Below are 62684 nucleotides of genomic sequence, written 5' to 3'. Positions count from 1 at the left end.
TAAAAAAAGTTGTAGATGACCATTCCTTATGTCCCAAAATGTCCTCTACAAGATAGTATAGGTCTCATTTAGTTATACCTTGGAATCACTAAAAGTCATAATTTCAGTCCGATTTTACTCCACTATTATGCAATTGAGGAATTGGCAGCAGCGCAGAACATCAAAATTTTAAGAACTCCTCCCTATCATTGTGAACTCAATCCAATAGAAATGATTTGAGCTCAAGCAAAAGGTTATGTGGCTGCTAACAACAAAACATTTAAGTTGGGAGATGTTAGATTGTTGCTACAGAAAGGTATCCAGAATATAACACCAGAGAGATGAGAAAAATGCGTGCAACACGTAATTAAAGAACGAGACAAAATGTGGAACTTGGATAGCTTAATCGAAACTGTTATTGAACCATTAATTATAAATTTACAAGATTCCTCAGATAATAGTTCAGATATGAACATATCTGATAATAGTGACATAAATTAGTTTGTATCGGTTATCCGTTTGTCTTATTTAATTTATATACAAGTGATTTACCCCCAACAAATTCCCGAAAATTTATCTATGCTGACGACCTGGCAATGGCTTACCAATATCAGAATTTTGAAAATGTAGCGAACGGACTGTCAGACGATTTGATACCTTTGATAAATACATATTTCACAAAATGCCGACTTTGTCCAAACCCTCAAAAGACAGAAATTTGCTGTTTCCATCTCGTAAACAACGAGAAAAATAGAAAACTGAAAGTAGTCTTCAACGAAACTATAATTAAACATAATTATTCTCCAACGCATCTAGGAGTAACACTGGATTCATCTCTCACCTTCAAACAACACATCGCAAAGTTACGACAGGAACTGAAAACAAGAAACAACATCATATTCGTGGTTTTGCACGAAATCGGTGGTGGTTTTATTGTGCTCTCCTTTTTCGTGCTACAAGTGGTTTAATTGTTGGATGTGGCGGTGAGTTTGGTGTCAAACTGTTCGTTAGATTACCGGCTTCCATACCACATATTTTTCTCAATTGTAACATTGATATTTTTCCTAAATTTGGTCGTTAAACGATCATTGTATTTTATCGTTGTACGGAGCTGATAACTTTTTGCGCGATAAGGTTCGGTTTTTGGTGAGGCGAGTGACTGCGGTTTTTCGCTCCGCGCGCTCGTCTCCGTTTAATTAGGGAGGCGATTACCTTTTATTTTATATTTTCAGGGTGTTAAATTTTTGGCTAGATTATGGCCAACTCGCAGAGAAACTGTCCGGGCTGCAATGCCGCGGTTGATCGGGATGTTTCGCTTTCATGTGATTTATGTGGTCGAGGGATGCACTTTTCTTGCGCGGGTTTGTGTGCCGAAGAGGCAGTGGTGTTCATGAGGATCCAGAGGCGTTCCGCACACTTTAAAATTCTGTGTATCGACTGCAATGGGGTTTTCGAAGCGCCTTCACTTTCACCGGATCCAACCAACCAACAAACCGGTTTGGAGGAGAATATCTTCTTAAAATATGTTCGTAACATTGTCAGTAAAGAAGTTGATTTTGTGAAAAGTGAGCTATCTGCTCAGATCGAGGTTCTCAAGCAATCTAATGTAGACTTGGTTAAATGTCTTACGGAAAAAAATATCTCTCCGAGTCACCAATGCTCTGCTTCTTCCTATGCAGCCAAAACAAAACAAGCGACAGGTAAAAAAATAGTGATTAAGCCGAAGGATTCTAATCAGCCTATTGCACAAACACAGTCTGATATTTTGCGCAACGTTGACCTCAAGCAGGGTAAAATTAATATAAATCAAGTTTCACCTGTATCTGGTGGTGGTCTAATTATTTCTTGTAAGGATGGGGCAGCTCAAGACAAATTGGAGCAGATTGCAACGGAAAAGCTTAGCGGTAAATATAATGTAAAATTAGTTAGTTCACTTCGTCCTAAAATTCGAGTTGTGGGTATATCAGAAGACATAGTTAAGGAAGACATTATCACGTACCTTTTAAGTCAACATTCTGACTTGATAATAGATCCCTCTAGTTGCGGTTTAGTGCGTCACTGGCCTACAGCTAAAAATAAGAAAATTTTTCAGGCAGAAGTGCAGGTCGACACATTGTCCTACTCTCGGATTCTTGATCGTGGCAGTATTCTGATCGGACTAACCAGTTGCTCGGTATTTGATGCCGTTTCGGTCCCTCGTTGTTTCAATTGTAATGGCTTTAATCATATGTCTCGGCAGTGTAATCAGAAAGTCTGTTGTCCTGTTTGTGCGGGTGACCACGAAATTAAGGTATGTGATGCGTCTCGTGACTTAAAAAAATGCATAAACTGCATTTCGTTAAAGAACAAACCCAAAGACACCGACGTTGCTCATGCGGCATGGGAATATGACCGATGCACGGCCTATAAATATGCAGTAAATAATTTCAAACGCAGTTTGTTTGAAATTCCTTCTTCGTTGGTTTCGTCAAAAAACTAGAAAATCTTTCGTGCTCGGTCTCCATTGGCAAAACTTGTAACAACTGTTTGAACGAAAGTCTTAGTGAACACAATCAGGAAGTTAAAATTAGTTGCCAATTAAGGGAGTGTAGTTCTTCTTCAGCTCTGAGTATATATTATCAAAATGTCCGTGGCTTAAACTCCAAAACCGTTACTTTTTTTTAACTCTGCTGCTTCTTGTGACTTTGATCTGATAGCCATTGCGGAAACTTGGTTACATGATGGCCTGGGTAACGATGAATTGTTTAACCAGACTTATACTGTATTCAGGAAGGATCGAAATTTTTGCTGTTCCAATAAATCTCGTGGAGGTGGTGTACTCCTAGCGGTGAAAACGACATTGTTTAGTCAACAAATTAATCTCAGTAATACTCCTCTTGATTCTTTACACCTGGTTGAGGTAGTAGCGGTTAGAGTCTCCTCTATGTTAAGTAATTTTAATACTATTGTACTTGTCATTTATTTCCCCCCCTCTCTGACTGTTGAATATTTTCGCTCTGTTGTCGATGCACTTCTTACATTGGATAGCCTTAATTCCTCGAACTTGTTTATTCTTGGTGACTTCAATTTGCCCGAATTTGTCAATATTAAACAATCAGTGCAGCCATCTGCTAAGATGATTGCCATGTCGCAGTTGATACAATTTTTTAACCTCAAGCAGTTCAATAATATACCCAATGTTAATGGCAAGTGTCTTGATCTCGTCCTTTCCAATGTGAGAGACTCCGATGTTGTGGTTACCGCTTCTAATGACTCCTTGGTTGATGAGGATCACTATCATCCATCCCTCTGTGTGTCTATTGCTCTAAATAGTCCGCTTTCTCGTTTTTTAAAGCGTGCTGCAGATATAACAAGCTATAACTTCCGGAAAGCAAATTTTCCAGATCTATATCATGCAATGATTGATGCTGACTGGTCTTCTATTGAAAGCAGCAGTGATGATGTTAATACCGCCTCTGATTCATTTTACAATATTTTATATAAAATCTTAAATGATCATGTACCTACATATAAAAATAAAAAGCACAAATATCCTGTATGGTTCACTCCGCAAATAATTAAGAATGTACAAATCCCGAGGATCTTGTATCTTTTAGAGAATTAAGAGGCAGTATTAAGAGTGATATATCGCTGGCATATAAAGAATTTGTCGCAAGTTCAGAACGAAACATTAACGAGAATCCTAAGAAATTCTGGCAATATCTCAGACAAAAGAGGCGAGGCACTGGTTTGCCTTCTTGCATGTCGATTGGTAAGTCAACTATATCGGGACCAGTAAACATTGTGGATGCATTTGCCAAATTTTTTCAATCAAACTACAGTGATCCAGCTGCTGTTTACGCTAAATTCGATTCGATATCTAACCACAATAACATATGTTTATGTTCTGTTTCTGCTGATGAGGTATTTCAGTCCATAAAAAGAATTAAGTCAAACTATGTTCAAGGCCCTGACGGGATTCCTGCCTTTTTTGTGAAAGACTGTGCTAGTGTGTTATCGCAGCCTATGTCTGTGCTCTTCAATCTCTGTATAAAGACGGGGACTTTCCCGGAAATTTGGAAAATTTCAAAAATTCTGCCTACTCATAAATCTAAAGATCGAAGTGTGATAGAAAACTACAGACCAATCTCAATAATTAATAATTTTGCTAAGATTTTTGAGTCTCTGATCTTCGACCAATTGTATATTGCACTTTCTAAATTAATATCACCCAGTCAACATGGATTCATGCGTGGTAGATCCACAACTACCAATCTTTTCTGCGCTACACAACTCATATCTGACTCTATCGATAAAGGTTTCCAAACTGATGTAGTATATCTTGGCTTTTCAAAGGCATTTGACTCCCTGGATCATAACATTTTAATCCAAAAGCTTCAGTTTGTCGGTGCTTCTCCTATGTTGGTGAAGTTTTTCTGTTCCTACCTGCAAGGTAGAAAGCAGTACGTCCATTGTTATGGGTATGACTCAGCGTCTATAAATGTCACTTCTGGTGTACCACAGGGCTCTGTTTTGGGTCCTTTGCTGTTTCTGGTTTTTATTAATGATATTGGTGACAAACTAACTGTACCTTTTTTCTTGTTTGCCGATGATGCCAAGGTGTTGAAACAAATTAGCGAATGGTCTGACTGTGTTACGCTACAGGCAAACTTGGACGAAATACTGAACTGGTGTACAAGAAACAAGCTCAGTCTCAACATCAACAAATGTCAAGTGATGTCTTTTTCTTTGAAAAAGGAAAATATCAGATTAGATTACACCTTAAGTTTGAATCTCTTGAACAGGCCAGAAACAGTAAAGGATCTTGGTGTAATTTTTGACCGTAAGTTATCGTTTACAAGCCATATTGATCATGTGGTGTCTGATTCTATGAAGCAGCTGGGTTTTTTGATTCGAAACTCGCGGGATTTCCAAAGCAGTTGTACTCTCACAATGCTTTTTAATGCATTTGTAAGAAGTAAACTTCACTATGCTTGCATCATATGGCAGCCGCATCATAATATTCAAGTAGCTAAACTAGAGCAGATCATAGGAAAATTTCTAAAATACCTTTATCTTCGGGATGTTGGTGAATATCCTCCCATTGGTATTGCGCAGACATATCTTCTAAATCGTTTTGACTGTGTCAGCTTTGCTACTTCTTGCAAAAAAGCGTTAGCAATATTTGCTTTCAAACTCCTGCATAATATTTTAGACTGTTCGGAAATCTTATCCCAGTTAGCATTTAATGCTGGATCTCGAGGCACGAAATCGCGGCATTATAGACTCTTTTATCTGCCAGCTCATAGAACAAACGTAGGCAAATTTTCACCATTGTGCAACATGTGCAGATTGGCAAATGACCTGCATTGCCAATTGGACCTATTTTCTTGTACCTTGAACTGCGTCAAATCGAAAAATTTCAGCAGTATTTGATACATTTGCATATGCAACTGATGTCAATCTAGAGCATTCAGGCTATACATATACTTCTCATTCTCTTGATGTCATTAATTTTTAACAGAACCCTATAATTGGAATTCTTCTGTTGGGTTCTTTGAATAATAATATTAATAATAATTATACAAGCTAGAAAAAATAATAGAAATATTTATACCGCATTCATAGACTACAAAAAAGCCTATGATTCAGTACCACATTCATGGTTAATTAAAATTCTTAAAATTTATAAAATTAATTTGGATTTGATTAACTTTTTATCACATGTAATGACATTTTGGAGAACTACTTTAAATTTATCAATAAACAATACTAAATTAAAATCCGAGCCTATTCAAATTAAACGGGGAATTTATCAAGGAGATTCTTTAAGTCCTTTATGGTTTTGTCTAGCCATTAATCCTTTGACAAATCTATTAAATAGCACTGGATACGGTTTTAATATTAGACATAATAATACCACACTATCAAAATTAAATCACCTTCTTTACATGGATGACATAAAACTTTATGCATCTAAAAAGAATCACATTTTATCTTTATTAACAATAACTGAAAATTTCTCAAATGATATTAGCATGAGTTTTGGTATTGATAAGTGTAAAACGCAATCAATATGTCGCGGTCATTACGAAAATTTAGAATATATAACTAAAGAAGGAGAAATCATTAAAAATTTAAATAAAGGAGAATTTTATAAATATTTAGGTATTAATCAATCAAATCATATTCAACATTCAATTATAAAAGAAAATTTAGAAAAACAATTTTATTTAAGAAATAAATTTTAAAATCAAAATTAAACGGTAATAATTTAATTAAAGCAGTTAATACATATGCTGTTCCATTGTTGACCTATTCTTTTGGTATTATAAAATGGTCCAAAACTAATTTACAGAATATAAATATTCAAACTAGAGTTCTCTTTACAAAATTTTGTAAAGATCACCCCAAATCTGCTATTGAAAGATTTAATTTACCACGCGAAAATGGTGGTAGGGGTTTTTCAAATCTAGAAATTCTACAACATAATCAAATTGCTTCACTAAAAAATTATTTTCTCAATAGAGCTCGTGATAACACTTTTTTTAATGCTTTGGTTTCAGCGGATAAAGGTTACACACCTTTAAATTTAAGTGATAATATAATTTCAGATATTGTTGAGCCAAATATACCTGACACTATAGCAAATATAAAACAAAAGTCTTTACATGGGAGATATTTTAAAGAGCTAGAACAGCCAGAAATTAATATTCAAGCTTCTCATGCATGGCTTAAAAAATCAAATATTCATCCTGAGACTGAGGGTTTTATATTTGCAATACAAGATCGTGTTATAAATACAAGAAATTATAAAAAACACATATGCGGTTTACAATCGATCATTGATAAATGTAGGATTTGCGGAACTGAAGGGGAAACCATTGAACATATCATTTCTTCTTGCACCGTTTTGGCTCAAAGCGAATATAAAAAACGTCATGATATATTCGCAAAAATTATACACATGAATTTAGCAGTTAAATTCAATTTATTAAAGGATACACAACCACATTACATTTATAAACCAGAAAGTTGTTTAGAAAATGACAATTACAAATTATAATTTGATCGGACAGTTTTAACTGACATTCACATTCAGCATAACAGACCAGACATTATTATTTTAAATAAACAACAAAAGCAAGCATATCTTTTAGATATAGCTGTTCCAAATTCACACAATATAACACAGACATATAATACAAAAATTAATAAATATTTAGAACTCTCCGTGGCTATGAGAAATCTTTGGTGTTTAGAAAAAAATTCGATTTTACCATTTATAATTTCAGCAACAGGAATAGTACCCCAATCTCTTTTTAAAAATTTAAAAATTTTGGACTTAGAGAACACATTGGTGGTTGAAATTCAAAAAGGTATATTATTATACTCATGTCACATCGTGAGGAAATTCCTTAACATTGACACAGAACATAAAACACAAAAAAGTCAAAATGCGGAGGCGAGACGCCGGTAATAATGTTGATAAGCACTGCACTATTACTTGATAGTATTATCCGTAATAGTGTATGTACTCCGGCAAAATTGCCGTGCCGCCGGGTGGAGGTGGGATAGGAGTTAGGTAGAATATAGCCTAAAGGAGTCCGTTTCGGCTCAGAGACGCGAGGGTCACGCGTTCGATTCCGACCCAGGGTGGAAAGAAAAGGGCTATATTCTATCTCGTGATTCGGAAGTCACGTTAAGCCATTGGTCCCGGTCTATTGAGTTGGTCATCACGCCCCTCATAGATTTGTAAACCAGTCCTAGACTGTGTAACAACATTTTTCATATAATAATAATAAATGTGTCACATTTGTTGACAATTGGTTCGAAAGGTTATGTTTGTAATCAATGTAATAAGTGAAAGAAATTAAAAATTGTCAAATTGACAGGAGCATAAAATAACCTCAAAGTGACCATCAATAAATAAACGTGCCTTTTTTTTGTTTTTTTGCTGTTTCTCTCGTTTCAATAAAGAGAAAGCGAGGAAGGAAATCGTGACGTCACCTCAAAAGGGTAAAAATTGGACTATACCTATATTTTGGCATATTTAAAAAGAGCTAATTTTTCTGAACAAATTTTGTAAAAAAAAAAATTTGCCATCTTTAAATCGTGACGATTGTGAATTTTTTATACTTTTTTTACAAATTTGCTTATAATTTTTTAACGGAAACAAAATTTGTTCAGAAAAGTTAGCTTAGCTCTTTTTAAATATCCCAAAATATAGGTAAGTTTCTGGGGAAATCCAACAACCAGTTATACAAATGTGTTTTTTCTATTATTGATTCAAAAAATTGAAATTCACGCATAGTTATCGGTGCCTGAGGTGGGTCATTTTCTAACGTGTATTTCTTTTTGCATTGTTAGTAAGATCGAAACCATAGAAACCATACAAAACAGTGTGTGAAATGCGATTTCACGCACACGACTATTTCTGTGTTTCACTTCACGCACTGTATCTTATTAGTTACCTAGCAACATGGTCACTGCATTGAAACTTCAGAGTTCCTTCAAAAATTTGAATTTTTAATTTCAATTTTTTGAATCAATTATAGAAAAAATATTGTTTATATTTCGTGCGTGAAGATGTTTTTGTGCATTCAAAGGCTTATACTGCCTCGACCTTCGTCTCGGCGTAAAAGACCTTTTCATGCACAAAAAACACTCTCTTCACGCACTTAATATAAAAATAACTATTTTCGATTGCCTAACTTCTCCCCTGCAAACCTGCGAATTTTCAAAATTTTAGCGATGTAAGTTGTACTGGGCCTTGCCGGAAGAAACAAAGTATAGTATAGTATAGTACGTATAAATAGAGTAAGTGTTCTGTGGTATAGTACTTATACCCCACATCCTCTGAAAACACTCGACTTCTCTCAAGTCCAGTATTTCAGTGCAGAGCTAACTCTTAGGTTTACTAACCGCGGTTAAATTTTAACTCAATTTTTAATCTTGTATCAAGGCAATCTTCATTTACCAGGCCATGACACTGACCAAAGACAGTGTGCTATGGAATGGCCTACCACAGTCTGGCAACATTGCTTCACCAACATTTGGTGAAAAAATTCGAAATCCACTAAAGCTGTCATTGAATTTGTATTTGTCAAATATGAGTGATCTAATTTTGCGACAGTTCAAAAATGCATTATCGCATTGTAATATCCAGTTTAAATCCACATTGGGGACAGAAAAATAACGGTGCTCATTACTGATAATATTTCAGATGTTCTGCTGTGTTCTGGGCTATTGAAACTGTTTGATTATAAACTAACGCGAGATGGGCATTTCCAACTTAAATATGTATAACAATTTTGTTCTCCCCATTGCCTAAATCCCACCCCATTTCTTGTAACTTGCTTCCCAGTCTCATTTCAATATTCCTTTTTAAAGCCAAAAGATTTTCCCCAGTGATTGTGTGGTCATTACTAATTTTGATTATTTCTTCCCAAAATGTAATTTCTTCGTAATTAGAAGTTGTGCCAATAACTAGCGTTTGGTAGAAGTCGTTTCATTTTGTCCCCATTTATATCCGTTCCCCTGAAATATTTAGCACAAGCATGGCTGCTTTTGCGATTTCTTCACTTTTCGATTTTTAAAATCTCTTTCCAAATTGGGTTCGTTTCCTCATTTGATGGAAACTTAAATTATACCTACGTAATTTGAAGAAGAAGACGCATAATTTGAGTTGCAATTTGGTACGCAACACTTAAAAGGTGCTTTTAATTCAGTTTGACGAATTTGACTAAGGACAAAATTTATTTTAAATGTCGAATTGGTTTTAAAATTTTAGGAACATCGTAGGTCATGGAATGGCCTACCAGAGAATGTGGCAACGTAGCCAGTGTCCTGGCCTGTAACTTTAGACCGCCCTGCTTGTATGCGTATTTCAGTGCTTAGTTACGTGTTAAAGTATCTAACCAATGTTTTCTTAATGTTGGTAGTGCTTTCCGGAGACATATTTGTAAAAATCGTAGGCAATCGTAGCGGACAGTACTTCACAGTATGTAGAGTTGTTTTAGTAATGGGAAATGAACAATGTTTTATCATCAAGCGAATTTGATGATGAAGATGTTATAAATTTTGTGGTCAATTTGGATCGGACCAGAAAAGATCATTTTCATTATTGGGACGATCAGGAATTTAATAACAGATACCGACTTTTCAAAGAATCTGTAATTATGTTGTTGGAACAAATTGATGGCAATATAAGGAACGCAACTAACTGGTAAAAAGAAATAATATAGGCGTTTTTATCAACTTATATTTGTTACATATGGCTTTTTGTGCATTTAGACAACGTGCTAGTCGCATATGCCTATTGCGATTTTTTAAATATAACGAACAAAAAATGTCAAAATCTATTTTTTTTCAAATGGCACCCGGCATTTAGCAGGTTGTTGAGTAAACACTCAGCAGATGCAGCAAACATTCAGAAATCAAACAGCTTCAATCATTTTAATTTATGTGCTACGATTTGGAAGATACGAATTTTCGAAGGGACTCCTGCAATTCGAAATTCTGGTAAAAAAAGCGCCACTGATCAAAAAGGATGGCAGATAAGTAAAAACGACCCCTATAAATTTGATTCACAATTTAGCATAGAATTCAAAAATAAAATCAAACTGGGTAGGTTCCGTTTAAAAAAACATAACTTTAGTGTTTTTATAATATTGAGACACACTGTATATATACCGCAATATTTTCGGAATGTGCAGTAGAAGCATAGCTATCATCTAGAAAAAAGTAAAAGTTGATATCTTTAATAACAAACAAGTTATGGAGCTTTTTCGCAACTCTGGGACTCCTGTATATTATACAGGGTTATTCTAACTGATTGTAGTCGAAGTAGGCCATGTCCATGTTATTACATTTTTGCCGATTTCATGTGAACTGTCAGTTTTATCGCTGTCACTGTCATTTTTTAGGTGAAAAGTGCGGCGATGAGATTTTTATTTATTTTTGTTAAATTAACGATTGAATCCAGAAATATTGAGTTGTTTTGCACCCAATTTAACTCCCGTGTGTGAACGGTGTGTACTCACTTATTCACATCATTTTGATGGTTTTTTATGTGGACTGGTAACCATAAATTTTACATTCAGTTTTCACGCCTACTTCAACTACAATCATTTAGAATATAATATTTAGGCCCAGTATTTCAGTGCAGGGTTAACTTTTGGGTTTGCAAAACGCGGTTAAATTTTAACCCAATTATTAACCTTGTATGCGTATTTCAGTGCTTAGTTATGGGTTAAAGTATTTAACCAACTTTTTCTTAATGTTGGCAGTGCTTTCGGCAGACATATTCGAAAAGCTCGTAGCCAGTCGTAACGGACAGGTGTAGAATGCTGCCGTTTGCTGTCAGCTGTGACAGTATTTAACCCACGTGTAGAGTTGTTTTGGTTAAAGAGTGAGGTGTTTTTATTCAAAAATACATACCTATTTTTTTATAATGGAATTTTATAACAGATCAGATATGTATATTAAAAAACAAGAAAATAATTATACATATTAATGTAACAATAAAACAAATATCTTCTAGCTCTTTTTAATTCGGGAAAAATCAGAATTTATATAAAAATTAATGAAACACAAGGGCATATTATTAAATAAAATAATCTTTTACTAACAAAAAATAATTCTTTTACAATACTGTAAATTATAATAAAAAATATCTATTCAAGTAAAAATAAATAATACCTATTGTAAGATCAAATTAAATTGAATTTCACAATTAACATTTTAATGTAAATACAATGCTTATATCAAACTCTAATTTTTGGATCTTCGACGACTGCCCATTTTCAAACTTTCATTTGGCGCCCCTTCAAAATGCGAAATAGCCGTTATAAGTGCTAATATTAAACTTGCCAAAACAGAAAAATAAATAATGCTGCACCGCACTTTTGGCACGAGTAATGCGCATGTCTAACCGAGAAAAAGCAGGTTAACCCACCCCTATCCCCTGGGTTAACTTTCCAGTTAAATTTAACCTTGATTAGAACCAACCCGACACCGAAATACCCCTAACCAGGTAATTTAATAGTTAACCATTTTTATTTGGTTTAACCCACGACTGAAATACCGGGCCTTAGAGTATAATAATGAGCAAATTTTCTTGGATGAATTCGATGGTTTTATTTACGCTTTGATTAGGTCATTTTCAATTTTTCAATTTTCCGCTTCACATTTTACTACATAAATTTCTCCAATAGATGATTTTTTGAAAAGCCATATGATTGAGAATTACTAAATACCAGCTCGCTCGCTCGGCTAAACTCGAACACACTCGAATGAGCCTGACGCATGACGGCCTGAGCCTGACGATTCGAACGTAACGATTTGAGCCTTACATATGAATCTAATTCACTGCCTGGATGATGCGCCTAAAGAAGTTTTTGGCCTCCTGTGATGGAAACTTTGCAAATACGCACTGTTCACGTCACATGAAATTCTGTTTTTACAGCGACTGTGCGACGGTGAATTTTTCCCACATTACATTTGACAATTCTTGGGTGCGTTCCATTAAAATTCGAAAAGTAGTAATTGTTTTTAACATTTTAAATTAAAAAATTGTGTGGCGCTCAGTTCATGAAACACTCCGCTGGGCGTCGTGCTTCAAATTAAACTTCGCGCTGCAAAATGTAATTTCCCACACTCGATTGTGAATAGCTATTTCACTTCAATAATGACTGAAATATGGTGCGCTACATATTCTTTTGAATTTTAAGTTGTCTGCCACAATTTTCACATTGGCGATATCCACAATCCAACGTGGCGAACCATTAACTATTATCACGGTATGATAAGAAGTAAGGTGTAATACCTTTTTATAGACAAATATATGTATTTAAATAAGGTAGGTAACTATGTATTTATTACTGCACACATTTAAAAGGTATATTTAAGTTTAAGTAAAGTCAAGGTGTTGAAAATTTACTATTTCCATTTAAGAAATAGGTTCCTGAGAAGTACTGACTAGGAGTTTGTGATTGAACTTAAATGAAAATAATAAGAACCGTGAGTTTTTATCATTTTTTAAAATATTGTTTTTAGATTATAGTTACGCACTAGCTTTTTTCTATAATTACTTCAAAAAATTGATATTTACGCACAGTTATCTATGCGTGAAGTGGGTCATTTTCTTACATACAATTTTTTTTACACTGTTGTAAAATTGAAACTATAGAAACCATACACAACAGTGTGTGAAATGCCATTTTACACACATATGCTTTTCTGTTTTTCACTTCACACACTGTTTTTTATTAGTTACACAGCAACATGGTCACTGCGTTGATACTTCAGATTTCCTACAGAAATTTCAATTTTAAAATTTAGTTCTGAAAGCAATTATAGAAAAAATATTGTTTATATTTCGTGCGTGAAGATGTTTTTTGTGCATTTCGACTTGCGTCTTGGCATACCTTTTCATACACAAAAAACACTTACCTCACGCACTTAATATAAAAACAACTATATTCTAACCATACTTAAGAATTTGTACATTTCTGATGAAAACTGTTGTTCAGTCTTCAATTGTGGAGAAAATTGAACTCTCTCTCTCTCCAGGGATACCAATGAGATGACGAGATTTGACTTTTCTCCACGAGTAGTATTTATCGTTACTGTGACGATTATACAACTGTTTATTGTTTTGTCGAAAATTAATTAACATTGACATAATATACATATCATCGAATCTGTGTTTCTCTTTGTGTAAAAATATCAAGAATATTATGCGATTTATAATATCGAGGACGTTGCGAGGTGACGAGGCGCTAGCCGAGTCATCGTCATGGCAACGTCCGAGAGGGTTCAAATCGCTAATAATTCGAGTTATAATTGAAGCTTTATCGTGTCATTGTACAGTATGGAACAAAATGATTTTCAGCTAGTTTGCTTTGGAATTTTTGGACATGTAAATATTTCTGCACCACTTTACCTTGTTTTTTATGTGCCGAACTACACTGCGCCGGAAAACTCGAAATTTCGTTTAAAAAAATAGATTTAATTTTTTTTTCTGAATTGGTCCCCTAATGGATACTTATTAAAACAAATTTGTCAATTCAAGAACAAAAAACTGGAAAAAATAACAGGTATACAAAAACTTATGATTCTTCTGATCTGCAAAGTAAGATGTAACAATCATACAGTTAGCGTTAATAAGATGTATTGCCCCCTCGAGCATTAATAACAGCTTGCATTCTTCGTGGCATACTGTCAACCACATTTCTGACTTATTCCTGCTCAACTTCTTCCCACACTTGCGTTAATTTGAGTGTTAGCTCTGGAAAGGTTGCTGGAGGCTGTTGCAAGTTTCTAATCTTCCGTCCCACAGATGCTCAATAGGATTGAGGTCGGGGCTTCGTGCTGGCCAGTTATTACGAACAATTCCCACTTGGTCAAAATACTGGTTCACAATTATCTTGCATATAAATGAAATTATCCCCAATATATGGGACAAATGGTACAACATGAGGCTCTAACACCTCTGTGATGTACCGATGTGCTGTTAGTCGACCACTATTAATGTGTACCAACTCTGTTTTTGCTTGCGAAGTGATGCCTGCCCATACGATGACAGAGCCACAGTTCCAACTATGCACGCCTGGCTGCATCTTTCGCCAGGGCGTCGATATACTCTTCTAGAGACCATTTCGTCTAAGAAGTACATGATGACTCATCGAAATCTGACCGCACGACGCTAGTCAGCTGATGATCAGTGCCGTAGAAACATTTGATTAGCTGAGGAGTCACTATAGTTCAATTAATTTATATGATTGAAATTCTAACAAATCAATAATTGAACAATGAATACCATAGAACGATACACAGCGAAAGGAATAACAAAAACAAAACACTTTTTGAACGCTAACGGGGTTAAGTTAGAAATAACAACGAGCGCATGAATTCCACGTGGTTGATAGGTCTGTACTCCGCTGGACTCAAACCTCCCCTAAAAATTTGAACATGGACTCATCTGACGACAACGCGTTCGTGCGCATTATGTACTTCTTAGATGAAATGGTCTCTACGACGGTCATCACTATATAAAGAAAATTTTGACTCGTCACTGAACATTACTCTACCCCAATCAATCAGCATCGTTCCAATTAAGATGTTCCTGTGAAAACCTTAAGCGTTCTCTTCGGTGCTCCCTCGTTAACAAAGGACCTTTAACGACTTGATAGGGTCGAAGATCAACTTCAGCAAGTCTTCTTCTGACCGTATCTTGGCTTAGTCGATGACCATAAGTCATAACAAATTGTTGTTGCAGGTAAGTGCTCGTTAGGCCTTCGTTTTTTTGTAGAGCGGCATTTCGTATTTTTACAAGGGTAATGCAAAGGTAACTAGATGAAAATCATTTTATTCCACACTGTATCTAACGTACTTATTATGAATGCGTAACTAATGTATTATTATGAGTACTAACGTATTATAAGTAACTAAGACATAGTCCTTTTTTTTATTATAGTCCGAGCTTAGTCCGAATCAAGAAGTCGACATGACCTGCGTTTGCTTTCGACATTTGACAGCAGTGCATGGTTCTACCAATATTTGAAAATTTATTTAGGCAACATGAGACAGATATCATTACAAATTTCAGTTTTAGAGATTTCGAGTTGTGTTCTTTCGTGCTTTCTTGGTTTTTCTGCAAATTCATTCCTCCGTTTTAATTTTGTCTTTCAAAAAACCGCTCCCTTCAGAACTCTTTTGTCAACTAATAGGTCAGATATACAGTAAAAGCTCCCTTAACGGACAGCTCCTATGAACGGACAGCTCTATCGAACGGACAGTTCTTTGGGCACCGTTTTAATTCGTATAAGTTTGTTAAGAAAGTCATCTCTATTGAAAGGACACTCTGTTGAACGGACACGGACAGCAATTTTTCCCCCCTCTTTGAAAATAAAGCTCCCTTAGGCGGACGCGGCTCCAGTCAATCGCCATCAGCCAGAGCTAGTCGCCTCGTTTTACATGCATCAAATTTTTTTGAGTTACTCTTATTAGTGTATGATTTGCTCTCGTGATAACTTGCGCAATACATATGTAGTGGGTAAAGTTAAAATGAATTCGAAAAACAGACATTGAAAAATTTAAGCAACTGTCATTATATGTATAGAAGAGAGAAGAGTTTACAGCGAAATGGCAATCGAAAACGAATGTCAACCAAAAAAGAAGTTTCTAAGACAGAAGGTTTGAACATAAACTAGTTTATGAAGACAACTCGCAAAATTTAATGCAATTGTATCAAGTATACAAAGTAATAATTTTAAAATGTCAGTTTCAGTTTATCTAATAATGAAACTTATTTATCAATTTCTCTTCATAGTCGTAGAAAATGTGTATTCTACTCGCGGATAATGGATATTACTTGCTCGGATAAATTACGCCACTCGGCTGCGGCTCGTGCACAAAATCATCCTCACGAGTAATAGTGATCATTATCCGCTCATTGAATTGAATAATATACTATTACTTAATATTATAGCCTACATAATTTTTTTCCTTTGAACCAGATGTATTTCTTTTGAGCGGACATCTCTGTTGAACGGACAAAAAATTGGCGACCGACGGTGTCCGCTCATGGGAGCTTTTACTGTATTAAAAATTGTTGAAAACAGCACTAAACAACCACGTTTAGAATATCTTTCTTTCTTCCTAGATTTTGTTTCGGCAACACTATGAATTAGTTTACCCCTTACCTGTTAACTTCCAGTCTTGTAAGTTTCCGGGTAATTCCAATATTATTTTTGCAATTACATACAAGTTCTGCAAATGAATCTGTTCACTTGCTGCGTAGCTTTTCGTTAGCATCATACGTCGGACATTTCCAGCAACATTAAACAAAATTATCACAAATAATGTGGTTAAAACGTAACCTAAAAATTTGACGTCGCTAATGTAATAAACGTACAACTCGCGTCTTCCTCTAATCGCACATCCTAAAGCGAAATGCATAGTGTGACGCGCTTAATACAATACGTACAAGAATTCAATAGCTACTATTACATTATGTTGAAAAGAGATAGCAATATGTATAACAGTTGTTCTACTTTTTAATTGATACATCGGACTATAATTAAAAAATGGACTTTAGTTGAGTTATTCGAACTAAAGGTCGTCCAGCGGTCGAAATTCGACGGTTATTCATTAAATTTTTAGGTTTGAACGTTATTGAGGTTTTTTTATCAAAGAGTATAGGTACCCCTATAATCATTGCATATATATTTTTTTAAATTTTGTTCTATTACGTCAGTTCGGAGCGTTTACAAATACGTATTATGCATTAATTTTTGAGTTATTTGAAAAATACGAACCCGTCATTTGTTTCAAAATGTAGTGTTATTTTTTAATTTTTTTTCTTATCTGAGGTTACACATGTCATACATTGTTGTTTTCGGAATAAAAATATCTATCAGAATTACTAAAAAAGTATGTGTTCGCATTTGAAACATTTTTTTTTGACTGTTTAGCCTTGAAGCCCTTGGGGCTTTACGTGAATTTAGAAGACCGTTTTGTAGCCTATTCACAACCATTTAATTTGGTGTAAAGGTAATTAAAATGCTCCCATAAATAAGGGAGCTATGGACTCGTCTTTTTTTTTGGGACACCTGTATATTATACATAAATTTTTATTTTTCTGCACTCCTTCTCCACATAAACTTTAACTATGCCAAATCTTACACTCCTCCGTGCGCGCAATTTGCTTAAAAAGGGGTACCTACAAAGTTTTTCCTTCACGTATTAATATACAGTGTGACCATAAAGTTTGGAACAAAATTCATAACAGTGTTATGTGATGTTTTTAAGAAAATCGCTTGGACACGTCGACTTTATTTTAAAAGTTGCCATCCTTTGACGCACAATTTATTTAAATGACGTCATTGGTTTTTGCACAAAGAAAGAAAAAATGTAGGACATTTTTTAGTTAACGATACGATCAATCCTAGATATTAAGGCCGTCTTTAAGACAGTAAATTTGAAATTTTAGGATGAGGTACTCTTGGGCGGACATAACTTAGTATAGGATTATTGTAAATGATTATAGCTGGCGTAGAAAACCACAAAAATTTTGGATGTGTCACTAGCCTCGGAACTGCCGGTAGTTTTTACCGCCAGAAGTCTGTCAACTGTCATGTAGGAATTATGAATATAAAGCGGCACACCTAAAATTGATCGCTTAGCCTACTACGATGTCATAATCATTTATAATAACCCTTTATAATACGTCTGCCGCTGCTTAGCCATTTTTACTTTTAAATTTACTGCACTTTTATCTATGTATATGTAATAGAAGAGGACAATTTTTTTAGTTCATTTGTGTAAAAAAGTGTGATAGTTGACAACGAAACGTTTTTGAGATACATATTTGAGTTTGAATTTTAAAAAGTGAATACTTCTGTCGATTACAAAAATCAGTTGACCTAGTTTAACCAGGTTTTATTATCATCGGTCAATGTAACATCAATGCAATGTGTACTATAGTAAAAAGTTTTAGATGTGGATTGTCAAACTCAAGATCGCTTAAAACATTATTGATAACTGTACGTTAGTGAGATATCCACGTCTATAACGTTCCGGCAATATGTGGTATGTAAACCTAATGTTTTGAAATTTTAAAAAGAACCTTGCAGTTTTTTTTTGTTATTTGTTATTGTTAATCGTTTAATTAAACGTTTTTCTGTCCATTTATGCTTTAAGTGATTTATTCTTTTCTTTCATTACTTTAACCTGGTAACTCGATTTTTGTAATTGATTGATTCCCACATACCGATAAAATTCAATTTTGAAAATTTTAAACACAAATATCGCAAACATTATCCTCTGTAACCTAAATTTATTTTACACAGATCTACTAAAAACGATGACCTCTTTCATAATTCACTATCAAAAAGGTAGGACGTCATTTCAAATTTTTAAATGGGGGTGAATGGGAGCTTCTGTTGACGAAGTAATAATATAATATAGTTGTCCAGTGAGAGATTGCTTCACATAAAAATCAGTAAATTCTACGTAGAAAAAGTATTACTTAGGGCGCGTAAAATTTGAAATACTGTATTTTCAATTTGGTTTTAGGTCGTAAAATTTTATGGTACTTTAAGTTAAAGATCTTGCGGGGCTTATAAATCCTAGTTTACCACTAGCAGGTAATATTTTAAGCAGGGTTGTATTGTACATTTTGTATATTTGCATTGTACGGCAAACGGCACGCGCCGCTTCTCAACCTTTTCAAACCCAACCATTGTGCCCGTTAATCGCTCACAATATGCAATAAAATTTTACGACCTACAACCAAATTGAGAATACAATACACGGTTATGATAAAATAACGCACAAAAAAAAATGCAAAAACACACAAACAGTTTTTTTTTAATTCTGCGTCTTTTAACGTACTTATATAGAAAAAAAAATTGTCAAATTTGTCAGTGTTATGATGTCATTAATATTTTTTCAAATGGGAAGCTATTCCGATTAGATTATTTGATAGAGCTTATTTTTTTGGATTATAAAAATCTAGTTTAAGTAGTGAGACTTTTCGACTTCCTTGACTTTTCCTCGATGATTTTTTTTTCTCCCTCATTTGGTGTATTGTTGGTTGCCGCATTCCCTCGGATGAAATTTTTTACAAATCATATAGAATATTTTGAAGAAAATGTCGAAAATAGAAGCAAAAAGTCCGACAGCAATTGTTTCTTTTAACAAAGAAATATGACTTGAGTAACCTTATCAACAATTATCAATTTTTGATAAGGCCCATTGGCGCATTCATTAATGCGCTACAGCCATTAGGGACTTTACATGATAAACGACCTGGTTAACCTTGTGCTAGGAACAGCTTTGCATATTCAACACATACTAAAACGTTTCGACTTCCTTGACTTTTCCTCGATGAAACTTTCCTCCCCCATTTGGTGTATTGTTAGTTGCCGCATTCCCTCGGATGAAATTTTTGCGGAAAAATACGAAACAAAAATAATGAGAAAAGAAATATTTATGGATCCAACGTTGTGTTTTATTTTTCATTTTAGTAGTAAGAAGGCCCCTTCGGCACACAGCTACTTTTTAAGGAAAACACCCCGAATTTCAAGGGTAAACTGAAAAGCAGAAAAAATCGTGAGAACACCCCGATTTTCAAGGGTGAACAGAAAAGCAGAAAAAAATCGTGAAAACACCGTCGTTTTTAAGGTATATTTTAAAATTAACATTTTTCAAAGATTTTGCCCTATTTTTCTATTGGCCCACTTCAGCACACATATGAATAAGATTTCGGCCAAACAAATTCCTCTTTGAAAACACTTAAAATTCGCTTTTTTTGCCCCTGTTTTTTTGTTATGTATATATATATATATCCAAACAAATTTGGTTTTCAACAGTGTATTAAAAAAAAATATATGTATTATAATTTACACATTAATTATATCAAGTAAGTAACAAAATAAATTTATGATTACTCGGAATTTCCAGAATCGGAGCTGAAAAAAAAACAGTACAAAATAATTTCATCTGTAAAAAAACAAGTGCGCACATAAAGAATTATACATAAAAAATTTCATAAATTCATTTTCATACAAAGTTTATGTATATTTTTCTTTTTGGCCACTTGTAAAAAATTAGTAACTTGGTTGAGCTCATGTTAAATTTTTCATATCGACCTTATTAGCCGGTATCGTCCCTACCTGCCAGCAGGTCAGCTCCTTTTTTGCTAGTAAGTTTTTTGTAAGAACAAACAGATAAGGAACAGATAACATTAAACATCTCACGAAACAACACGTCGTTTCAATTCACGGCCCTTTGGCAAACGTTTATACCTTAAACAAACCAAAACGGTCCTTCGAGAACTTCAATATCGACATCATACGTAATAATATACGTTGATAAGGATTTTATCTAATGATAGTAATTGCTTCATAGAAATCTTCTTTCGCCTTTGCGGTTCCAAATATTAGTTTGACCTTTTGACCGCATTCCAACTCCAACATTATGCTGGTCGTTTCCGGATTGCTAATTCGGTGGATATCACCAAATCGAATGTATCGATTTTTTTCTAGCGTCTCTTCAATATGGATATATTCTATGTGTATAACTCCCGATTTTTTGGGAACATCAAGATTGACTTCTTGCGCTGGTGAATCCAACCCATGCTTTCTCGTGACTACAATCCATCTATTCTTACAGCATTTCCTCGGACAATTGATCCAAATGATCCTAGATGGCAGCTGGATCAGACTTCAGTCTTTCATAATAATATAAATGACTAACACTGATAGTAAAACTGAAATAATTGACGCTATTTTAAAAAATCGTCAAATAATAAAAAACAGAATCCATTTAAAACAATTTAAAGAACATTTAACGAAGGAAGAAATTAAGAAGCTACAGAAACCTATAACTGACAAACTTGATAATATTACTGAATTTGCCTCGCTCATGATGAACGAAGCGAATCCAAAAAATGTTTTAGCAATCGAGGAAGAAGACTGGCAGGCCCAGTCCAGAGGCAAAGCGTCCCTGAAAGGGACTACGGCTCCGCAGGCCGAAGACAAAAATGTTTCAAAGAATGCGGAAGGAGATGATGTAAGCGAATCGGATCATTTATTACCATTACCGAAATCACCTTCAGCGTCCACCTCAATTAGTTTAGATCCGAATAAAGATTTAAATTTTGATATTATTGAAAAACAATTTAAATTTGAAAAACCTTCACATTTATTATCCTTAGACATTAGAAATCGAAATGCAAAAATTGATACAACGATACCCGAAATATCAACTAAATTAAAATCATTAAATGCACACATTACAAACGCAAAGAAATCACAAGAACAAGAAAAAATTCATAATTTACAATATGTGTATTCACAGTTGAAAAAATATAAAAGTGTTTTAGAAGATATTCGAAAAATTCCTCTCTATGAAAAGGATACGTCTTTGACTAGTGCTTCGCATAGTAGCAGTCATCAAACAGGAAGCGGTATTTTTTCAGGTCCGAATGAAATGGTAGAACGTCTTGATCTATTAATTGCGTCAAAAAATGCTGGAAATGATTCAATTGAGGTATATAATGAATGCGTAGAAATACTTGATAAATTGTTTAAAATGAAACTCATAAAAAAGTCAGATCACAAAAGGATATTTTCGATTCTGGGCTGAATTCGTGTGCTTGCTTTTTTAATTTGAATAAATGAGTCTAATACACATTAGATCTAAAGAAAATGATTTTGAAATAAGTTATTCTGAAAGTCCTATTAATTTATCTGGATTAAAAGGTGAAATTGCTTTAAAAACAGCAAGTCTCTGGTATAGTTGGAATAACAGTACTGAAGAGTATAAAAATAACGAAATAAAATACAAGTCTGGTAAAAATCCAGTAGTACAGCTCAAAAATAACGAAATCATGAAAAAAGACGATAGAAATTAATCGGAGTGGAAAATATTAAAATTACCAAACGGTCTGTACGATGAATGTGAATTAAATAATTATATCCAAGAATATTTTGGAACGTTTGAAACACCCCCGTTTTATTTTAATGTAAATTATGCAACTAATCGTTTTATGCTAATTATACGCGACAAAGACTATGACTATTGACTTTTCCCAAGGTAAGATATATGAGCTTTTAGGATTTGATAAAAAAATATATAAAGAAGGAATAAACTATGCAACAAAAATTGTTAATATCACCAAAGATATTGATCAAATCTTGATTCACTGTTCCCTAGTTTCATCTAGTTATCAAAATAATCTCAAAAGTGATGTTATATACGCTTTTACTCCAAATATTTCACCTAGATCTTTAATTAATATTGAACCGACGCATCCGAAATATTTACCAATTAATCGTACGGATTATATATTTAATATTCGCATTTCTGTTACAAATCAGCTAAATCAGTTGATAAATTTTAATGGAGAGTGCTTAAATTTTGTTCTAGATATTCAGTAAGTCTTCGTCTTTCTTGTAGAATAAATGGTACTTGTCGTTCACAGAAAACAATTATTTCCGAAACAATATGAGTTTGGTCTTAAATATCATAGAGATATTAGAGGTGGAAATATTTTTCAATCTATAAAAAATTTGCTATACCTGCATTAGGCTTTTTATATCGTAATATATTAAAACCTTTTTGGAAAAATAATAAAGAGGATATCATTCAAGGTGTAACTTCAGGGCTTAAAAATATAGCGTCTACATACGTAAAATCACCGCCGTTTTCTACGTATAAAGAAGAAATTATAAATCCTATTCTAAACAAAATGAAAGAAAAATCGATGAATGAACATTTACGAGGCGACGGAATAAAAAAGAACAAGTCAAAAAAATCGCACAAGGTCTTCATGAGCAAAACGAATCGATTAACTAAAAAGTCAAAGGAAATTATTAAAAATCTGCAGAAGGCTGAGGTTTCCTAAAAGACTTCTTTTTATTTAAATAAATGGAAAACGTTGTGGACAGTCTATGGCGTATTGATGAAATGCCTGTAATCGATGAATCAACAAAAAGTTATACTTACAATGAAATAAGAGAAAGTAATATCAATGTGAAAGAACTTGAACAGTATACGCTCGAAACTAACATAAGTGGGTGGAAACATTTATCAGGCGCTTATATTTTTGTCAAATCTAAAATTAAAAACAATCCAAATAATTATGCAATTATCAAATAATGGGATAAATGATTTTGACTATGTGAGGTTATTCTATGAAGAGGTATTAATAGAAGAAACAAATTATGTGGGTGTTGCTACGTTAATTTCAAATCTGATTGAATTTTCAGGAGATGTTTCTGATACTTCAGCATCACAATTGTGTTGGTATCCAGACACAGCAGATTCAGCAGATACGTCTCAATACAAATATGACGCGCAAGATAAATCGGAAAAAAATAAAGATTTAGACGTTGATATAAAAACTGGTGACGATGAGTAGAATTCATACACAAAAAATGTTTCTAATAAAAGTCTTTTCGTTTTCGAGATAAAAATAATTGAAAATTTGGTCAAAATTTGCTGTACGCTAATGAGTTAATCGGTTTTAAAAAGGTAATTCTGGTTACTTGGCTGCAATTTCTTTAGCAACGGTACCTGTAACACCTATGACATTTGTCAAGTTTAATTTTAAATTTGCGAATCCTCCAAAAAGTTATGAAATTTACAAAACAAGAATACGCCGATTTGCATTTACTCTATGGCGAAACACGTGGTAATTCAAGACCGGCAGGGCGACCATACGGCGAGCATTTTCCTGAAGGAGTCCTTCCGTCCCGTTGTACTTTTGTGGAACTACATCTGCATTTATGTGAGGTTGGTTCTGACTAATTCTGACTAATTCTGACTAATTCAATACGATGGCGTCCCCGATCCTCCATTTAACCCCTCTGGATTTTAATTTTTGGAGCCACACGACAGATTTGGTATACGAAGTTGAAATAAATACAAAAGGCCAATTCCAGAAACGCGTAACAGACGCCAAGAACCAGATTCGTAAAAACCCAGAAATGCTGAATTCTGTTTATGAAAATTGGTACCGGCGTACTCAAATGTGCTTAAATGCCAACGGAAAGCACACAGAACATTTATTATAAAATAATTTTTGTAGTCTAGTTTACCTTTCATTAGTTAGTAGATATTCTCAGTTAGAGTTGAAAGTACGAATATGTAAAGTGTAAATAAATTTATTCAATACATTATTTTGGCTATTTAACCACAATTAAGACGATACTCTTATTACACAGTTCTTCCACAATTTTGCACACACTACCTCTACATTTATTTACACGTTGAGGAACACCACTTTATTTATTACTCATTCATCTCAGTCTACAAAATCAGCTTTTGTACCTAAATAAGCTGGTGAATTAACGCACGCAGTGTACAGCGTTTTCAATAAATGTCATTAATTTGATTTAGTTGTCAGATTTGAGATTTGTCATAAACGATTCAGGTACCTATGTTGCTTAGATATTGTCATCCCTACAAACACCAACAATTAATTCCTAAGTAGGTACGTATTTTTCTGGTCAGCAGCGTCGAATGGGTGTGGATAGGGGTTAATTTATCCCCATTATTTTGGACCTAATGAAAAGGGGTTTTTTCGACTTGTTAGATCCTTCTAATGACCCAGAATTTTTTTGGCAGGTTATATCGGGACCATCCTGTATATTACACGCTAAAGTTGATGGAAATTATGATTATGAAATATCTGATATTAGTTTGTGGATCCCACTAGTAAAACCCTCATTAGAAACAGAGAAAATATTATCTTCTTTATTAGTTAGCAAATCTAACTTTCTTTGTGGATGGAATGCGCTTAACTGTTACCGCAGTAATTTGTGGTCTTCTGGAAGTGGAAACTGGCGCGTCGTAAATAATCAAAACAAAATATCTAGAGTTTTTATAGTTTTTTTCTAGAGCTGAACGTAACGACAATTTTACCAAGACAATGATGATTTTTGATAATATGAATTTAGAAAGAATAAATATTAAAATCAATGGTACCCAACATCCTACTTATGAATATCAGGTGAATAATGAGGATTTACAACGCTTGTATGCCTCATTCCTCTCTTGTAATTATAAAAAAGATTTGGATGAAGGTACGTGCGTTAGCTATAAAGATTTTTGTAATCTCTATTTAGTTGTTGCTTTTGATGTAACAAAAGAAAATGATGAAAATTTATTTAGTAAAACAAAATCATCTGAACTAGAAGTTAATTGGACATTAAAAGATTATCAAAATGTTAATTGCTATATGTATGCAGTAGTTGAATCTCAAAGAATTGCAAATATGAATATCATAGATGAAAAGATTTATTTGGAAATGAAGTAGACGAGGTTTTGTCGAGTTTTTAATTAAATAAATGACTGAGTCAATAAATGATTATAGAGTATATTTATCACCCAATCAAATAAAGAAACTCCAAAGTTGTAAAGAAAAAAGAATAGATTGTAATATAAGATTCGATTTAACGAAAAGACCTAATAATACTATTAAATTAAGAGAAAAACAAGTTGATGAAATTAAAAAGTGTAAAAAGGAGAAGAAAAAATATTGTGATATTAAATTTTCTCCAACACAGATAGGCGGATTTTTACCTGCTTTGCATTGGGATTAGGGCGCAGTTGGTTATGCTGGTACTAAATTAGCACAAAAAGCCTTTGGAGATGGTATAAAAAAGAATAAAAAATCACAGAAAACCCGAAGACAGGCAAGATCTGCCCAGAGTCGAAGACGAAGACATATGGACAAGGAATAAAATTGATAGGAAAAAGGGGTTAAGTAATATAGAAATATCTGATATTATGAAAAATTCGGGTTTGCCTCAGGAAGCTACGCGAAATTTTCGAGGTGTTATTGCAATTGACATGTTACCAAAAAAAATTAGAAAAGATGAATTAGGTATAATTAATTTTCAGCCCTCTAATTGTTATGGCTCACACTGGGTATGTTACATAAACAAACCATATTTAAGAAATATTTTATATTTTGACAGTTTTGGAATATCTCCACCAGAAAAAATTAAAAAATATTTATTAAGTAGTGGAAAAAATATTGCGTGGAATAGCACGCAATTACAAATGAATTCTTCTGTTTTATGTGGTTATTACTGTATATATGTGATAATTAATGTCAACAGAGGCAAAGATTTTTATGATATATTATATTCTTTTAAACAGATACCGTGTCGTTTAAGGATGAACTGGAGTAACAATCTCAGCAAAAAGTTGCGGAATTCTTATAATTAGGGCCCGGATTTTAGGCAATTAAAAAGTCGGAAATAGGTGCCTAAAATAGTCCCTTAAACTACTGCAAATAGTCCCTTAAAAACTGAAAATAAGCCATACTAGGTCCTTAAAGTTGTGGTTAATTAAATTAAAAAATGTGTTTTTAAAGTTTTAAGTAGGTACACACAACAAGATATTTACTAATTATTTTTTATTAATTAATATACAATACTACAAGTTTGTTAGTTATTTACATTGTTACGTATTTACATTGCATACAAGATATTGCTCTAAATTTTCTACTTTAAAACATTGTCGGTTATCCACCAAAATGGACTTATATTTTGAAAAACTTCTTTCTACCTCGCAAGAGGTAATGGGCGCAAATTTGTAATAAATTTCTTCCATTTTGGTGTCATGTTCCGGCACATCTTCACCTCTAAAAATTCTTGCCAATTCTAGAAGAAATTTGTATCCAGGATTTTTTTCAGTAACATCTTCAAGTTTTTTTAATGCTACTGCTGCTACAGGGCCTGGAGATTTTTTTAGGGAGGTAAATACGTTTTCAACAATTTTGATTGAATCGGTTAAAGGTAACCCATTTTTTTCCAATTGAGTAATACTTTCGCAGATTATTTTAAAATTACTGCGAACATAAATTAATTGGTTTTTTATTCCGGGTTTCTTCATTATAGACTGTGCTTTTTGAATAGCAACAGCAGAACTTCCATCAAAGGACATGACAACCTGTGAGTAGTTAAAAACAGTTTAACAATCAATTAATTTGCTTATCTTTTATATACTTACTTCTTTAATGGAATCAAAGTGTTCGCTGTAAAACATAGCAGCCTGAAGCCATGTTCCCCATCGTGTTAAAATTGGCTGTGGAGGCAGTGGCATTTCTTTTAGTTTTTCTTTGTACATTTCAACTCTCAAAGGTGCCTTAACGAAAATTTTTTTCACGTTCGAAATTAAATTATCCACATCTTCATATTGATAGCGAATTTTTTCAGCCACTAGATTTAAAGCATGCGCTAAGCATGTGACATGCACAATTTTTGGATAAAACACCTTAAGGTGTCTACCAGATTTTATCATATATGGTGCTCCATCCGTTACAAACAAAAGAAACTTTTCAGCAACAACTCTGGTACTCCACAAGATTTCTACGCATAGAAATTTTAAATCAAAATAAATTTAAAAAAGTGAAAAACCCTTACCTAAAGATTGATTTACGAATCTAGCTATTGTCTCATGATTTGTTCTTTCTAATTGTTTAGACGCCAAAAGATAAGATTTTCCAGGTTCATCTTCTGAAAGTTTCCCAACCAGACAATTCGCCACATATCGCCCAAGTGCATCTGTTGTTTCGTCAACTGAAACCCATATGTTAAAAGGATCCAGCTCATTCCGAATGCGGTCAATAGTCTAAAAGTGAAAATAATTTTAAATTAAATATTAAAAGATAGTATGTTCATACATCTTTGTAGCATTTTGGTAAATAATTTTTCCGTAAAGTAGACTCATCCGGAATTTTTCTACCACAATATTTTGTCAGAAAATTCTGAAACGCAGGATTTTGTAGTTTGTGCCATGGTATATTGGCAGCTAAAAAGACGTTACAAAGTTCCATATTGAATGTACTATTTGCCGATTCCTCCAAGTTCTGTGTCAGCAACGTTTGCCGAAGCGGTGTCATAATGTTCTCTTTATGGATGGCCGTTTGCTCATGCTGTTGCAAGTGACATTTTTTTTCGCATATAAACTACAAAAAATAAAATTTTCAAATAAGTAAAAAATATAAAATGACATATTTTCAATTATGCTTAACTTACCAGTTTACCACAAGCTTTACAAAACATTTCTCGGGTTGATTTTATTTCATATAAATCTTTCTTGCTTGTCCACTGTAATATTTTTTCGCGTAAACTAATTTTTTGTTTCGGCATTATGTTCACTTTAAACAGGTTCACAAGAAACACGACCACTGCACGGAGATAAAGTAAACGAGAAATGACAAATTTGTAATGCTTATATTTACGTCTCCCACCAAATTTCAGAGGAGATGGTTAATTTTATATTTCTTAAATTTTTAGAAAATGACACCCTTAAGGTTTCTCTTATTGTTTCACTTCGGGATTTTAATTTTCGTTTTTATGGCAAGGACCATTTTATAAACGTTAAAGCTTCTAACAATACCTAAGTATCAGAAAACATTAGACCGCGTATACCTGCACCCCTTCGAACAGAGGCAAACAGATAAACTCTGTAATTTATGCCAGTCCAGTCTAATGGTTTGTGGTACTTAGGTATTGTCGGAGTATTTACCGCTGACATCATGGTCCCAACCGTAAAAGCGAAAAAGTAATTCCTGTATTGTACTGCACTTTGTACATTTCAGTAATTACATCTCCTTAAATTTTAAAATCATAAAGCATTGTAAATTTTATTGAGGTACCACTTTTACATTTTCAATACCGTAAACTTCCCAGAATTCGAAAATTGGGAAAAAACCGCAAAAATGAAATTGATTTTTGGTCATTTTAGGCATGTTCAGGCAGTTAAAAGGTAAAATAGGTATTTAAAGGGCATTTTAGGCCGAATAGGCAGAATCAAATATGGCTCTAATTACTCTAATTAAGCCAGAAATCATTTATAGACAAGTTTCATACATGTGCCTTAAAAAATAAAAATAGTCCATTTTGCCTAAAATCCGGGCCCTACTTATAATGCTATGAAACGTTTATTACGAGAAATCAATATTTGAAAAAATAGTTTTTAATTTTTGGAAACGAATTGTAATGAGTTGCAAGTAAATTTTGTGTTTATTTTCTTGATATTTAGATAATTACTTACATGTGATTTTACAATCTTTTGACTAAGACTGTACGTGGCCTTTTTGAAATATGTTTTTTATCAGTTTTTATGCGACCATTGCTCCATTTCTCATAAGAACACGTGTAAAATATCCCGAAACTTTAAAAGGTAATAACTTTAAAATTCCTCGACCAAATTTTTTTAAATTTGGCACAGTACTTTAGAATGGATGAAAGGACTATTGTACCAATTTTAAGCAAATTTCGCCATTTTTCAATGTTACTCCAGTTCGTCCTTAAATGAGAAAAGATTCGCCTTTGCGCGCAAAGCACTAGTCCCTTTCAGGGACGCTCACTCGTAATAATACCTACTATTTCAATATTTGAACGTAATTAAAAAATTATATATTATCTATATGTTATAAATGGAAAAATATCTACAAAAACGCTTGTATGTATACAGAAAAAGTTACATATATTTTTATAAAATTAGAATCGGATTATCTATTAGTAAATTATTATTTAGTGCATCGGGATTATCTTCGTTAGCCCTACCTCCACTAGTTTGTTTATCTCTTGGTGCGGGGGTAATAGAATAATATTAGATAAGAGATTAAAAATATCTGAAAGAATTGAAGAATATAAGTTAATTTATAAATTTTATAGACAGTTATTGCATTTATATAAGGCTGATAAAATAAATGAAAAAGAAATATATTTACGTGAAGAAGAATTTGTCAGTAATTTTAATTATTTTCCCAGAGAGAAATACCTAGAAAAAGTCCACTTAAACGGAAATTGATAATTTCTTATTGTAATAAATGACTGGCAATGCCAGCCCAGAGTCGAGGATGATGACAGAACCAAAAGAAATTAAATTATTTGATTTAAAGACTGATAAGAGGTATGATATTACTGCTATAAGTAAATCAGATGATGTTGGTCCAACTAATGGATTATTTTTTATTTTAGAGGGAAACTTGAAGTTATATTTATCCGTTGTTGACTTATTTTCAGACTCTACAAAAATTAATTTGTATGAGTTGTATGAGTTATATGACGCTGTTTCATATTTTCTTGATAAAAAACAAATAGTGTTTCTGCAAAGAAATCATATGATCTTCAACTCTAGTGATTGTGAAGATTGTTTTTGTACTATAATTATTTCTGAAGATCTTCCCATTTAGTTCAATTTGATATTAAAATCGCGTTGTCCATGAGTCGACAGCGTCCAGGAATTTATTCTATTTAAATGAAATATTTTATTCTTTTCCTATTTTTCACTACTGTAAAAAGTTCAGATGATGTTAATATTACAAGCTCAGCTAAGCCTTACAATGAATCGAAGATTCAGAGTTATTTAGAACAATTTGGGTATTTAGAGAGTAATAGATCATTATTAACAGAAACGTCTTTGACTAGTGTTTCGCATACCAATGAAGCATTAATAAGGTTTCAAGAATTCTATAATTTACCAGCTGATGGAACATTAAATCAAGAAACACTTGCATTTATCAGTAAACCTAGATGTGGCGTTAAAGGCAATCCAACAGCTTATAGAATTAATTATCAAAAATGGAATAAAACAAATCTTAAATGGTATTTTCCGTTAGCTACAAACGAGATGAAAGAATTAGCACAAAAAGCCTTTGATCAGTGGGAATCTGTTTCAAATTTAAAGTTTGAGTACTGGCACAGCCAGCCCAGCGCCGTAGGCGAGTACAATGGTGCTAAACCGGACATACTTATATCATTTTCTAACACGTTGTTTCAACATAATCATAATTCACGGTGTCAAAAAGGAATATGTTCTAGCAGTTTTGACGGAAAAGGTAATGTTTTAGCACATGGCTTCTTTCCAAATAATGATGAATGTCTAGGAATTCATTTTGATAAATCAGAAAACTGGTATTTTGGAGAACTTGACAATACTCCTGACGGAGAAATTAATTTCTATACAACATTATTACATGAGATTGGACATACTTTGGGTATTGAACATTCTGCAAGTAATAAAGCAATAATGTATGCTTATTATAAAGGAGATGGTGATAAATTAACTCAAGATGATATTTGGGCAATTCAATACTTATATGGAATACCAGAACAATCAAGGTATGAAACAATACCAACTACTACCACAACCAAAAAACCTGTTATAGTAAATCCCAGCAAGGCTGGCCATGAGCCGAAAACGAATCCAGAATCAGTACCTGATTTATGCGGTTTGTATAAAGATATTAACACATTTCTAATAGCAAATCATAAATTATATATTTTTTATAAGAAATATGCCTGGATTGTTAATTTAAAAGATATGACCTATGATTATATACCAAAATTAATTACGGATTATTTAACTTTTTTGCCAGATAATTTTCAAGAAATATCATATTTATCAGAGACCAGATGGAACTGTTTTATTAACAACAAATAATTTTTATTATATTATTGATTTTCCTAGTTTCATTGTTAAAAATGGTTATAATGGAAGATCTATTGCAAGCTTAGGTATTCCTAATGGAAAGAAAATTAATGCAATATTTAGTACTTATTCTGGTAAAACTTACATATTTTATGACAACACAATGTTTATAGACTTTGATGAATGTCTGTTTAGACCAAAGAAACATGGTATAATAGCTGAATTGTTTTCAAGTATTCCTTCTAATATTAACAAGGCGTTTAGATATATTAATGGAAAAATTTATTTTTTTAAAGATAATAATTACTATGAGTATGATGAATTTTTTGCAAACAACAAAATCGGATAAATTTGATTTATCTATTTTTGGGATTAAATGTAGTATTATAGATAAGATTATGATTTTACTAAATAAGCTTAAATAATTTTTAATTAAAATGGAAAATCTTATAACTTTAAATTTAAAAGAGCGCGGTAATTATAATCTTTGTTATAAAGTAAACAATGAAGAAATTATAATTGAGCTAACAGAAGACGAAGAACTTGAACTACTACGAATAATTACTTTTATTTTACTCACAATTAAAAGGAGAACGAATCGTTCCTCTTTATATAAACAGATAAGTTTGATTGATTCGGACGAAGTCCTCATGAGCGTTGCGAATTTTTAACTATTTTTAATTGATTGAAAAACAGGGCAAAATCTTTTAAAATGTTAATTTTTTTAACTACCTTGAAAATCGGGGTGTTTTTCCATAAAAAATGTTAATTTTAAAATATACCTTAAAATCTGGGTTTTCTCACGATTTTTTCTGCTTTTCAGTTTACCCTTGAAATTCGGGGTGTTTTCCTTAAAAAGTAGCTGTGTGCTGAAGGGGCCTTCTTACTACTCATTTTGTTTAATTAGGTTCTAACGAGAGGCCGTACTTTCCGAAGGTTTTTTCAAATAGAATTAAAACGATTGAGCACACTTCACTTAAATTTTATTTAACAAACAATCGAGTGTGGTGGTGTTTGATCCCAACAAATTATAGAAATAAATAAATGAATTTAATAACAGAATGAAATTAGACTCGCGGCCCACGAATTGAGATCTGACTCATGAATAAATGACTAAGCTGGGCAAATACAGAAGTTTCTGGAGCGAATAGCATTATACGAAGTTGAGATGCGAACTATGTGATCCGGTGTAGATTTAAATTACCCCAATTAAATTGAACCCGACGCGCTGCCCTGGAAACCTTCAGTCAAAGCCTGGTCTACTCCGGTGATTGAAAATAAAAGGGAAAAAGGTTCTAACAGACTTATAGGGTACCTCTCTTCACGTGTCAGCTGGCCTAGTTTGGTCACTGTCCCGTTTATGGGTGACACGGCGGTTTGTGCGCTTATGCCGGACCACAGCTAATTGAGTGCGACGGACACTGGCGGTAGCTTCCCCGACGGTGAAGACCCCCCAAGTAATGAATAATTAATGAAGCTTTTTTATAATAAGTTGTAATAAATCGCCTTGGCGAGAACAGGTTTCCCCAATCGGTAAATGCAAGAAGATCACATACTTCGCGATAAGGAACTTAATTCAAGATTCTAAAGAGTCACGTGGTCGTCAAATGCTCAAAGAAAACAATATAATCTTTACTTTAGAAGGATAAGGAACTAAATGCTGTTTGACTGATTAAATCGCGATTACAAATAATGTACAAGAATGAAATAATTTACCTTGTAAATGTTAAGCACGTGGTCACAAAATGGCTGCTGGAAGTACTGAACGTACCTCCGGCTACTTTGGAGATCAAACCCCGAGTGAATAAAAAAAGCCGCGTTTCCCGTTCCGCATTCGGTTTTATCATTTCTGGCACACAGCACTTTCGCAACCGCTACTTGACCAAAGTGACCTATCAGCTTGGTTCTACTTTCATGACCAACTTCATTAAACTATGTTATGGCCATTCCAATTCCATTAAGATGGGCTTCGTATGAAGTATGTCATGGATAGTGATGAAGTGGTGCCATCTGTTTGTTAGACATCAAGGTAAAATTGGCGTCAAATTTGAAATTTTGTCAATCAAAAAACTCTGAAAATGCTCATTAAATGCATTATTTGTGGCAATTCTGAAAAACCTTTATTTCAATTTTCCAGCGACGGTGGAGTTAGAGCTAAATGGTTTGAGGTTCTTCGGGAAATTTGTGGTACTAGAAAAGAAATTCGTTAACATAGTTTAATGAAGTTGGTCATGTGATGGAGATGAAGTGGCGATATCTAGTGAAATTTAGAATAACCACACATTTAAAAAGTTAAATAGCAGGTTATGTTATATGCCATTTCATTGTCAAGAACTGTCAGTTTATACTTTTATGACACTATGGCAGGAACATGAAAAATTAGTTAGCGTCTTAGAACCTCGATTTCTGTAATTCTTGCATCGTTTTACTCCGAAATGTTCAAGTTCCACGACGAAATTCCGATTCGGCGTTAGTTTGCTGTGGTCCTTCACACTTGCGTGCGTAAAAACGCATTTAGAGGAAAGTTAGCGTCTTAGAACCTCGAATTTTGTAATGCTTGCATCGTTTTACTCGGAAATGATCAAGTTCCACGACGAAAACGTATAAACTGACAGTTTTTGACAATGAAATGGCATATAACATAACCTGATATTTAACTTTTTAAATGTGTGGTTATTCTAAATTTCACTAGATATCGCCACTTCATCTCCATCATCGACTTGTCATTTGGTTTATTTTTTTTCGACATTTGGAATGGCCATAACATAGTTTAATGAAGTTGGTCATGCTACTTTACGCCGATCGCGACACCTTTTCGATATCTCTAGAACTTTTGAAATTACAGTTTCCGTTTTCCACCATTATTTTAAATGTTTAAATTTAGACTTTTGTTAGGACCAGACCGAATATACATAATTTGTTGTTGAATTAGAACTCTGAAAAAGAACACTAAATTACTGACTCTATACAATAATAAACCTCAACATCAAGAAACTCACATAATTAAAAAAGGAACAAACAAAATTAAACAGGAACACTGAATTACCGACTCTATATAATAATCAAAATCAGCACCAAGAATTAAACAGAATTAAAATGAAACATCCATGAATGAAACATACAGAATTAAAATGAAACAAACAGAATTAAAATAAAACAAACAGAATTAAAATGGAACAAACAGAGTTAAAATGAAACAAACAGAATTAAAATGAAACAAATTAACATTATTTTTAAACCTAAATTGGGCTTGAAACGCTGTTACGTAAGTGTCATGTCATGCAATTAAATTCCGTTGATCTGCTACTTCTAAAAATTGTTCTACATTGATTTGATTCCCCAAACTGTTCTAATTAATAATTAATTCATAATTTTCATTCTCTCTCTCTCTCTCTCTCTCTCTCTCTCTCTCTCTCTCTCTCTCTCTCTCTCACTCACACCTCTGATTTCTACGACTACCTGGCTTTACCGTTACCCGGTCCTCCGTGTTTTCTACCGACTCTCTTTCTACTTTGCCTTGTTACTTTTCTAACTAAAAGTGCAAACGATCGTAGTTATTTTCTACGATAAAGCGCTCTGTTTCTAATTTGCAATTCTCGCCCTTTAGTTTCAAATATGCCACAAATTTGAGAATGCTAAAAAAAGTAAATTAACGTAATGAACATTAATTTTATGGTTCTCTCAATATGAAACCTGCTAACATCAAATTCATTAATTCAATTATCCCCTGATTTTAACTGAACTCCCAAAATTGTCGAACGAGTAAATTTTGCAATAATTCTTTTCCCAGGAAAACTGTTATCTTTGTGCTGTGTTCGGACCGGGCGCGTACCTGCCTTTTAAAAGAAAGGTTGGCAGATTCCACTTGAGGAATGTGGTACAAGACATCAATAAAATTTACAACTGACCAGTATTTCCGTCGGTTTTTAAAACATTTCGTTGAAGTTATTTTAAAAATTAAAATTCTATATTTATCGAACCTATTCAGACCGTTACAGTAGGGATTACATAAAAAAATAAGCAAATTTATAAAGAACGAAGTAAATTTGATTTTAATAATAACTAATAAATAAATTTAAAAACTTTAAAGCAAGAATTTACTCTAAAAACTGTTTGACGTGTTTTTGCATTTTTTTCAAAAACTAATTCTTTACGTTTTCTGAATTTTGTGCGTTACTTTATCATAAGCCTGTATATCGTACAAGCAGTAACATTTTTGCTCTGAAATTATGCTCTAATTAATATATTCTAGTGCATTTTGTAGTGTTGCGTTACTAGTCTACAATTTTAAATCTTCCAATCTCTCGCTGGACGAAGTATAGCTATTTTACGTTATAATACACGTCCTCTGTGTGCTCATTCATATCCTAAAATTTCAAATTTGTAATTTTATGGGCAAAGAAATAGACCCCTCCAAACTTTACTTGTGGACACCTAGTGTATATTTTGTTAATTTAAGTGGATAATTTTTAGTGATATAAATTTGTACATCAAAGAAGAAAAGAAGATATTTTGGTAAATAAGAATAAACGATTTATAGCTATGGATTATTTAAAAAACAGGAGGAAACAAAAAATTAATCCTGTAGAAAATACAAACATCTTGTGGCAGTTGTTTTTTACGTAAATAAAATTATACTCTTGATGAATTTGCGTAGAATGGTATGTTTCAGCTATACAAGAAAGATTTTTGTTAAGGGATTTAAAAGGCAATTAAACGAAAATGATATATATGAAGTGCTTCCATCATACAAATCCAATAATTTAGGAAAGAAATTGGAACATTTATGTGAAATACAACAAACTCGCAAACGTTTTTCAATGATGTTTCTTCTTTGGAAATGTTTTGGATTAGAGTACATTCTTATCAGCAGTATTCTTCTGACGCAAGTTGCGATTATGTATGTACTTTTAATTTACTGCTGGATATCTAGTACTTAATTACATTTTGACTTTTTAGCATATTAAGGCCAAAAATATTTAAGAATTTTTTAGCGTATTATTCGAAGAATAATACTCTTTCTAAACATGATGCATGGGTCTACGGTACATGTTTAGTAGTGATTTTTTTTGTGGATTGTTTAATCAGAGACAATATTACCTTGAGGATTGAAACACTTGCCATTAAAATGCGTACTGCTTTTACTTCCTTGATTTACAGAAAAGTCTTAAGGATTAGTTCGACGCAAGTTGAAACTGTGTCAGTTGGCAAAATTATTACTTTAATAACTAGAGATGTTAATGAATTTGAAGTTTCAATACCTTATATAATTACTCTGCTTAACAATTTGGTATATTTTATCGTGGTATGTTACGTCCTTTACAAGGAGATAGGTTGGCTGGTGATTACCCTCATAGGTACATTTTGCATTGTTATTTCAATACAAGGTAATTAGAAAATGATAGATACTATGGTCATAAGATAAAGAGTTTTTTAGTATGTCTGGCACCTGTAACAATAAATTTGAAAAGGAGGACTTTAATGAAAACGGACGACAGACTCAAGACAACGAGAGAGATGTTGATAGGAATCAGACCCGTCAAATTTTACCGTTTGGAAGACATGTTCCAAAAGAAGTTGTCCAACAGCAGAAAGTCGGTATATTTTCTTAATTTTGGATTTAAAGTTGTATTATTTTTGCTATAGTGTCATTAAGATAATTAACAACAGTTAACAAACAAGATAACATTTTTTATTTCAGAGATGAAGTTTGTCTTATATACAAGATACAATTGATGTTAGCAACAAAAATTTCGCTCTCCATCTCTCTTCTAACAGTAACTTGGTATCTTCTCATCGTTATTTCAATATACTTAGGAGACCATATCAAGCCAGAAATATTATTTCTCATAATGGACAGTCTCAATAATTTGATGTTAACTTTAAATGTACAATTTCCAAAGGGAATTCACGAATTCGTAAAACTGAAGGCTGTATTTAGGAGAATTTCAAAATTTCTGCAAACTAAAGAAAAAGTCGTTTGTAAAAACCAAGGCGAAGATTGCAATGAAGCCATATTATCAAACTTAACCGTTTATGTGAATGATCATAAAATATTTAACAACATTAATTTTAAACTCCAGAAAGGACTGACAATTTTAACTGGCCCAATGGGAAGTGGAAAAACATTGCTATTAAAAGTTCTAATGAGGGAATATCAATTTATCGAAGGTGATCTGAAGCTCGCCGGTGAGATTTCTTATGCATCTCAAGAATCATGGCTGTTTCCATCCACAATGAAACAAAATATTTTGTTTGGCTCCAGCTACGATAAGGAACGCTACAACGAAGTGCTGGAACTGTGTGAATTGCGTAAAGATTTGGAGGCCTTCGACGAAGGTGACGATACTATAGTTGCAGACAGGGGCACCAACCTGAGTGGAGGACAGCAAAAGCGAATCAACTTAGCACGGGCCATTTACAGAAAAAGTGATACTTATTTGTTAGACGATTGTTTAACAAATTTAGATGTAGTGGTTGCCAACTCGATATTTGAAAAATGTATCAAAGGATTCTTAAAGAATAAAACAGTCATTATGATCAGTCAGAATGAAAAATATGTCAATCGAGCCGACAACATTCTCACCATAAATGAGGGCTTAGTAAATTTACTACAAAATGTGTCTGCCCAAAAAGCATTTAGCTATAAGTCTGCAACAACACAAGAAAACCATTTACTCGTCCCTCCAACACAAGAACATCAAGAGGGTGATTTGTATTCAAATGAAAATGCAACATTAATCGAACCAAAAGTGTCAGAAAAAAACATATACGAAGAATCAAAAGAACTGGCACAAGTAAAAATGGAAACTTATCGAACGTACTTCAGGCAAGGTGGAGGAATAAAAATACTTTTATTAATTTGTGTTGTTTTTTGTGCAACACAATTTTCAAAAAGTAGTATACGTAAACTGGAAGCTAATTGGTTGGTGATGTTACAATCATTAGAAAAAATAATTTTACTCTGTTACTTTGTAGGGTTAATATCGAGCAAAATATTCTCCATTACACAAATCATAACGGTACAATGACTGAAAACTACAAAATTAATATCCAAAAACGTCAACGAATGATTTATTTGCTGCCTATACTTTTAGCATTACTGGTTACTCTAATGTTGTGTAAAGCATCCATTTTTTATTTAGTTGCTAAAAGAGCTTCAGTTAATATACACAATCTAGTCGTTAGTAAGGTCATTCGTGCGTCGATGGAATTTTTTGATAATCATTTCATGGGAAATATTCTCAACAGATTTTCAGAAGATTTGCACTACCTGGACGAAAAAGTGCCGGTTTTAATATACGTAGCTGCTGGCGTGAGTGATGTTTTATGCAATTTTCAACTAACATATTTGTCAGTTTCTTGTAGAAGCAGTAATCACGACAGGTTTAATTATGACAATTAATACATTGTTTATCATACCATCTTTGTTATTTTTTGTGATAATGGTAATAACGACAATTATTTATTTAAGAACAGGAAGACCTTTAAAACAATTAGAGATTTCGAGTGAGTAGTTCGTGCATTATCTACATTTCTTTATCTTTTTTATAAAATTTAGCTCGAAGTCCATTTATTGGCCACATCAACGCAACCATAGAAGGACTGTGTACAGTAAAAGCTTCAAGAGTTGAAAATATTTTATGTGATGAATTTGACAGCCACCAAGACTTATACACTTCTGCAACTTACATGTATTTCTGCTGCTTGAGAGCATATGCTTTCGTTGTCCACATTTTCAGCACCATTTTTATTGCTGTCGTAGTTTTTCGACTTTTAATCCTCGACAATGGTACATTTTCATATCGTTACTTGAGTACTTGGTTACATTACACTAACTTTTGATTTTAAGAACCTTCAATTGGAAAAGTGGGTCTTCTTCTTTCACAAACATTTTTATTAACAAGAATTTATCATTTGGCATTTCATAAATGGGCCAGACTTGTGACTAGAATGACGGCGGTGGAGAGAATTTTAGCGTACACTAACCAAAAGCAAGAATCCGAAGATGGTGTAGTTCTTAAAAATTGGCCTGCCAGTGGTGAAATAAAATACGAGAACGTATACATTTCTTATAAACATCGTAGAAATTTCGTTTTAAAAGATTTAAATTTTACTATTAAATCTGGTGAAAAAGTAGCTGTGGTTGGTAGAACTGGTGCGGGAAAAACTTCCTTAATTTCAGCGTTTCTTAAACTCTGCAAAGTACATGGAAGAATATTTTACGACGGTGTAAATATTGCCAATCTATCGCTGAATGCACTCAGATCCAACATTTCTGTAGTTTGCCAAGAACCATTTCTTTATTCTGGAACCATCCGTGAAAATATCGATCCATTCGGACAATATTCAGATGACAGAGTTTGGGATGTTATTAAGACCATCAAACTGGAATCGCTATTTTCTACTTTAGAATACAAAATATGTGGCTCTGATTGCAATTTAAGCATGAGTCAGAAGCAACTGATTTGTCTTGGCAGAGCTATTATTCGTAATAATAAAGTTATAATTCTCGATGAAATCACTGCAAATGTAGATACAGAAATGGAGGTACTGATACATCGAATAGTAAAAACTTATGTTGACTGCACTGTACTTATGATAACACACAAATTAAGTTTCTTAGAAGAGTATGATAAAATAATGGTCATGAATGAAGGTAGAATTATCGAATTTGACCGTCCGTCTGTTTTATTAAATGATAAACAAGGAATGTTTTACAATATGTTTAATATTTAATGAGATCTGCGTAGTGGAAATATTTTTTTACATGATCATTGAGTTTCAGTGGAAGAATGAGCAAGATGGCAATTGAATCACTAGTGAGGACAAATATTTTTTCTCACTAGTGAGCAAAGTGTTGTTTAAAAAACTAAGGCTTGTCTTATTTTTGACTTATTTAAATTTTTAAGCTGTTATTTAGATTTCATTGACTTAAAAACGTGAAATTGCTTAGGGTAAACTTCTGGAAAAATATGCTAAATGCATTATGTGTTGGTATCACTGATTAAACTAAACTAAAATCAGTAAACCAATCACAAACACGCAACGCCTAACAACATAACCTCTTACGTTTGGAATTTTGCTGATCCACGTTTTGTTGTGAAAACTGTTTTCGTAATTTCCCTGTTGGACTAATTTTGTAGAAGTTATTGTTTCAGTGCTTTTAACAGTTATGAAAAATAGTGATGCAGATAGATAATGATAGGTATGCACAATTTACACTAATATAACCTCATTTTTTACTCTTGTCATGTTTTTGTCATTTTGATTTATTTACATAAACAAATTTTGCGGCATAATGAGAGGTAGGCAGCAGGTGAAAACGATGATTTAATTTCACTCACTGCAATTAACTCAAAATTCAAAAAGTGACTGCGTGACCGACACAGAAAAGTTTAATTTTTGAATGTACAGTCATGATGACAGTAAAAGGTGGTTTTCAGAGATTTTTTTAAAGTGACAGAAAAATGCTGCTCGAAATTCGTATTCCGCGACTGTATTTTATGATCATGGACAAAAAACAGATTCAAGACGCATGAGCAAACGTGCATTTAATCACTCGTCCGTTTGGGGTCCTCGCCTTCGGCTCGGACGCCCAACTTCCGTATTCGTGATTAAATGCACTACTTTGCTCACTTGTATTGAAAATAGCTATTTAGTATCTGTGGATTGTTGTTTATTTTTTTAACCTTATCTCTTACGCGTTGTTTAAGTTCGTCTATATTATTAACTAGTTTTTGAAGTCTGAAAAGCATAAAAAAAAATCACAGTGTTAAATCGCAGGACCCTGAAAACATGATTGTCAAAAAAATTCTTGTAGGACTACAAAAGTTCGATAATTGCAACAAGAAAGTGCACCATCGTCCTTGAAATAACATTGCTTAAAAATGTCATAGTGTAATTCATTAAAATAAAAGTTCAACTGTTCATTCTGAATAAAATAAATGTATTACCTTCAAAATATTATTAAATAGTTTTGATTGCTGCCCACACTCCTACTTATCTTATCTGGATGTAAAGAAGCTTAAATAAACTCTTAAGGTTTTCCGGTACTTCACATTCTTAATATATTCTTATTGGGAGAATTAACAAATCCTCTTATACAAAACTACGTCACGTTCGCAAGAAACTTAATTTAGAGAGGCGACCTTTTTCAAAACATATTTGAAAAGGTATTTTTAGTTTATTATTCGTTCCTTGAAGTTGGTGGTCGAGGGGGCTCCGACAGTGTCCATCGACAGCACAAAATGCAGCCACGCCACCGGAAAGGAATTGTTGATAAACAGTTGACACGTGAAAAGAGTTTCTCATAAATCTGATGACACCTTTCCTTTTTACTCTTCCCGATATTATTCAAAAAGTTTTCTTTCTTTTCTAAAATTAATCTCGGAACGTCCTCTCTGTTTCATCACTTTTTTCTCCTAAATTAAATTAAAACGTACTGTATTGGCTCCTTGTTTATTAAGGTCCACATTTTTATTCAGAACATAAGCAATAAATAAATAACTTATTGTCGTAACAACTATGCTTATACACCGTCGAGAGATCAGCAATAGAAACTCTGCTTGAGAAATTGTTAAACACAGTTCCGTATTTCTCAGCGTAACAATCTCTATAGACGAATGCGATTTCTTTTCTGTGTTTCGTCATGGCTAGATTAAATTTGTCGTTTAAGTCTTCCTCTTCGAACAGATTTTTATTTCTTGCCATCCTTGGTGTACTCTTCGAAAGTAAATGTGACGGTGTACTTGATACGTTTTAAAATCGCAGTTTTTCAATTTCACGTGTGTAGCCCATCTCGTGTTAAAACTCATTCGAAATTACAGTTACCTCTCCTGAGGTGTCAACCGGCAGAAGAAATATCGCTCCCTTAGCTTCATATTCAAAGTCGTACCGAATCTTTGGGTTGACAATCGCTATAGTCAAAGTTTTCTCTGCAAGATCCATCCTGTTGGGAATAATTTCTAGATTCCATCTTTCGCTGTTACAGATTTCACCACAAATGGTTCCAAACTGGGCAAACCGTATTGTCCCAAACGTTTGTCTAAACGAGTAATGGCGTTGTGAATTGCTGTTGACAAACACTGGTTCAAGGAAGCTTCTCTTTTATCGCATTTTTTAAACTCTGTTACCTCGTTAAGACTACCCATCTGTATGACAGTACGTCGTTTGCAAAAAAGTATCCTAAAATACTCGCGTGTAATGTCTATCACTTGCTCGAATGACTACTCCAAATAGACCTTTGAAGGTACTGGCCGTAATTGTTGCAGCTATATGTGCTCAGAAATGTTGAATAATCTTCATGATCTTTGTTGTTTATAATATTTACTGCATGTGTGTATTCTCCGTGCAGCTGAGTTTTTCATACAAAGAAAGTGCAATTATCCATCTGAAAGCTTCAATTGATTTGTTTTGATTTTGTTCAAAGTGTCGAGCCAGTTCGCAAACTGAATTACAACTGATTGCTGCAAATTCATGTTTTTAAATTTTATTTTTCTTTAAACGTCCGTAAAATATGACATTGCACTGCTGCATTGATAATGCTAAAGTGTTACTTCATTGTAATGGGATCTAACGAGTTGACCAGCGTTCGTGAAGTTATTATCTCCACCGAGGAGCGTCCGTGGAGTTATTATCTCCGTTGAGGGCGTCCGTGAAGTTATTATCTCTGCTGATGAGCGGCAGTAAAGTAAACTAGCTAAATCATTTGAAATTCCTACCTGGTTTCTTAACATGTCTTAAATAATTTGTTATGAAGGTTTGAAGAAAAAATAGTATATGTTATTCGGAGCAAAAATGGTTTTATATGCTTTGGCTGGTTTGTCTGCCTCACTGCGTTCTATTATTTCATCCTATGTCAAATTTCAATTCTTTATATCATCAGTTTGAATTCGGGAAAACGCAAAAAACGGCCGGACGCCGGTTAAGTATTGCTATTGGAAACACAAAAGTAACAAACTGTCTCTCTTGGAAACCATCATTTTCAAATTTAAGCACAACGATCTAACCTGAATGACAATCGGGAACCCTTTCGCTTCATTTCCTATAGGTGTAGAGTGCCTTAGGTCTGGCAAGACGCGACTCTTCGTAGAAGCATGCACATCTGAAATGTGCTACTGTCTAAGCTCTAAGGTATCAATGCAATTGATCGTCTCTTTACCTCTTCCGCTACATTTTACCGTTAATATTAGAGCGGAGTATATTGGAGGATATGTTTCTAGAAGTGAACTTTGAGTTTATTTAGTCATGTTAATTGAACTACTCGTAGTCTACTTGAACAATGATCAATATCTGTGAATGATTTCACATAAAACCTGACCTGACCTGACCTGAGGCCATCCCTTTAGTTAAAGATTTTGTAAAGTTTCTTCTGTTCACAATTTCGTTGTTCACTTTAAACCAAGCAAATAAATGACGGGAATAAATTAAAATCTAAACCTGTTTAGTTTTTCAAATTAATATTCGTAATCAAGTGTTGAATGAGATTGACAATGAACTTGTGACGTCAAAATTATTTATAGGTTCAAGAATTCAACTTCTTTCGTTGATTGATGAACTCATATTAACCATTTTTTTTACCTTATCCCGGCATCTTACGTTTTTGATCTTTGATGGAATTATTCTCAACATAAATAATTTATATATTTAATTTTGCAATGCTAATTAATCAACAGTAATATCCCAAGCAACGTTTTGCTTAAAGAAATATTTCTCGTAAATTTTCCACCCAAAATTGTGACGTGGAAAATTTACTCGACATATTTCTAAACAAAACATTTTGACAAAACGTCAAAATTTAATGGTTTATTTTCATGCACGTGGGGTATTCGGAATGATTATTTCCTGAATTATTATGAACAAATAGATTTTTTTCACTACAAGTAATAAAGTCTAGCATTATCGGTTGTCATAGAACACTGAGAAGTTTCGTTTTTCTACGTTGGCCCAGTGACAGGTAAATAATTTTTTTCCCTAGCGGTTAGAAATGTAGGCTGTGGATACCTCATTTGAGGTGAAAAAATTCAACTTTCTCGCTAAGGTAAGAAAGTTAATCATGAAATGTTTATGGTAAAACTGTACCAAAATACAAATGTCAAAAGTGTCAAAAGTGAAATAAGTTATTGATAAATGAAAGCCATTTCAATAAAGCAAGTTGGTAGATCAATCATATAATCTGGAAAATAAACAGATAAGCTAGGTAGGTAGATTACTTTACCCTGTTTATATCAAATTTTCGAACAAACGTCAAATCTTCAAATGCGATGACAAGTTAATTAAACAAATAACCCAGCATACTTTTCAATTACCAAAATTTTCCTTTTAATCAGGAATATAACCTTCTTTTTTTTGACTTTTTTCAACGAAGTTGTGCCGGTAGGGAAAAAATAGTATTCAAACCTTGTTAAGAAAGTGCCCTTGCAGACCTTAGGCACTTACAAACCTCGCCTACGGCTCGGTTTATAATCTTTGCCTGCGGTCTGCAAGAAAGCACTTTCTTACCTTGGTTTGAAATATACTATTTCATTATTAATCAGTGGTGAATAATGGGACAACCGTCACCTAGCAACGAAAAATTCTCGTCTATTTCCTTGGTTAACGTAGACGATTTTCATACTAACTGTTAAGAAATGACAACTCGGACCCGTCGCATCCGACAAAATAATTTGATTATGTAATAATTATTATCAGAAAGGGTTTTAACGTATCTAGTAGTGAAAAAAAATAGTATATAAACCACGGTGGAGAAGTCCTTTATAGCCTTCGCGCCTTACAACCCTCGGCGCGCCTCGGGCTCTAATCTTGGCGCTCTGGCTATAATCATGAATTTCTCCACCTTGGTATATAATATACTATTATAAAGAAGCGATTAAATTTTGACACAGATATTTACCCGACGTTTCAAATTTAACCGATATAAAAGCCAGAAAAACCATAGCAACTACGGCTTTTTATATGTATGAAGGAAATAATCAGGTTTAAACGAGGTCTGTGCCAGTATGTAATCATATTGTAGACCATTTTGAACTCGTATTCAAAATGTCTATTTTGAATACTCTGCTCATTGCAGCCTTTTTCTTAATTATTACTCGTGAGAGCTGGATCAGCAGATGGCAAAGTGAAAAACAGCTACAACAAATGTCTATTCTTTATTATGACACTCCATCAAAAAAGCTCATCGAGAGGAACCTTGCTTAAGAAATTGTCGAAAACTTGGCCGTGCGCTTTTCCATAATAATCAACATAGATCGACAACAAGTCTCCTAAAATTTCTCTCCACTTCTGATTGCTCTACTAAAGCTATCGTCTAAATCTTTTTCTTCAAATAAATTTTACAAAAAGTGCTACCAATCCTTGCGGTTGCATCATTAAATTGGTGTTAATCACTCGCCAATGCGTCTTATCATTCTTCGTATACTCTTGAAAGGTAAAGGTAACAACATACTTTACGTTGCCTGAAAGCAAAACAATCAAACAGCGAAAACAGATTTGTGGGAAATTCGCTTGATAGGACAGTCGCCGCTCCTGCCGTGTAAATCGACAAAAGAAACATTTTCCCTTTGGCTTCGTAGTCGAAAGAGCATTTAATTTCTGGATAAATGAGTGTTATCGTCAACGTCTTGTCCTGAAAGTTCATGTAAAAAAAATGTAATCGAAGGTCCTCATCATTCAAGACACTTACTTACTTTGCTTGACTTTTGCTGATTTTGGTGCGTCCAAAGACTCTATAGTTCTTGAAGACCTGTTGGAAGTCGCAAAAACTTTCCCAAGAAGAATGGTTCAAAACTCGGCAAGCCATACTCTTCCATCGGTTCGTTCAACTGACGGATGGCGCCGTGAACTGCCTCCGACAAGCACTCGTTGAAGTCCGATTTGGTCGCACTTTTGGAAGTTGGAAGCTGAAGAACATGTGAGAGGACGACAACGCTCATCTCAATAGATTGATAGTTTGATTATGCCCGTTAAACTTTAACGACAATGTCATTTTATGTCTCAGAGATGATGTCGTACGTCTTTAAAAAGAGTTTTTGCAAAACGTTTTAACTTATCAGTAAACGTTAACTTATTTAAAAATAAATAAATAATAAATAAAATAAATAAATATAAATATCAATCACTGCTTTGTCCAGATGGAATTATTATAATTAATAATTCATTAAATTAATTATTATAAGCAGTTTTGTAAATGGCAAACGAATCAAAATTTATGGAGATATCGCCTATCCTTTGAGAAATCATTAATGTTATAAATCTAATCTTGGAACCTTTACTAGACGACAGTTTATCGAAAATTAAATTTGTCATTGATATACGTTATTCGATTAACTTACGTAGAGTCCGCACACTTTAAGCAGAACACGTTGGGTCATCCAAATCTGTCCGTGAAGTTTTGTCCAGTGGCCTATCACTTGCGTTAAGAAATAGGGGCATACGTTTTTATTTGAATGATTGTGATACCGCTTTTATCAATACTAACCTCGCTCAAATGAAGAAATAAAAATTATTTAGTTCTGAAAAGAACTGATTTTAATGCAATAGAAAACAACTTTGAAATCACGAAACAACGAAACGAACACTGGCAAAGCAGATCACGAATGAACGTACGCCTCTGACGCCGCATGGCCGGTAAGCGGTTCTACCTTCCCACCCTAGAAATCGAAAAATGGACTCGACCAACGTAGTTGCGTCTGCCGCGCAACTTTATTGGTGTGTTCTCCTTAAAGTGTTGGCACTCTACGACAACGAACTAGAAAAGACGTAACAGCCCTTTCACAATGACGTTAATGTTATGTCGATGTTACAGCCCTTTCACAATGGCGTTAACGTTACGTCGATGTTAAAACGTTAATGTTAACATTAGATCTAATTACATGTATTTCAGTACTTTTTATAAATTATTTCCGTTGGCTAATGTTAGAATGTAACGTTAAGAATCCAGAACATTTCTAGAACTAACGTTAACGCTAACAATATCATGCAACATTAATTTTCATCATAACGTCATTGTGAACGGTCCACAATGAAATACATGTAATTTTGAATTTCTAGATCTAACGTTAACATTAACATTTTAACATCGACTTAACGTTAACGCCATTGTGAATGGGCCTTAATACGTCTTTGGTTTAACGTTTACGACAACGACAAATTTTTCTGTAGCCTAACGACAAGAGAATAACGTACTTTAAATTCGATAAAACGGTTCGCAAAAACTCTATAATTTTGCCGGGTTACTGACGTTATTTACTTGTTTCCTCGATATTTATATTATTCTTATTTTTCGTTTATCTGTTTTGCAATAATTTGGCCAACCCAAACTGGTGTGCTTGACAAAAAATTATCACGTACTGAATTTTATTATCCAATTTTATTTTTCCAATTTTTGAGTTACTACAAAACACATACTTGAAATGAGACTCTTTTATTCCTAAATTGTTTTTATTTCGTTATTATTTCATTTAATGTTTATGTTTGTGTTTGGAAAATAATTGTGACAGTACATACTGACTATTTCCTTCTGCAATATAAATATTTACAAAATTGGTTTTGAAACGGATCCTTGCGGGACACTGCAGTACTGAACAGAAAACGTATCTCCACTGCCCCAAAAAAATTAAGTATATTCTCGATATGTGAATGATAACGCTCATCTGCACAGGATACGAATGGTTTTGGAAACCTTATATTTGCAGGAAATTCAACATTTTCAGCTACCTGCACGATCTCCGGACTTCAACCCCATTGAACCCGCCTGAGACCTTGGAAACACTCTCGCAAACTATTTGCCTTATCCAGAGAATATTTGGGAATTGAGTGACTTCTTCCCTATTTTGTGGTAACAGATCCCCCAGGAAGAGATTGACAACTTAATTCCTCGTATTAGAGAAGTTATACGGGTACGAGGACGAAATACCGATTATTTGAAATTAAAACAAAAGTTATATAATTAATTTAATTTTAATTTGTAATTTTAAAGGCTTTACTTTTTTTAGTTGCATTCTGTATTGATTTGGCTGAAAATGAATGGAATTACACATGTGTATCGATTATGATCCCTATTGTTCCTTTCTTGTTCACAAACAGTAATATCCTTAACTTTTTTGGGGCAGTGTAGTATCTCTCAGGTGCACTCTACTTTGACATGTGTGTGCGTAGGTATGAAGAAAATTAAATCACGGGTAGTGCGTACCTGGCAGGTACTACTTTGATGATCAGCACCTTACTTAAAAAGCAAAAAGGATAGGAACCAAAGTTTGTTGAAGAAAATACAGCGAATTAAAAAATTAGCTCGAACAGGTTTGTTCTTACACCCAATCAAAGAGTTCCTCGAGAGGTAACTTGCTCAAGAATTTGTTAAATATGGCGGCATAAGCGTGTCCGTAATTGACCACATATAACGATGCGAGGTCGTTAAAAATTTTCTTCCACTTTCTGGTCATAGCTCGATTGAAACCATCGTTCAGTTCTTTGTCTTCAAACAAATTTTCAAAATTGAAGATCAACTCTTGCGGCTGCATCACCAAGTTATGGTCAATCACGTGGAGATGTGTTTTGCCATCTTTCGTGTATTCTTCAGAAGTGAAGGTAATAGTGTAGGTCACGTTGTCTGCAAGAATGCGCTGATTTGGGGTGAGTTCCGGACGTACAAGGACTCAGGTGACAGTACTGTTGCTGTTAAGAAATATTTTGCCTTTAGCTGCGTAATCGAAGACATATTGTATCTCGGAATTGGTAATCACTATGGACAAGGTCTTGTCGTGGAAGTTCATGCTTTGGGAACAATAAACACAATCAAATGTGCATGTTGTGACCGACAGAATCTATGCGAAGAGCCATATTTAGAGCGATCAATAAAACTTCTTTGTTTGCCAACGCGTTTGAACTTGAAAAATGTCCTGTTAAGTCAGACAAAAAATTCTCAAAAATTTTACCCTACCATTTTGTCTTCAGATGAAACAAAAAATTACTTTCTTGTTTGATGGAATTTATTTTTAGATCACTACATAAATATTATACACATATAAATAAAAAAAATTAAGACTATTTTATAAAACATAATGTGCAAAAAATTACAGAAAAGTACAGAAATAGAAAGACACAAATTATTTACTTAGCCCATCAAATATTTCAGTGACAGGAACTTTCCTCAAGAACCGATTGAACACGTCGGAGTACATTCTCCCATAAATTTCTACATAAAGTTGGATGATTTCCTCAAATACTATCTTCCAGTTCTTGCTCAACAACCTACTGAATCCGTCATTCAACTCTTTATCTTCCAGTAGATTATCAAAATGAAAGACCATATCCTGCGGTTGCATAACCAAGTGAGTGTCAATCACCTGAAAGTACCTTTGGTCCTCTCTCGTGTATTCTCCAAACGTGAACGTGTAAACGTACGTCACATTGTCTAAAACGATTGTAACAGTCTATGAATGAATCCAAATCCAAAAGAAAAACTCACATGCGGTACCACTTCCCGCTCCTGAAGTATCAATCGGCAGAAGGAACATTTTCCCTTTGGCTTCATACTCGAATACGTATCGAACTTCAGGATTTAGAACCTCTAGTGTCAAGGTTTTATCGTGAAAGTCCATGCTGTCAGAAAGCAGATGAATCAAGTATCATTTCTTAATCCTTGATACTTACTTAGCTCTTGTCTTCCTGATCTTAGTCCGCCCATAGATCTTGAAGTTCTTGTATCTGTGATAGAAGTCAATTTTTCGTCCGATTTTCGGAGGTAGGTTCGGGATCAGGAAAGGCTCAAAGCTCGGCAGACCGTACTCCTCCAGAGGCTTGTCCAACTGGCTGATGGCGCTCTGGATGGCCACCGACAAACACTCGTCGAAATCTGCTTTTCTCTTGTCGCACTTTTTAAACGACGGAGCTGCAACACGCAACCTCAGAGCTTTCAGTGAAGGTGAACAATACTCACGCAATGACAAAGAACTGCAAAATTTGATCAAAGCGAAGACACCGAAAATCAGCAAAGTCTTCATTTTGGGTGCTACAGAGACTCTGAAAAATAAATGCGTCCAGTTGTATTTATATGCGTGGCAGGCGAAAAAAACTCGAAATTATTGGACCTTTTTTGAAGACAACACAAAGCCAGACTGGTGTGACAGTTAATAATGTTGCCATAATTACGAAACGACGTTTGTGTCTGATAATGAATTTATTATCACCGTTGGTTCTTGTTTTCGGCGTTACATAAGAACGTGTTGGAACAGAAGGAACAGTCTTCTCGTTCGCTCAACAATATTCAAATTGTCGTTGAAATTAATCAGATGCAGGTGCTAATGATTTATCAAGGATTTAAGGAATCTGATTAAGTACGAAGATTTATTGAAAAAGTTCAGCGTGGAAAGAACCGATGTTATTGTTGATTTTGCAACGTTTGTTCGTATTTCCATAAGAGCAGACCAAAATAAAAAAACATTTGTGTGGTTATTAATTATTTTAATTTTGACCTTTTGTTGAATAATGCAAATCTCGGAGTTAAGCTTCTTGATTTGTATGTTACAAATAATTACAACAGATGCAGAGAAACTATACAATAGAGTTGGGCAGTTTTGTGGACGTTTGCGCAGCTATGTGAGGGTAGGTAAAAATGAATAGGGAATTTTTCTATTTTTGAATTTTTTATAAATACAATGTAAAATTTGCAATGAAACGTGATAGAAATATAATACATTACATTAAATGTAATGTTTCAAGTACCTGCAACATTTAAAATTTATCTAGTGTTTAAGAATACGTGGGACGATTGGGGCAATTATTTTGCTTTCCAAGACAAATTTTGGAATTCCCTATTCTTTTTTGCCTAGTTTAGTTGCGCAACAGCCACTAATAGTAGTTTGACCGTGAATGTAACTGACCTGTCTTAAGGGGAAATTAAAATAAATTTACAAACACGTGAATAGTACAGAGTTCGTAGCGTAACCTTGAGGCAGGTTTTTGAAACAAATCTATTGAAGACGTTGCCGTACCCTTTGGCATATCTATCAAAGTATATGGAGGAAAAGTGTCCAAACGGTTTCTTCCAATCTGAGCTTTGTCCTTGAACAAATTGTCATAATGACCGCTCACATAGACAACACAGTAAACGCAAACTCCCATAGTTTTTTGTATCCCGACGACATCTACTGGCTTGTGGTGGGTGCAAAATAAGACACAGCCAGCTGAATATCCTGGCTTTTTTATTTATTTTAATTTTCATTAGTAATACAGGGTTATTCTAAATGATTGTAGTCGAAGTAGGCCATGCCCATGTTATTACATTTTTGCCGCTTTCATGTGAACTGTCAGTTTTGTCGCTGTCACTGTCATTTTTTAGGTGAAAAGTGCGGTGATGAGGTTTTTATTTATTTTTGTTAAATTAACGATTGAATCCAGAAATAGTGAGTTGTTTTGCAATCAATTCTAAAAATATTGAGTTGTTGTGCCCCCAATTTAACTGCCGTGTGTGAACGGTGTGTACTCACTTATTCACATAATTTTGATGTTTTATTATGTGGAGCGCCAACCATAAATTTTATAATTAAGTTTTCACGCCTACTTCGACTACAATCATTTAGAATAACCCTGTACAATTGCGGCCATGGAATTTTGGCCGTCACTTTCATGTCAATTAAAAAAAATGGATGTAGTCCATGCTTTATTGTCATTATGATTGACATTTGGAATTGACGTCCAAAAATTTGTCAATGTCATAATACTTCATTCATAGTTGCGAACATGCTACCAATACCCTATTTCAATAAAGTGCTGATAGTATCCCTGTTCCAAAATTGCACGAAATGAGGAAGCGCGTTTTCTTGCAAGTCAGTCAGCATCAAAATGACAAGTCTTGTAATAGTAGAAAGTGAGGTTACGAATAAGTAAGGGCCACTTTACATCTCATGTCAATGGAATGACAAGTGACGGCCAAAATTCCGTGGGCGTAATTGTACAACGAGAGGGTACGAAATTGCCGGAAATTTTCGATGTCATTATACGAGTATTTGTTTCGACGACAATTTGTCTAAGAAACAAATACGAGTAAAATGAGGAGAAAGATTTCCCGCAATTTCGTACCATCGAGTTGTATTCGGCATGACAATTCCACGAAGGAAAATTTCATTTTCAAATTTTACACAATTTTTTTAATTTATACGTATTCTTATGACTCTCAAAGCGTTAGTTAACGTAGTTGAAAACAACAAAAATTTTACTGTCGATCAAAAATGAGTTTATCAAAATTCGAGGAAGGAGGAGAAAATTACAGCGAGAATTCCACTCAGAAAATTTCAACCAATCAGCTTGTAGTATTTTGAATCATTGGACCAATTAGGAACGAATTACACCGATAATTTAGCATGGTCCTAAAATTATCCAAAAATTATCGCTGTAATCATCTCCACCTTCCTAAAATTATCGCTGTGAGGAAAAAATGGTATTAAGGTTTTTGACCACATTTTCCCTCACAAACTCATCCTGAAATTCTTGGGAGACCATTCCCTAACACCCTGTATGTGATTATTTCCTTCATGTGTTTAGCAACCAATTGCGTGACAAATATTGACCAATCAAAACAAGAAAACAAAAAATAACCCGATAAAATGTCTCTAAAATGCACACTGTGCAATAATCTGATAAAAAATGTCGGTACCTGATTTTATTTTTTTTATTATTTTGAATAAAAAGGATTGGAAATAATGCGTTTGTTTTCATTCTATTCAGAAAATAATCAGCCGTATACCCCTCGTGCAAAATTTTAATATCGGCAATTTTTTTGCTATTGAATTCACACATCCATAAATTATTCGGTCAGAAGACCAATTATTATTAAATAAAAGCCCTCGACTTCGTCTCGTGCTCTTATTTGCTAATAATTAGTTTTCTGACCTCATTTATGGATGTTTTCGTTCATTAGCAAAAAAATTTCCGATAAAAAATTTTGCACTATAATATGTGATAATTTTTCGATAATTTTAGGGCCATGCTAAATTATCGGTGTAATTCGTTCCTAATTGGTCCAATGATTCAAAATAGTACAAGCTGATTGGTTGAAATTTTCTGAGTGGAATTGTCATATATAATATACCAAGGGACAGATATATTGCCGGAAATTTTTTCGAGCAGTCCTGACAGACGAGTGTTTGCCGCAAGAAAATTACACGAGGGCTTCAGCCCGAGGGTAATTTTGAGCGACAAACACGAGTGTTGGACTGCAAGAAAAAATTTCTGGCGATATATATCTGTCCCGAGGTATATTCGGAAGAGAATCGCCCGAAAAATTTTTCCCTAGGGCAATTATATCGGAAATTTTCCCTAGGGAAAATTTCCGCTTAATTAAATTGTGATTGGTTGCTATTCAAACAATTCGGAGTTGTGATTTGTCAATATAAATCATGTGACATTTGAGGGCGATTCTCAAAATAATTTATTTATGAAATTAAAAGACATTTATTACATTTATTTTGAAGTTTTTATTTTCAATTTTTTTCCATTCATTTCCATTGCATTTTTATAAATTTTGGTTTGGTATTTCTTTTCCTCAATTGCAACAAATAGAAATTTATGGCTTCCTCACCTTCAAAATTTTGCTCTTTATTTTGACATCGAATTTTATATGTAACGTTTTCGGTACATTGCAGCCCGGATTTTGGATTAACATTCTGCCTTTTTATAATTTTGTTTATGCTCAGCTTTTCTTATTTTCTTTTTGAAACTTTCACAAGAATTTATATCTTCATTACTACATAAAACAGGATTTACACAATTTACTTATAGTGTCTTCGGTAGAAATATCGTATATCACTAGATCGGATGAAAATTCTATAAAAGATAATTTTCAATTAAAATATAATTATCAATATTTTTTTTACTATTACTGGAAGTAAGTCTGGACTGGAAAAGGAGGGAAGTTGTATCGAGTCGAGGGTACGACCACATTCAGCAATCTATTGATATAGTTTGTCCAACGAGAGATTGGTTGACATAAAAATCACTAAATTCTACGCAGAGAAAGTAGTATATCCTTCAAGGAGTAACATTTTGTACCCTGAAATTATGCTCTAATTAATGAAGTACCTTAACGAATAAGAGATAAAATGAATGAAAATATTACAGTTGCAGTATTTTACACGAAGACGTGTACTCTTGATAACTACTTGCGTCAAGAATATTTAAAAGTAAAACCTCAACCAACAAGATCGTTTATATAAAATTTTTTATGTCAATGCGAAAACAAACGACTTAATTTTGCTGGTGGTGAAATGTCTACGAAATTGATGTGTTCAAATAGCGGAAGATCAGTTCGTGAACCAAAATATGGGAAACTTCTTAGGGGGCTAGGAGTTAAAATAAAACAATTCCTTATTAATATTTAATTTTTCAAATAAATAAAATCAAATACATTCTTGTTTTCACCTGCAGTAACTGGTTAATTTCAAATTAAATTTCTGACTTACACAAAATTATGGACAGTGCTACTCGAGTATCCTTAAGACATAATACGTAATATAAACATAAAACAAAAATGGATAACGAGATCGTCAAGGTTAATTTAATAAAGCCTATTTCACATTTTATATCAGTCAAATTTCAAGTCTGCCCGAAATTCCGTGCTTCCAATAGTACATAGTAGTTCAGGCAAAGATAGCAGAAGTGTTGCTATGAAATCCGCATTGGCAAGAAAATAAATGTTTTCCACTTCATAATAATTCGTGTTTTATTGACAAAACTCAATTAACATGCCCAACTGCAGAAGCGATTTGTCTCTGAGGTAGCAAAATTTGTCATTAAGACATTGCAAAAGCAAAAGCTACTCATGTCTTAAATGACAAATTTTGTTGGAAAAAATTTGACCACTTATATTTATATTGTATTATAGTTGAAAAAATTTGCAAAAAAACTGCTTCTGTACCATAATTATAAAAACGGTTTAATTATGGGTTCATAAGTCCACTAGTGTTTTATAGACCTCAGAATATATTCAAAATCGGCATTATTATGACTTCATAATAAACAGGTTATGGATAAATTTATTAATGGTTTATTTCTATTTTAGCCACAACAATTAATTCTTTTATTTTTTCGTGTACAAATGAACGACTTAACTGGGCGACTGGATCTACGCGTCCGGTGGGCGACACCTCTTATGGAACCAGTGCCCTTAATATATGTTTTTGCGAAATTACTTTAGCAACGATTTGTAACTGTCTTAAAATTCCGGGAAAACATGTCATGGGAACGGCACTTATCTTTTCTAAACATTTTAATATTTTTTCAAAACATCTGTGTTAAATGGAAATGGCATTTATCAATTGAGCAAAAACAATTAGACGTTGTTACGACAAATCTAAATTTTTGAATTTGAGATGAATATTTCCCGCGATGGTAATACTAATAATAGTATATTATGTTATGAGGAGCGAAAATGAAGTTTTATGAGCTTGGGCTAGTAGATTGGCAAACCAGCCAAAACACATAAAACCATTTTTGCTCCGAATAACATATAGGTACTATTTTTTCTTCAAACCTTCATAACAAATTATTTAAGACATGTTAAGAAACCAGGTAGGACTTTCAAATGATTTAGCTAGTTTACTTTACAGCCGCTCATCAGCGGAGATAATAACTTCACGGACGCCCTCAGCGGAGATAATAACTTCACGGACGCTCCTCAGCGGAGATAATAACTTCACGGACGCTGGTCAGCTCGTTAGATGCCATGACAATGAAGTGACACTTTAGCATTATCAATGCAGCAGTGCAATGTCATATTTTACGGACGTTTGAAGAAAAAATAAGATTTATAAATACTGGAATCAGAGTACTTTTTCTAAAAATCTGTTGAAGCCGTTGCCATAACCTTGGGCGTAACTGTCAAAGTAAATACATGCACAAAAGCTTTCTTCCAGTCTGCACTTAGTTCTCGACTAAGATCTTGTCCTTGAATAAATTGTCAAAATGGATTTTGATCATCACCAATTTCCGGTCAATCACCAAGAGATAGTCTTGATTGTCCCTCGTATACTCTGCGAATGTAAACGTAAACATGTTGGTTACATTTTTTAAAATCGTGTTTTTTCAAAATTAAAAAAAAAAGTCCATGTATTTCTATCTCTCACTAATACAAGTAAAAGCATTTGCTAATGGTTTATACATATGACCCAATGGGTCATATGCATAAACCAATTAATTAAGTAAAAATTTATTAAGAGTGTATTATAAAAATTAAATATTTTCCCCGGTTTCATCCTCTTCTATGTCATTTTCATCTAAAATTGTTGATGGTGGGCAATTACAGTGGAACACGTTGTTTTTCAGGAATGGAAAAACAAAATAATCAAGGCAAGTTGTTGGTACAGTTGGGAGTAAAAAAAAACGGACATCAAAATTGTGTCATTTTCAAAAATTCAATATAACCCATTCTTTATTGTCAATGTGAGAGTTAATGACAACTGGAACATTTGAAGAATTGATCAGACGTACCTACTACCTTGTCAAAAATAAATTACTCCCTATATTTCGAACTTTTAAAGAAGTAACGATTTTCATGTTGTGTAACTAGAATTTTCAGAAGTAATTTTGAATGCCTAAGGTTGGTTACTATGAATTGAGGGATTACAGCTGGTTTCAAAAAAATCGGGAAATGAAAATTTTCCAAATGTAAATGAGTTGACAACACCTGTCAAAAATGTCATAAAATTATTTTTACATCATTGTCATAAAATTCAGATTGACTTTTGAAATGCCTCACTTAAGCGACATAGATAAAACTAGGGTAGTTTCTCACCTAGAAAACGGTAGACCAATTACCAATTTAGCGGTAGCATTTGGTGTGGGAAAAAGCAGTTTTTATAGAATTAAAAATAAATGGGAAATTGAGAGAAGTGTAAGACCAAGAGTAGGTTCAGGTCGCCCTAAAGCCTCAAATGAACAGCAAGATGAGGAATTATTAAACTTTTTAAGAGAAAGGCCTACGTCAAATGCTGTAGAAGCAATCCATCAAACTAATTTTCCAGCTTCTCGAAGCACTGCATGTCGTCGAATTCGTTCATCTGAATTGGGCAACTATTGGGCAGTTAAGAAGCCATTTCTGACATTTCCTACAAGAAGAAAATTTCTGGAATGCAGTAGTATTCTCTGATGAAAAAATGTTTAAACCACATAAAGACGGCAGAGTACAAGTGTATAAACCAAAAAATACACGTTTCGAAGAAAGCTATACGCAGCAGGTCATTCCTAACTGTTTTTCTGTTAATGTTTGGGGTTGTATCAGTGTTGTGTTGTGTGTTGTGGAGCAAAGACTGAATGCAAACGTTTATGTCAACATTCTTGAACAAGTTATGCTACCATTTGTTGCCCAAGCCTTTCCGGACAATTTTACATTTCAACAGGACAATTGTCCAATAGGTACTGTTACGATTTAAATTTCGCGGTAAATCGTAAAGGCGAGAACGTTCTAGAACATTCCAGAACGGGCTCTCGGACCCCGACTTCCGGTACCGGCCGCGTCAATTCGGCGAGAGGAGGGGAAAATATATAAAGATGGAACGGACGCCATTTTAGAGGTTCTCGATCAGGTTCTCGACAGGTTCTCGACTAGTTCTGGTCAGAGGTTACGACCGATCCGGGTGTGAGTGTTGTGTTCAAAGGGGGAGATTAGGGGGTGTTTTCAGTGTGCAACAGGTGCTGGCGAACAACCCGTGGAGGAGGACCGAATCGGCTGGGAAACCGTCCTAGAGGAATTCCATCCGAACGTCGCGGCGGATAAAGGCTTCCTTCACGAGGGTCATCGACCCTACGCTTCAGCGGATTATTTTCACCACCCTGTTGGGCCCGCGTCATCCCCAAGGATCCCACCAGAGAACGGGACCTCACACCGGACTGTCCCTGGCCGAGGAACCCGAGTCCAGGAGCAACTCATATCTGGCAAGATCCTTCAGCGTCTTTCTTTTAGCAGTCCGCCATCTTGGCTCTTTTTCTTTACGTAGATTTACGTTATCAGACCTGGAGTGACCTCGCCAGAAACGACGCGCTCGCTGACTCTCGGAAGTTTTTTGTTATCCTTATCACTGTCATTATCATTTTATATTTTTTTACACCGGGGCTAACACTGACTAATTTACGCCTTTTCCTAGAGAGGGTCGAGGGGAGGAAGGACCCCGAGGACTTTCCGAGGATACGGACGGCGTGATAGACCAGCGGCGGAAGAAGGACTCGGAGGACCTTCCTCCAGCTCGTTCTTCCAGGGACTCTTCTTGGATTTCAAGCCCCAGGCCCGGTGTAAGGGAAGTTTTCGTTAAATTTTCATTGATTTGTCATTTGTAAGTTTTGAGATATAGCCTGGTAGCACCGGCACTGTTTGTGAATTTAACTAGTATTTAAGCGCCTTCAGCGTGTCATTTTGGGAACCTTCAGTTCACTTCTAACCTCACTTTTTTATATTGTTAACTTTGGCTAAGTTTATTTTGTCTCAAAGGTCAAAACTTTAACTTGTTCTTTTTTGGAATAACATTTGGGTTGTATCCTAGTGCCACTTTACATAGACGACAGTGTTCCGCCCGCAGCGGCATCTAAGTTGGAGTTAATTAGTTACTTTGTCAAACTGTAAAGCTAGGAAACGAAGATTAAACACATTATTATTACTTTTGTGTTTCTGTCCAACACCTGGTATAACACCGTGTTTGTGTAGCATCATTTCTACTTTCGACAGTCTTGCTCTCGAGACGTAAGTGTGTTTTTGTGCCGGACCTGGAACCAATCAGTCTCGAAATCGTTATTTAAATTTCCCCCAGTGAAGTTGGGAGATTTAAGTTTTCTCTTGTTGTTGTAGTAGTTTGGGGAAAACAATAACGTAACAGTACATACGTCAGCAATAGCACAAAACTGGTTCAGACATAACGATATTAATGTCTTGCAGTGGCCTTCTAGAAGCCCAGATATCAACCCAATAGAAAATATATGGGGCATAATGATGAATAGTATGCGGCGAAGAAATATTCGTCCCCAAAACAGGCAGGACCTTATAAATGCTATAAATGTACATAGAATGGCACAATTTGACGCCAGAATTTTGTCAGCACTTAATTTCGTCCATGCCTAGACGATTAAATTCCGTGATAGAGAAGAACGGGGCTGCAATTAAGTATTAAGTTGTTGTGTTCTTTAAATGAATAAAAATAATTGTATTTATAGTACCTTCGTTGGTACTAGGTACTGTTCGTCGTTATTTCTATTGTTGTTATTCTGCTTTTATTCCTACAAGGTCTGCTTGGTGAATTTAAGTTCTTTAAAGTTTTCTTCTGAATCTGTTACCAAAATGAAATCTAACCTATTTATTTATAAACTGACGTAACTTCAAATGATCCTAACCTGTTTTTAAGAAACCATTTTCACACTATCAAAAAAATGGAAAAAACGTTGTCATTTTGCAACCAGCTGTAAGTTCAATTAAATATGCCGACAGAAACCAAAATTGATTGTGAAACGAAAAATCATCTATCACTTAGCGAGGCATTAGTCATTAATTTGCAACTGTAACAAGGAATTAGCCACAGCCTTACATTTTTGAGATATCTTTTGTCTGCCACCAGAAACCACATAGCCCCCAACCTAACCAAATTTATGGCAACCTAGTATCGAATATCCCTAAATCCTAGAGAGTAATTTATTTTTGACACGATTGTAGCACAGTTATTAACTAAACTGTCACAATCAGTCTAAATAAGTTTAAATGTAGGAAGGACGGTTTCACACTTATGACTGTTATGTCAAAAATTATGTCTGTTTTTTTTTACTCTCCACTGTGAGTGCCTTGAAAGTCCGGAAACTTTTGTTGAAATTCCTCGAAAACTGGAGGTGTTGAATAGGACGATTCGCCGTTTCTGAAGTAACACTCCACAATGAAAATTTTTTGCTCTAAAGTGAACATATTGCAATAGCAATTTTAATAGTCAATAATTAATAATGACAGTTCTCCATTGTAATGACATCTGATGACATTTGAATTACATTTTTACGTGTTGCCAACTGAAGCGTATTTCTCACGGACCTCTGGATTTTTTTTATTTTAGATCGCATGGTATTACTAAACACTTTTTTGTCAAAAACCATTAAAAATAATTATATATTTTCTTCAAAAAATGCTAACTATGTGACTCTAGAAGACAAACTGAACGTGTTTCTATCTGAGCCGGTCAACACCGGGCTACCGAACATCTGCCTATTGTTCTTCTTTTTCCACATACAATTAATTCCAAACAAGTTTCAATATAACAATATACTCTTCCCAAAGTCATTCTATATTGTTCTCTAGTGTTCTTCTTGCGAACATAACGATTTCTAACTGGAAAATTTCAGTTCTTATAAATAAACAATAAATTAATGAAACAAACAATGAGCGGCAATTTTTAACCTATAAAGGTTTTAATATGTTTTATTTATAACACATTAAAAAAAATTCGTTCAAATCCGCGCTCTTGCTACCGGTTCCAAAATAAAAACCTAACGTTACTCCACTATTTGCCGTATTTACTTTTTGTGTGTTAACCTCTCTCGTACGAAGCCGTTGTTCTTTCACCGTCCTATCCATAAACGACTCGAATACACAGAACACGGTGAAAATAAATTTGAGTATTTGGTAAATAGAAAAGTAATTTGTTTTGATTAGTTCTATCACCGTTTAAATTTTCTGAACGTATTTCAATAACACGCTGTAGATAAAACTGCTTTAGAATACCACTTAAGTGAGTGCCTTGTAGTAATCACGCAATTTTAAATACATGTGGTAAGCATGATAAAACTGTACCTAACTCGAGGTTAACGGAGTCATTTATCATGTAAAGTGTCTTTCGATAATCACGCAGTTTTAAATAGGTAGATATAGGTATGTGTTAAGCATGATAGAAAGAAGACTTATGTATATCGTGGTGTTGAGTATGCAAAGTTGTCCCTAGCACAAGGTTAACGAGGTCGTTTATCATGTAAAGTCCCTAATGGCTGTAGCGCATTCATTGGCTTTATCAAGTCTTAATAATTCTTAATTGTTTTAAAAGAAAATACAATTACTTATGTCATATCTTTTTGCTACAAAGAAACAATGATTGCTTTCGGACTTTAATTGCTTCTGTTTTCGACATTTTCTTCAAAATATTCTATAGGAGTTGTTTTCAATTCCTAACCAAAAGTTGTTAGCTTAGATTTTAGACTTTTTCTTTCTTCTCTTCTCTCCTATGTTTCATTAAATTCAATAATGATTTTCACATATTTTTGCACATAAATTTGGTGAAGGTTAACTACCTAATCTATTTTACAATCTACAATGAGGATCAAAAATTTAGAGTATGCAGTAACAGTAGTAATGGAGTAAATTTCTTTCTAGTGGGGCTTTCCTTCTCGAAAAGAATTTGAACACGCTAATTTTATTTGTTCAAGAGGAACATTTTTTAATAATTTTCATGTTTCCGAGCTTTTTGTTTCAGAGCAATGACGACAATGTCATTTTCTTAAATCAGAACTTGGACTGATGATTGTAAGATAAGTTCAACATTGCCAAGCAAATTTCATTTTATTTTTGTATACAGTGTGGCAACTATTTATGGAATAAATTCAGTAATTTCAAAACTAATGACATTTGTCGAAAACGTTGACGTAACACTCATTTGTTTTAATGCAATGCAATAATTCTTGTTTTAATTTTGGAACGTACTCATAACAGTCTTTGTAACAAATCCTAGATGATATCTTTATCTGCAATAGTT

At 33.9% G+C, this 62684-nt stretch overlaps 4 protein-coding genes across 6 annotated transcripts; 1 reads left to right on the top strand and 3 right to left on the bottom strand.

Annotated features, from left to right (window-relative positions):
• The first annotated feature begins 12869 nt into the window (after positions 1 to 12869).
• Positions 12870 to 41884, top strand: LOC138136682 (ATP-binding cassette sub-family C member 4-like). Of its 2 annotated transcripts, none has more exons than XM_069055951.1 (10): positions 12870 to 12981; positions 36403 to 36551; positions 36602 to 36829; positions 36889 to 37316; positions 37367 to 37523; positions 37631 to 38854; positions 38908 to 39244; positions 39288 to 39438; positions 39491 to 39721; positions 39782 to 41884. In XM_069055951.1, the coding sequence occupies exons 2-10, from the start codon at positions 36472 to 36474 to the stop codon at positions 40666 to 40668; spliced, it is 3723 nt and encodes a 1240-aa protein (XP_068912052.1). In that variant the 5' UTR covers positions 12870 to 12981; positions 36403 to 36471; the 3' UTR covers positions 40669 to 41884. The 2 variants fall into 2 exon arrangements, with proteins under 2 accessions (XP_068912052.1, XP_068912053.1); XM_069055952.1 differs by lacking the exon at positions 12870 to 12981 and adding an exon at positions 18386 to 18555.
• On the bottom strand, positions 26727 to 32290 carry LOC138136683 (uncharacterized). Of its 2 annotated transcripts, XM_069055955.1 has the most exons (6): positions 32075 to 32290; positions 28524 to 32021; positions 28169 to 28453; positions 27909 to 28116; positions 27496 to 27854; positions 26727 to 27435 (listed from the first exon to the last, which is right to left on the bottom strand). In XM_069055955.1, the coding sequence occupies exons 2-6, from the start codon at positions 28635 to 28637 to the stop codon at positions 26947 to 26949; spliced, it is 1455 nt and encodes a 484-aa protein (XP_068912056.1). In that variant the 5' UTR covers positions 28638 to 32021; positions 32075 to 32290; the 3' UTR covers positions 26727 to 26946. The 2 variants fall into 2 exon arrangements, with proteins under 2 accessions (XP_068912056.1, XP_068912055.1); XM_069055954.1 differs by having other exon boundaries at positions 28524 to 32290.
• Positions 41885 to 49235: 7351 nt separating the features above from the next.
• LOC138137019 (protein takeout-like) lies at positions 49236 to 49700 on the bottom strand. Its single transcript, XM_069056320.1, has 2 exons — positions 49598 to 49700; positions 49236 to 49537 (listed from the first exon to the last, which is right to left on the bottom strand). The coding sequence occupies exons 1-2, from the start codon at positions 49698 to 49700 to the stop codon at positions 49236 to 49238; spliced, it is 405 nt and encodes a 134-aa protein (XP_068912421.1).
• Positions 49701 to 49898: 198 nt separating this feature from the next.
• On the bottom strand, positions 49899 to 51048 carry LOC138136902 (protein takeout-like). Its single transcript, XM_069056217.1, has 4 exons — positions 50867 to 51048; positions 50581 to 50818; positions 50396 to 50529; positions 49899 to 50341 (listed from the first exon to the last, which is right to left on the bottom strand). The coding sequence occupies exons 1-4, from the start codon at positions 50928 to 50930 to the stop codon at positions 50034 to 50036; spliced, it is 744 nt and encodes a 247-aa protein (XP_068912318.1). The 5' UTR covers positions 50931 to 51048; the 3' UTR covers positions 49899 to 50033.
• Between the last annotated feature and the right edge of the window lie 11636 nt (positions 51049 to 62684).

The sequence above is a fragment of the Tenebrio molitor genome, chromosome 8, assembly GCF_963966145.1.
Source record: "Tenebrio molitor chromosome 8, icTenMoli1.1, whole genome shotgun sequence".
Classification (NCBI taxonomy): domain Eukaryota; kingdom Metazoa; phylum Arthropoda; class Insecta; order Coleoptera; family Tenebrionidae; genus Tenebrio; species Tenebrio molitor.
Note: the sequence above shows the minus strand (reverse complement) of the source record. Positions and strands in the feature narration are given on the sequence as shown.

Bases quoted from the DNA above. Each gene is read 5' to 3' on its own strand.
- LOC138136902 (XM_069056217.1), bottom strand. From the start codon at position 50,930: ATGAAGACTTTGCTGATTTTCGGTGTCTTCGCTTTGATCAAATTTTGC. The intron at 50,530-50,580 runs GTAAGTATCAAG...GCTTTCTGACAG, and splicing joins ATCAGGAAGACAAGAGCTAA to CATGGACTTTCACGATAAAA. The intron at 50,342-50,395 runs GTGAGTTTTTCT...CAATCGTTTTAG, and splicing joins AGCGGGAAGTGGTACCGCAT to ACAATGTGACGTACGTTTAC.
- LOC138137019 (XM_069056320.1), bottom strand. From the start codon at position 49,700: ATGAACTTCCACGACAAGACCTTGTCCATAGTGATTACCAATTCCGAG. The intron at 49,538-49,597 runs GTACTGTCACCT...GCATTCTTGCAG, and splicing joins AATATTTCTTAACAGCAACA to ACAACGTGACCTACACTATT.
- LOC138136682 (XM_069055951.1), top strand. From the start codon at position 36,472: ATGGATTATTTAAAAAACAGGAGGAAACAAAAAATTAATCCTGTAGAA. The intron at 36,552-36,601 runs GTAAATAAAATT...GGTATGTTTCAG, and splicing joins TTGTGGCAGTTGTTTTTTAC to CTATACAAGAAAGATTTTTG. The intron at 38,855-38,907 runs GTTGGTGATGTT...GTTACTTTGTAG, and splicing joins CGTAAACTGGAAGCTAATTG to GGTTAATATCGAGCAAAATA.
- LOC138136683 (XM_069055954.1), bottom strand. From the start codon at position 28,637: ATGCCGAAACAAAAAATTAGTTTACGCGAAAAAATATTACAGTGGACA. The intron at 28,454-28,523 runs GTAAGTTAAGCA...TATTTTTTGTAG, and splicing joins GTAAAGCTTGTGGTAAACTG to TTTATATGCGAAAAAAAATG. The intron at 27,855-27,908 runs GTAAGGGTTTTT...TTCTATGCGTAG, and splicing joins ATTCGTAAATCAATCTTTAG to AAATCTTGTGGAGTACCAGA.